General features: G+C 51.3%; 1 protein-coding gene and 1 non-coding gene across 3 annotated transcripts; one reads left to right on the top strand and one right to left on the bottom strand.

Annotated features, from left to right (window-relative positions):
• Positions 1 to 18,649: 18,649 nt before the first annotated feature.
• Positions 18,650 to 62,522, top strand: SIRPA (signal regulatory protein alpha). 2 transcript variants are annotated; one of them, XM_068987800.1, is made up of 9 exons: positions 18,650 to 18,663; positions 18,971 to 19,058; positions 38,826 to 39,182; positions 44,771 to 45,091; positions 45,657 to 45,986; positions 47,761 to 47,874; positions 50,849 to 50,873; positions 57,464 to 57,503; positions 60,021 to 62,522. In XM_068987800.1, exons 2-9 carry the CDS (start codon positions 18,980 to 18,982, stop codon positions 60,273 to 60,275), a joined length of 1,521 nt encoding a protein of 506 aa, XP_068843901.1. In that variant the 5' UTR covers positions 18,650 to 18,663; positions 18,971 to 18,979; the 3' UTR covers positions 60,276 to 62,522. The 2 variants fall into 2 exon arrangements, with proteins under 2 accessions (XP_068843901.1, XP_068843902.1); XM_068987801.1 differs by lacking the exons at positions 18,650 to 18,663; positions 47,761 to 47,874 and having other exon boundaries at positions 18,957 to 19,058.
• On the bottom strand, positions 53,545 to 53,616 carry TRNAW-CCA (transfer RNA tryptophan (anticodon CCA)). The gene has a single exon. It is a non-coding gene; the product is annotated as a tRNA-Trp (tRNA).
• Positions 62,523 to 70,586: the final 8,064 nt, after the last annotated feature.

The following is a 70,586-nucleotide window of genomic DNA, read 5'->3' as shown; positions in this document are numbered from 1 at the left end:
TCCCAGCAAACATTTATTACGCCCCAGGCAGGCTGCTCAGTGCTGGGGACCCAGCCACAAACAAGGCCAGTAGAGAGAGCGTGCAGCTCAGAGAAGCAGACAGATGCTAAACAAGTAATTACAAGTGTGATGGATGCCCAAAGGAAAAGCAGGCAGAGCTCTGAAAGGAGACCAGGAGAGGGCCACTGACGTCTCCCATTTGTAGAAGGTTTTACCCCAGGCGTGGTCCTCCAGCCCCTTGTATCCACACCTCTGGGAAGCCTGTTTCAGTCCCCCAGGCCTGCAGACCAGCATCCCTGGGGAGAGATGCTACCTCCTGAACACGCACCCAGGGAAGGCTGCTCTGAGGTGTGAGGACCACACCTGAAGGGGCCTGGATGGAGTGGGGAGGGTGCGGGGTACATGTTTTCTAATCACCCAGCACATCCTGAGCTCATCTGTCTCTTGCTAGGCCTCTGAGATAGAGAGAATAGCCTCAGTTTACAGAAAAGTCGAGACCCAGAGAAACCCAGTGACTAGTGAGTGCAGAGCAAGGATAACAACCCAGGCCTGTCAGACCCTAGATCTCCAGAAGGCTCCTCAGAGATGGGCCTGCTCCTGGACGGCCAGCACACAGCCCTGCTGAATGTGAAAGAGAAAACAACCAGCCCCCAATGAGGCCCAGACTGCTGATTACAAGGCGCTACCTGTACTTCACAATCAAGTATTTTTGTAACACGGTGATAAGAGGCTCTGGCATCAGGACAAGTGAGTATTTGATCAGCTGCCTCTGTTTACCAACTCTGTGGCCCCAGGCAAGTTGTCTAACCTCCCTGAGCTCAATTACCCCGTCGGTGAGATGGAGATGGTGATTGCAGGGATGCCTGCGGGATGGTTGTAAGCAGCCTCACCCCTCTGGCTCCATCACCCTCCCTCTCTCTCTCCATCCCTCCACTCCAGTTGCTCTGGCCTCCAGGCCTCAGACATGCCAGGTCCTCTCCTTGCTCAGAAGCTTTGCACATGGTATTCCCTCCACCTGAACACTCTTCCTCTAGATATCCAGATGTCTCGCTCACTCCACGGCACCCGCTGGGTCACTGCTTAAGTGTCACCTTTTCAGAGACACTTGCTCATACTTCCAGTAAAAATAGCCCCTGTACCATCACCTGTGTTCCCCCGTGCCACTTTATTTTTCTCCCTTAGGCTGTCTCCAGCTTTTACAACTCCCTGCACAAGAAAATAGGCTGCACAGGGGCGGAGACACTGTCTTGTTCACTGCTGTTTCCCCAACCAAGGCACTTGACCAGTGCCATCCAAGTTACACGGCCTCATGCATCCCCATGGCCTGCGCAAACCCTGAGAGCCCAGCTCTCCACCTTTAGCCTGGCAGACAGTAAGGCCCAGGCAGAGCATGTTCGCTGCTCTGCAAACCTGCTCAGGCCTCCTAGACCACAGCTAAGGCTCTGGGGACAGGAGCAATTCATCCCCCGGGACCCCCTCCCGGAGTGCCCTGGAACCAGCAGGCACTGGAAAATCAGGCCCAGGCTTGGCAGGGGATTGGCCAGGGCTCAGTGCCGAGGGGCAAGGACCTGCCAACCTCACTCCCCAAACAGCAACTGATTGTCCCAGCAGCTCCCAAGTCCCCTGAAGACCTCCCAGTGGCCACTCTCTCACAGGAACACTTGCTCTGAAAGGGGCCGGCCTCCTGGCTGCTTCCGGCCACAGACGGGGCAGGGTGGTCCCAGCCTCGCGGGAGATCCTAGGACTTCCGGGCCTGCTGGGAACTCACAGCCTGGTGCCTGGCAGAGAGCAGGCGAGGACAGATTCCGGGGCCCGCTGGCCTCTTGGCATTTGTATGCAGGTGCTGGTCCCATACATGAGCTGGAATCTATCACCAGAAAATAAAACACTCGGGGAGAGCAGGCCTCAGAAGACAAACGGTGGCCGGGCGAAGTTAGCACCCGCCCTGGCTTGCTAAGCTCTCACTGTGTCTCCCTCTCAGGGGGCCTCTGGATGGAGAGAAGCCTCCAACCCTCTCAACAGGGAGGCGGGATCCAGCATCTTCCAGAGAGGGGACTGGGGCATAGAGAGCAGAGGCCACTGGCCCAGAAGAAGGAAGCCAGGATCAGAACCCAGGCCTCCTGTCTCAGAGGAGGGCTTTGACTTCTCTGCCACTTCCAAAACTTCCCTGCTGGTACAGTGGAGTAGGGTGAAGAGATGTTGGTTACAGGAGTGTTTCCATGGCAAATCTCTCCTTTATGCCCCTGTGGAGCAGTGAGTGGGTTTGCGTTTGGCCTCAGACCACCTGTATCAGAACAGAATGCAGGGAACTTGCTAAGAAGCTTATTCCCAGGCCCACCCCAAACCTGCTGGGCTGACTAATCTGTCTTTCTTACACAATTAATTCTGATGCTCATCTGAGTTTGGGAACCAATGACTTAGAAATAATTCTGACCTAGACAGAACTAGCCTCTTATTTCTTAGATGAATAGACCTTTAAAAGTGTAGCTTATGTGGAATGTAGAGGTGATAATAAGAGTTACTATTTACTGAGCATTTACTATGTGCCAGGTAATTTTCTAAGTGGTTTACGTTGATTTCACTCTCAAAACAACCCCACTGAGGAGGTAATATAATTATTTTACCCATTTTACAGATGAAAAAGCTGAGGCCCAGGGAGTGTAAGTTCTGTTATACAATACTGCACCACTAGAAAGTGGCAGAGATAGAATCTGAACCCAGATCCACTCAGGTGGGGGCTCCAGAGCCTGTCCTCTTACTGCTAAGCTAAAGTCAGGCTTATATCTTCAACTGCCACCCCACCCCCAACTCCAGCCTTGTCCTGAAGTCCAGGTCTGGTGGAAAAGTAAGAAGCAGGCACAAGTTGCCAAAGTCAAGGGGATGCTCACTAATGGAGGGGGATGCATGACCTGGGGAAGCACAGGAATGGAACCCCAACCCGAGAGGGAAGCTTGTTGGAAAACCCTCCTTAGAGGAGCATCTGACCGATGAGCAGGAGTTTGCCAGGCAGAATGGTGCTCTTACACAAAGACAGGGAGGCATATTCAGAGAAGCACCATGACAGACACATGGTCCTGGGGGAGCACTTGATGACTTAGGCCTTCAAGTCCTGGTTATGGAGTTGGACTGCACCCCAAGGACACCTGAAGTGTTCCTGAATGGTGGAGGATGAGCACCTGGCCTATGGCATGGAGAGGCTGGACTGAAGTCCAAGAGTCTGCAGGCAGGAAGACCCTTGGCTCAGGGAGCAGATGGGGCTGAGCTGGCGCAGCCACAGTGAGAATGGGGCAGATAGACTGACTGGAGAAACACCTCTGAGACAGACCAGGTGGGACTGGGTGGCTATGGAGAGGAAAGGAACCAAGCAAAGGGTGTGTGAACGTTCTGGAAACCGGAAGTTCAAAGACACAGGAGAAAAGCAGGTAGGGCAGATGGTGAGGTCCTTTACAGGCACTTTGAGTCTGAGGGGCACCAGGAGGGGCATTCAGGAAGAAGCTGGGGATACCTGAGTGGGAGTCATCAAGGTGGGCAGAGCTTCAGGGCTGATGATGGGTGAGGTCACACACTGAGAGATGAAGTGAAGTGGGGGGAGACTTCACCCACATGGGGTGTCCTACCCAGACTAGACCTCTCCCTGCATAGTCTCACACCCTTTCTCTCCCTACATTCCTGACTGGAGAAGGGTAGGGGAGATGGATGGGAGGGGGAGACACCACTTGTCCTGCTGCCTGTCCTCTGAGACTCACACCGTCATTTGGAGGAGATCGGTCGTCTTCTCTCTGGTGAACTTCCAGGTGTCTTGTACATGCTTGAGACACTAAACGTGAAATAGAACAGGTGATTCTGGTGGTGTGGGGTCATGGGATGGAAATTTCCAGGGGAGCAAACTCTGGGCGCTCTCCTACCCCCACTGTACCCCCACACTCACATGTCTACCCTCCTGGGCTCCCCGGCAAGGGCAGAGTCTCACTTACCATCAGTGAGCAAGTTGCCTCCTCATCTTCATCTATACACAGATGAAGCACCAAATAGAGAAACAGGGTCTAAAGAGATCACACAGATAAAGCCCTTCCCAGGAACGAATGGGAGGTGGAGTCAAACTGTGGAGTGCGTGTCCAGAGAGACCTTAACTGGACACCTGGTTGAGGGCAACACAGACTTCTATCTCCCAAGTCTGCACAATGCAGACCTGCAATTCTGCAGGTCAGAATTCCACATAATCATCTGAAAGTTGAAAATGCAAAAGACTAGCACACAGTGGGCTCATTGTATGGTAGCTAGAAGAAGGGTTGGTGCCTGTCTTCCTAGACCCAAGCACTGCAGGGACTTCTGTTGGGGGGATTCCCCCAACCTGGTCTCAGCTGGAGACTGGAGCGGGAGGCCCATGGCCTACGTAGCAAAGAGAGATGAGCTGCGGGGAGCTGGCACTGGCAACAAAAGGTATTTGCATCAGATAATCGGTAAAGTGTCTTGTTATTCCATTAACTTGTGTAGCAACGACTGCGGCAGAGAGAAGGGAGTGCTGGAAACCCACAGGGTGGGCAGGAGCTGAGATCGCTGATCAGCAATCAGACTGGGGGCTTCCAGGGGGCTGAGCAGCCTCAACAGAAGCTGCAGCAGGTGGCCTTTGGACAGAGGGGTACGGGCAGAGCTGGGCTTCATCCTAGACCCTCAAGACTGCCTCACGGCTGGAGACCCAGCTGGAGGCAAAGTTGAGAAGCACATCCCTGGTACCACTGCACCAGCCGTCAGGGGCAGGTCTCAGGGAAAAGGAAGAGCAAGCACAGAGCCCCAGGCTGGACTGGACCAACATGTTAAAGGACAGGAACAAGGCCAGTGTGGCTGTAGCACAGTGGGCAGTGAGTGGTCCCACCTCATGATGGAGAGGATAGAGGAACAAGGCACATTGAGAAGGGTCAGTTGCAGGACTTGGGTTTGATTTTAAGCACCATGGCAGGCCCTGAAAGTTCAAAAGCAAGGAAGAGACATAATCCTATTTAGATTATTCAAAGGCCTCCTAGAGGCTAGTTGGAGATGGATTGCAGGGACCAAAGCTGCAGGAACAGAATTGCTGAGAGGAGGACGGTACAGTGTCTGGGTGTGAGCAGATGGTGGGCAGTAAGAGTCGTCCTAGGGGAGGTGGAAGAGGCAAATGGACCAGGACTGGGTTTTAAAGGTCAACAGGACTTGTAAATGGACAAGGGGGTGAGGCAAAGAGGGGACAGAGATGACAGGGATGAAATGAGATTATGGATGTGGGTAAAGGGTTTATTTAGCATGGCACCTTGTACACAGTAAGTGCTCAGTAAATACTGCCCATCATACGAGCCAAACGGTCTGCACCAAGCCTAGCCTGCCACCCAAACCCGCTCTGCCAACTCTGCAGGTGGAGTCTCTGCTTGGTTTCCTGGCTTGGGTCAGATAACCTCTAAGAAAAGGAAGACTCCCCTCTCTGGCAGGGGTCAGGCACTCATGCTAAGTAGTAAGGGCAGTGCCCGTGTGAACACCAGGCAGGGGCTTCCCCGGGTCACTGGGCTTGACAGAGGCAGAGAAAGCTCTGGAAACCAAGTCTCCTGACCCTGGAAATCCCCTCTGGAATCTGGAAAGTCAATGACGCCCAGGCATGAATTCCCAGCAGCACCTTCCCCCAGCATCCGCTGAGACACTGCCTCTGAAGTCCTGTTTCCTGACTCTTCTCTGGACCGCAGTGGTTCTAGCAGCCCAGCCTCAGAGACTTTGCACTTGCTGCTCCCTCCTCCGGAACCTTCCCATGACTACTCCTCTCTCTCACCCCAGCAACCTTGCAGAGGTCTGCCTGTGGAGGGAGCTGCCCTCACAGCCTGCAGGATTTCCCAGATCTAGGCAGCTACTTGGGCAAACCCAAAAGTCGGGTCATTACCATTGCTTCATCCTCTTCCACAGCCCACTTGGAAGGACTCCCCAGCCCTTTGCCAGGACAGGCCAGCACAGCTGCTAGCACCCACTCTGTGGTGCCACCAGCCCCCACGTGGACTGGCCCTGGACTGTGGGGGCGGAGCCACACAGGATAGACCCACCTTTCCTGCTGGGACGCAGCCCAGGCAGAATCCCCCTTTCTTCCTTCTTGCCCAGCTAGAATATGAGTCAGAGAAGGTCCCATTGACATTTTTCCTCTCTCCTCCTCCCCAGCCCACGAGGGCATGAGCAGGCACAGCCCTACATGGCAGGGAAGAGAGGTGGAGCTAGCTGGAGTCAGTGCTCAACCTGCTTTGCCTGGTAAGGTCATCCAGGAGCTTCAACCCAGTGGGCAGTCCTTTCTCCTGTCTCTGAGGCTACTGCCTTGTGCTGGCTCCAAACTCAGGATACAGGCTTTACACTTAACCCCAGAGCAGTCCCTGCCTCACTCAGGGCCAAGTTCAGACAAGAGGCAATCAGGGGCTTAAGTGGCTGCCAGAGAAGGCCAGCCGCCTAGTTATTAAATATTAAGTGGCAAGGGCCTAGGAACGTATAATTGCAAATAAGACTTTGAAGCAGATGTTGCCAACGGCTTGGACTGGCGCTCACAGTTTGGACCACCAGGGGATTGCAAGTCACCAAGCTTGGCTGCTGGCAACTGCCCTGTGTTTACTGGGCACCTGCTGGGTGTCAGGCTCTGAACTGGATGCTGCAGGTAAAGGTTAACCAGACATGGTCTCAGCTTCAAGGGGTTCCAGGTCTAGTAAGAAGACAATGTAAGCAAAGACGCACAGCCTCAGGTGGTAAGGGTTGGAGAACAGAGGAGAACCATTTCTCCAAATGGTGTAGGATGCTTTCAAGCATTTGTTGAATACCTATTGTGTCCCAAACATTGTTGTAGATTCTGGGAAATCAAGTATTAAATAAGTCAAACTTTTTCCTTCATGGCACTTGCAATTGAGTGGGAACTTGCATTCCACGGATAAATGAGCGTGCACCATGAAGAAGAGGCACTGGGGAACAAGCCCATGCAAAGATTTGGAGGCATGAAGATGTAAAATAGATTCAAGGCAAGTAGGGAGTTCAGCGCAGCTGGTTGCATGTGGGAAGGAGAGATGAGATGGATAGTAGTTGGGGCCTGAAAAGCCGCCATGCCAAAGAATTTGAGTCCTGGAGTTCAAAGTAAGTGAAGTGAGCTCCCTCGGGGACCATCCGTGGCTCCCAGGATCACTGGGATAGGACATAATCTGACCTTTGAAGCTGTCGTCTTGAGAAGAGTGGAGTGGAAGGAGACACCTCAGTGGACATCTTGGGGTGGGAAGTAGCTGCCTGGTTGGTGACCACTCCAGTTTCCACTGCCCGGCCTTCAGAGGAGCCCTGCCCCTTGACTCTCCTCACACCTGCAGCCTGTTACACCAGTTCCTGAAAGGCAGCAAACATAGCCTGAGAACATAGGCGCCTTTGTCTCAGTCCCTGCAGAAGGTGAAGGGGTAATATGAGCCCAGACCATTCAGGAGACAACTCCTTGCCAAAGGAAGATTCCAATTCAACATCCCCAAGAATGTCCCAGTTGACTGGGCCTCTCTCTCCACTGCCCTGCCCTGATCAGGGTGAAGTGGAGGTCTAGGTGGACGAGATGAACCTTCAAAGTCATTCCCTGGCCATGATTCTATACAAAGAAAGGCGAGAGAAGAATGACCTTTGAAGATGCTAATCCAAGAGTTCTTGGGTACACTTCTGAGAGTCTAGAGTTGCATAAGGCTGAGGTTCTAGAATTCTGCAGATTGAAAATTCTAGGATTCTAGGATCCTGTGATTCTAAGCTGCTAGCTTGATTAGGGAAAGGAAAAAATCAGCCATCATATCCTCTTAATAAAAATTATGCATCTGGAGAGAACCTCAAACTAACACTGAAGCCAAGGAGGCTTGTTTTCCCCTTTTCTGCCTTTAAATTGTCTTCTCACTCCTCCTCGGTGTCTGCTCATCTGCATACCCCCACCACAGTCCCTCCTCCAAGCCTGGCAGCCACACATTTGCCATCTGCATATAACCCAGTGATTAGCGCAGCCGAGCAGGAGAGGAGGGGTGTGAAACCCTTGCTGCCTGCCAGTCAGGCGGCCTGAAGTCGACCAGGCTGCAGGGAGTCACTCAGCTCCCTGAAAACGGCTGAGCCGGGGAGGAGAGACACACTTGCGCAGACACACACCAAAGAGCAAAACACACCAAGAAAGGCCCCAGATACATAGACACACAGAGACAGAGACATGCACACCACATGTGGACATCTGCAGACAGCACACACACGTGCAGCACACACATGCAAACAAACCAAAGGAAGACACACAACCTTACAAGTGACACATTCCTGAATACACAGACATGCAAAGCTTCAGAGAAAGACACGTACAGCACACAGGGACATTTGCAGTACAACACACACATGCACACACACATGCACACACACATACACATCCATACACATGTGGCCACAATAGCAAGACACACAGTGGCACTCACTCGAACACCTATGTACAGAGAAGTCCATGAAAACAAGTGCAAACAAATAGACGCATACTATATAGGTGGATACACGACCAGGAGGACACAGTACCGAGTTGTTAGTGAACTCTCCAAATGAGGAACGACAAGCAAGTCACCCTTCCCACCCCCTTCTCATCCCTCCCCTCTCCCTCTCATTCATGGGACATGACTGAAGGCATCCTATGAACACAGCCTGGCTTGGGCCCTTGGGAGACTGCATGAAGTGGGAAGGAGCAGTTCAGTCAGACTGTGGGAGCTCAGAGTGGCTGAAACACAAGTAGGCACTGAGTTTAAGAAACTGTTCCCAGAGCTGCAATGGGATTGCCCAGAAAGGTAGTGAGCTCCCCACTGCTAGAGGCAATCTAGTGTAACAGAGAGATTTGCACATCAAATGAGAGAGGGAATGATGGGGGAACTGAAGGCCTTTGAAATTCCTTCCAGATCTAATACTCTCTCCCAATTTCACCAGGCTTAAAAATCGGTCATGTTCTAAAATGTTTTAATCATATTCCCATCAGTAAAAACATTTAAAATATGCACCCTAATGTACATTTGTTTATTTTATAAATATGTTATATACTTTTAGACTAATATGTACTTCATAGAACAGGCACGAAAATAGAAAAACTGGAACTAATAATATGAAAATACTTCTGATTATGTACCTTAAAGGACAGGCAGAAATGGAGGGGGTGATGTAACATTTATTGAGTACCTCTTGTGTGCCAGACTTGTGATACATATTATTTCTTTAAATCTTCAAAATAGCCCTCTAAAAGGGGGCAGTATTTTTTTCCTTTTTACAGATGGGAAACTGAACACGAGGGGCAAAGTCCCTTTCCTGAAGGCACGTGACCTGCAGCTGGCAGGGCTTGAATGTGGACCCCAGCAGGCTGGCTCCGGAGTCCCCTCCTCCCACATCATGGAGGCAAGGGGTGGGGCTTGCACAGAAAGGAAAGACCCATTGGTTCTTATGGACAACGGGCCCACAGGTTCAAAGGGCACCGCAATGATTTAGGCTTAAAACTGAACAACAGGTAGGATTCTCAGGCCACGGGCATGGATGGGCACCTGCTACTCAAAGTGTGGTCTGTGGACAAACTAAAGCTTCACCCGAGAACTTGTTAGAAATATAAGATCTCAAGTCCCATTGGGACCTACTGAGTCAGAATCTACATTTAACTGGGTTAAAATCTGGGAAGCCTTGGTGACGTTAAATTCCTCTGGTCTGTGATTCTGTCCACTGGAATGAGGAGAAACAAGTTTACCCTTGGTCGCTCTAGGGGCTTCCTTCTCTCAAGAGTTTGCTTAGTTCCAGAGTATTAGAGAGGTGGCTTCCAAGAATCTGTCTACACTGCTTTCCCTCTGAAAGTGAAAGTGAAAGTGAAACTGAAGTCGCTCAGTCGTGTCAGACTCTTTGCAACCCCATGGACTGTAGCCCACCAAGCTCCTCCGTCCATGGGATTCTCCAGGCAAGAATACCGGAGTGGGTTGCCATTTCCTTCTCCAGGGGACCTTCCTGACCCAGGGATCGAACCCAGGTCTCCTGCATTGCAGGCAGATGCTTTAACCTCCAAGTTAAACCTGAGGGCTTTGCCTTGCCTGTGAGACTGTGAGCCCTAGTTCCTGTCCAAGCTTACTTCCCTACCGCTTCCTCTGCTATAGTGTCCTGGCTGCCCATGTCCTTGCCACCCCAGGGCCTTTGCACTGGCTACCCCTTTCACTGTGTGGCTCTCCCTCTCATATCCATCAGGAAACTCCGTTATCTGAGCGAGACCTTCACTGCCGCCCTGCACAGAGAGCAGCACCCCCTCCCACCATCAGTCTGTGTCCCTCACCCTGCTTCCTTTTTTTCGGGAGCTATCACTGTTCACGTGACATGCAGTGTATTTCAAAACTCACACATTCATTTTTCCACCTCTCGCACTAGAATATGAATGCCTCAGGCACCCAACACACCCCAGCCCATAGTAGGTCCTCCATAAATATCTATTGAATGAATGCAGGCCATGCGTTGTCCCACCCCAGTGGCCCCACTGGCTCAGCTGTGCTGGGGGGCTGCAGGATCTCTGAGGAGACTGGAGGTCTTGGTCAGCCTTCCTGGGGCCACCAGGAAGCCTGCCCTGAGGTCTTGCCCTGCCCCCGCCATCCTGCTGGGGGAAGAGCAGCATCCTCTCCTGTCTGGGACCTGCCAGCAGCCACGTACAATAAATCTGTCTCCCTCCAGCCTCTCCCACTCTTCTCTGGCAATTTCTTCAGTTTCAGACTTTACAAAAACCAAGGCCTTACTCTGGGTTCCCTTCTGCCGAATCCCTACAACTCCTGTTTACTAAACCCCAATATTTGCTTGAAACTGGGGAGCAGAAACACTAGGAGAACAACACAGACCAATGTCATCCAGTTTGGTTGGCCAGGCATCTAGGGGGAGACTTTGGGCCACCCCATTTCTCTCTTTGCCCCTCAGTCCTCTTATGTATTCCATGGGGACTGTTACTACTTTCCTCCTGGTCAGGGAAGAGAGTGGACTGGGGATAAAAATGAGGAGTAAAGGATTTGGTATCAGAAGATCGGGGTTCACCATCTTACATCCACTGGCCCAGCAGTCTCTGCCTCTCCTGAAGCCTCAGTTTGTTCATCTGTACAAATGGGTAGATGTAAGTGGAATAAATTCCAGCCAGGTGAGGCTGACATCTAAGCCCAGTCTTTGCACAGCATGACTGTGAGGCTCCCGTGTGGTAAGAGGCCGAGGAGCTCTGGAAATGAGCTCTGGGGTCCTCCAGCCCACCACCCTCCTTGCTCCAGTAGCATGGCACCAGCATGGCCACCTGCCACCTGAAGCCACAGTGCCAACTCCTCAGAAGCTGGGAGCAGACAGCAGCATGGGTTGCTTTGGCTTCCCCTGAGAGCCAGGCCAGTTACTGCTGGGGACAAATACTTCCTCTTGGGAACAGGAATGAGGCCAACTGGAGTCCTGGCCTCCCAGCCTGGGAAGGAAACCCAGGTTCAAAGAAGACATCTGTTTCTTGAGGACACCCAGGCCAAGCAGGGGCAGGGGCAGAGGAACCTGTGCCACCGGTGGAGCTGCCAGCACCTTGAGGACAGAGCTGCTCCCTGCCTGGCTCCCTTCACCCTGTGGGCAGCCACTCTGTGCAGGCACGGCTCCAGGTGCTAGAGAGCAAACATAGAGTCCGGGTGGAGCTCAAATCAGGTCAGCGAATCTCCAGCAACCGAAGAGGGTGTCATATTTACATGCTACCAGGAAAAATAAGAAATGGTAGGAGACTTTTAAAAAAAGTGGTCAGGACAGGCTTGTCTCAGGAGGGGACACCTGCTCAGAGGGAGAGTGAGGCTGGTGGCTGGCTGGGAAGAGCAGGTTCTAGGCATAGGGAGCAGCAAGCGCAAAAGCCCTGAAGTGGGCACCTGCTGGCGGATTCCTGGAATTCAGAGAAGATGAAGATGGCTGGACTAGAGTGAGCTGGGGGAGAGGTGATAGGTGAGATCATGAGGGGCCTTTGGGGTTGACTCCTCTTTCCCTCCCTCACTCCCTTTTACCCATTAATCCCGCCTGTTTCCAGAAGAGGAAATGGAGGCTGAGATCTACTCAAGATCACACAGCTAGTGAGGGGCAGAGCCTGAGTTGAAAGCATGCCTCTCAGCCACTGACCAGTATTGTCCCATCACAACTGGAAAGTCAGACTCATCTGCTGATTCTTTATTTCATTCACCGGATACTTTCATTCCTACGACACATCAGCAGGCCTGCACCAGGGCCTGGAAGCCAGAAAGCCCCTTGTTGTGATGGAGACCCTGAGAGGGCACTCTGGGGCCTCCAAGCTCACAGCAAAGTAGAAGGCAGAATGTGCAGAGGTGAGGAGCAGGGGCTGGGGGATGATAACTCCTGGATCCAAAGCCTAACTCTGCAATTCACAGGCTGTATGTTCTTGCACAAGCCCCTTAACCTCTCTGAGCCTCAGTTTTCCCATCTGTGAAATGGGGATAAGAATTGTGTCCACATAAGAAAATTGAGTGAGAAGCATGAGAGAATCCACTGAAATCCTTCAGGCCTGGGGCTTAGTAAGCAGTCCTAATTTAGCAGTGATTCATGTTATCACTGGGCTGAGTCAGCACTTGAAATCAGGTCCCCCAGTGCATGCTCAGTCAATCAACTCTGTCCTGATGCCATCCTTGCACCCCTCCACCCTGCAGGGGACCCTGCCGCCCAGAGGGTTGGGGGAGGTTAACTTCTGCACAGCTGAGCTGAGCTCCAAGTGAAGCCAGATCTCCAGAGCCTGAGAACAGTGTTTAGGGCCTGACAGTGCGGTCCCACCCCTGACGAGCTCAGGCGAGCTGCCTGCCTGCCTGCCAAGTCACTTAGTCGCTGACTTCCCCTGGAAAGCACTAATTACAGCACGGCTCTCTCAGGCCCTGGCTCTGTGATCTGTCACAGCCCCTCAGCTTTGGGGGCACTACCTGCAGCCTCTGAACCAGTACTGTGGCCCTCTCTGTTTTCCTCTAGGTGGGAAGGACAGAAAGCAGAAGGGCAGACAGACTGCAAACCAGCCAATAGGAAAGCTGAGACTGGGCTCATGAAACAGTCTGACTAGTCTATTCAGTGGTCCTACCAGTCTATCCATTGGACTGCAACATCAGTGTCACCTGGGACCTTGTCAGAAATGAAAATTCTCAGATCTTACCTGATACCTATTGAAGCAGAAACTGGGATCCGTGGTTTAAGAATCATTCCAGGTGAGGGTGATACCTGCTCTGTGGCGGGAAGGTGGGGGCTGTGGAGAGGTGATTATAAAGTAGACTGCATTGAAGTACAGGGTCAGAGAAAGACTTCTTCAAATCCAGACTCTGCCGGTGGATGTTTTAGATGTCTTATCATGGGATTGTGGGCAGGTCGCTTTTGTAATTGAATAGATATTTATTGATAACCTACTGTTCACTATTAAGGCCCTGGAGCCTCAGTGCTGGGAGAAAACTATGGCAATAGCCAATATCTTTCTGCAGATTAACTCATTTTCCTTAGTAGAGACTTTTTAGGTCTGATTCCATCAATTCCTGAATCTGGGTAAGTGAGGCACAGATGGACAGAGAACCCTGCCCCATGACTGGTCAGAGGCAGCGCTGGGGGTTTCACCATAGTATGTGCTCCCAAGGCTGGGCACTGAGCCCAGGGATAGGCTGACCCACAGCTCATTAAGGAGTTGGATAATGTGCAGGGCAGAGGCACAGTGCTGGCAGGTTGTGATGCCTGTGATAAACACGAAAGAAAGTGGAGAAGGAGGCAGAACACACTAGGGTAGGGGAAGGGACTTTTAAAAGGATGGTCTGGCAAAGTGACCTGTGAGCAGAGACCCCTCTAAGGCAGCTTAGAGGAATTCTTAGTACCTAGGTGTGGTTTGAATATGTCACAAAAAACACGCCAGTAAAGCACAGCAGGAGGCTTCCCAGGTGGCTCAATCGTTAAAGAATCTGCCTGTAATGCAGGAGACCCTGGGTTTGATCCCTGGGTCTGGAAGAGCCCCTGGAGAAGGAAATGGCAACCCACTCCAGTGTTCTTGCCTGGGAAATCCCAATGACAGAAGCCTGGCGGGCTATGATCCACAGGATCACAAAAATAGTCAGCCGTGACTTAGTGACTAAATAACAATGACAAAGCATAGTAGATGCTGAACAAATGGGAACTGCTATTATTTGGAGACGTGAGTTCAAATCCTAACTGGCTTGGTTGTTCACTAGCTGTCTGTCCCATGTCCGGAGTAAGTAACCCCATCCCTTTGAACTGCAGTTTCCACAGCTATAAAATAGCCACGTGACCTCTGGAGATGACCCCCCTGCAGGTCAGAGAACAGGGGGTGCAGTGAGGACGCTCCTTCCTTCAGCCCCCACCAGCTTCTCTCCAGCCCTTCAGCAGCTCCTCGCTGGGGCAGTTGGTTCCCTGGTCCAAGCTGCCCAGGAGTCCTTGCTGTTTTTATTTTTATTGTTCTGGCTCCACAGCTGAGGCCTCTAACTCCAAATGGCTCCTCTTGCCCAGAAAAATAGGTCGTTGGCAGCTCCGGCCTCCTGACAGGCCCCACACAAAGGCGGCTGGCGGGCCTGCCTGCTGACGCCAGCCCAGGGTGATGGGAAACGAGGAGCAGAGCCCACAGGGCTGGCACCCGGCAAAGCTGGGTCCCTGCAGGCTCCTGCGTGCCCTGGCAGAGTGACCCTGGTCCAGTCGCTTTCTGTCCCTGGCCTTGCTTCCTCACCTCTGGGGACATGGTGGAATTTCTGAGGCTTTGACAAGATGACCCCTGTAAACGGGCCTGGCACACACAGGGACACCATCACCCTACCAGCAGGGACAAATTCCACAAATGCTCCCACCACAGCAGCTTCACGTTTGTGCCACCACCAACCCCTTGACCCGGGTGGACCTTGTTACTCTTGTTTCACTGATGAACAGACTGAGGCTCAAAAAAAATTTTTTCCCCAAGTTGCACGAATCAAATAGGCAGAGCCTTGGCTTCAAGACCCTGACCCTCCCCTCCTCGTACTCTTTCACATCTTTCCACCAACGCTGGACAACAGGAGGCACATGGTCTGACCTCTGGCTGCTGAGTGGAGAACACACAGGGTGGGAGACGGTAGAGAACTGGACCTGAACGGTCGAAGGAAGGGGCTGAGGAGTGCTTTGGCTCTGGATGTGGAGGGATGGTCCGGCGGGGGATGTGCTACACCAGGGAGTTACAGAGTCAAGGACCAAAGGCTGATGGAGCTGCCTCTGGTTCCATCTAACATCTTTCAGGTCTTTGCCCAAATATCACCTGTTCTGAGGTCTCCCCTGACACCCTCCCCTTGCATCATCAGTGCTGCTTCATTTACCCCTGTAGCCTGTCCCCACCCGACAGACTTGCTATTTTACAGACTGACTTGCTTGTCCCCACAAGACTGTTAGCTCCTTGGGGTGAGGGTCTTGTCTGTTTTTCTCAGTTGCTGCATCCCTAGTGCCCAGCCTAGTGCCTAGCACATAGCAGACACTTAATAAACATGGACAAGTGTGTGAATGAATGGGAAAGGGGCAAAGCCATTTTGACTTTAATCTGGGGCAGCCCAGGATGCCTCCCATGGAGGGGGTTGATTCACCTCAATTATCTGCCATAATCTGCGTGACCTCAGGTAAATTGTCCCTCTACCTCAGTATATATCCAGATGCCCATTGGTCTCAGTGATCTCCCAGCCCTGGCAATCGGCCAAGGGTGATTTTTACGTAGATGCTGATTCAGGAGAGCAAGGCCCCAACCCCCTCCTGGTGAAGAAGGGAGGCTGTTGGGAAGCCCTGCTGGGTGCCCTGGCCGAAGGTGCTACATAAATAGCAGCTGGTTCCATTATTATCCTTCCCTAATCCGCAGGTTTCTAATCCCAGGCAGGTCTGTGTGTATGTGTGCAGTGAACAGCAGAGCCTTCTGGAAGCCCAGGCCAAGAGGCTGCCTCATCTCTGACCTTCAGCAGCAACCCCTGCCCCGACTCCCACCCAGATAGACTCAGGTGATGGATTTACCCAGGAGCCCCACTGGTCACCTTCATGGTATCAGTCAGATGTGGTCTTGAACAGTTGGAGACTCCCTACCCTCACCTCAGATACTAGGAGGACCCCAGAACATCTCTGTGATTCCACACTCTCCTCCCTCCAGCCCATTTTCCACTTGTAGCCACAGTGGCCTTTTAAACACATAAATCAGACCATGGCACTCCCCTGCTTAACAGTGCCGATTATTTCTTCCCTGCAGAATAAATGCATGTGCTTTACCAAGGCCTGCTAGGTCACCCATTTGGACCAGTCTCCCCCATCCTTTGCTCACTCCCCTCCAGCCAAGCTAGCCCCCGGGCCTTTATATGTCCTGGTCCCTCTTCCTGGAGCAGCAAATCCCCCAATCCTCGCCTTGCTGCCCATTTTTTGGTGATTCAGCTCCCAGTCTCAGGAGGACTTACCCTTATCCAAATCAGCGCACCCTTCTCACTGTGTAAGCTCGACCTTCTGCTGTTCATTAATTATTTCTGCTTGTCTACTTATCTGTCTCCCCACCAGAATGTAAATTCTTCACGGACAGGGATATGGCGTGGGTCCCTGCTGCATTTCCTGCACCCAAAGAAAATCCCCTTACACTTCACATACTACCCAGAACCCTGTAGGTTCCTGAGGACTGCTGTCAAATGCTTGACTTATTTATCAAATGCCATGTGGCAGTTTTTAAATGTTGTACAAATACCAACTCATCTCATCCTCACTCCAGCCTTTTTAGGTTGATACTCCTGTTGGCTCAGGAAATGGAGCCACAAAAATGAGGTATTTTCTCAAGTCTACACAACTCACAAGAGGTGGCTGGCAGGATTTGAACCGAGGCAGCACCCTGCCTGCCTCCTTGTCTTAGCAGCACATCAAGACCAGACGTTTAACAGGGAGGCTGGGGTAGGGTCAGAGAGGGATGAGGGTGTCACTGTACAAAGATCTTTAACCTGGGAATCAGAAATTCAAACTTTGTTTCTACCCCAGGTCTTGCTGTGTCACCCTGGGCAAGTCCATACCCTCTCTGGGCTTCAATTTCTCCTCAGTTTATAGGACTGGCCCTTCTCCCACCTTGCTTCATATCATCCTAAAGGCTTTGTGAAGCCAAACTGGTTATTGTTTATTTACAATTAGAGGGTCTTTGACTCCACTCCCTCCCCCAGTCTGGAGCCTTCTTTGGCCTGGTGATCAGAGCATTCTCATCCTCATCCCTGACCTGAGTGCTATTGGGAATACAGCTTTCCCTCAAAGAAGGGGACAGAAAGAGGAATTGAGAGAGGGAAAACGGCTGCTTTTTTCTCACCAGCAGGCTCTGTCCTGCCTCCAGGCCTCTGGTTCCAGCTCTTCTCCCATCCCCTCATCTTCCTCACCCCCTGCCATCTTCCTGAAGCACAGGCCTTCCAGTTGCCCTGGCCCCGCACCTCTTCCTGGCCCCTCCCCATCCCTGAAGCAGCCATCCTTGACAGAGAGGCACCTCCTTGACAGACAGGCACCTGGCGGGGAGAGCCCACCTCCCCAGAGAGGCCCGGACTCTTCCCCCTGGTTTCCTGGCCACAGCCCCCCTTCAGCTCCCTCTCCTCCCCGCGCCGCTTTTCCAGGCGGTACTGAAGTCCTTCCTACACACACGCTATTTTTGTACCATCACTCTCTCCTTCCTGCCCCCTTCCCCCTACCTTCACTTACTTCCTGCTTTTTCCTTCACCTCGGCCCAGATCTGAAAGGATAGGGGCCCTTCTGGCCCTCACCCACCCCGAGAGGGGCTTTGGCTCTGGGGCCCCGGGACAGGGCCGCAGAGGAGGGGCGAAAGGCAGACGCCCCCCTCCTCCACTCCCCGCGCCCCCGAGCCGCCTCCAGCCTCCCGGGGCGGGAAGCCGGGACTGGCCGCGGCCAGAGTCCGGAGGTGAGGGGAGGCCGGCCGCAACTTCCCCAGTCCACCTTAAGAGGACGATGTAGCCGGCCTGCGGCTCTGACCTTAGAAAAACAAGTTTGCGCAAAGTGGAGCGAGGGGCCCGGCCTCGGGGCAGCCCCGGCGACGCTTCCACCGTCTCGCAGCTCTCGTCCGCCGGGCGGCGCAGGTCCGAGCCCGGCTGGCCGAGGGAGGGGGCGAGGGGGAGGCGGTTCGGGGCCGGGGCCACCGCGCGGGCGTCTGAACTGGCACATTGTCGGAGCCCCGGCAATTCCAGTCCCGAGCCGAGCTGGGCGCCGGCGGCCGGGGCCACAGCCCGGGCCCGGGAGGGGATGAGGGGGTGCCCGGGCCTTGCGCACCGCCCTCTCTCGCTCCCTCCCTCCCCGGGGCGCGCAGCTGGCGGGCGCTCGGCGGAGGTGCCCGCGGGGCCCGAGCCCCGCAGCCTCCAGCGAGGCCGGCGGGAGGAGGGGAAGGGAAGGAGGGCGGGGGCCCCTGCCCAGACTGCGGGCCGGAGGAAGCGAGCCGCGGCGCCGCGAGGAGCCCGGGTGGGGCAGGTGGGCAGCGGCGGGGGCGGCCGGGCCCACTGCCCCTCGCCCTGCCCTGGCGGTCCTCCCTCTCCCGCGCTCTGTCTCGATCTGCGCGCCGCCTCGCTCACTCCGCGCGCGCTCTCTCTCTCTTTCTCCTCAGCTCTCGCCTCTCTGTGTCTCTGGCTCTCTGCCTGGCTCCCTTGGGTCTGTTTCCCTCTCCTGCCGGCTCTCTCGGGCTGTCCCTGGCTTCGTTTCTCGCGCGCTTGGGGTCTCTCCCCTTCTCCGTCTCTTGATCTCTCCGGGGTGGCGGGGCTCGGGGGAGGGGGGTTCCTCCGAAAACCGCGGCGCTGACGGCGCCTCCTAAGCCGCTCCAGGCGCCCGTTCCAGGGAGGGGGGAAGCCCGGCCGGGAGGAGAGGTGGGGGGAGAAGGGGGAGCCTTAGTCATTTCCCCGCTCCAGCCCGCGCCCGCCCGAGCGCGCACTCACGGCCGCTCTCCCTCCTCGCTCCGCAGCCGCGGCCCATGGAGCCAGCCCGCCCGGCCCCCGGCCGCCTCAGGCCGCTGCTCTGCCTGCTGCTCGCCGCGTCCAGCGCCTGGACAGGTAAGCACCCGCACCGCCCACCGCTGCCGTCCCCAAATTGCCGACCCAGGCCTCTCAGCCGGCCGCTCGGAGCCACTCGACTAATGAATGTCTAGCAGTAATAGGGGGAGAGGTGCCTGTAACCAGGGTTACAGATGAGGAAACTGAGGCCCAGAGAGGGACAGCGATTTGCCCAAGGTCACACAGCCAAGGATGGAACCCAGTCTCTCTGGACTCTGACTGTGCGCCACTACGCTGGGCATCAGAACAGACCCAGAAGAGCTGGTTCATTGGCCCCTGCCCAGTCTGATGGGGGAGGCGGGCTGTCAGTGGCTTTCAGAGCGAGGGACCCTGGCTCCTCTGGAATATCTCTCCCAGGTCTTATGTTTTCCACATGTTTGACTTCAGGGTCTGAGAGAAGGGGATAGGGGCAGAGGTCCTTCCTGTATTGGCCAGGATGGAACAGAAACAGGCTATGACAACTGGGGAAGAGTGAGCTCTCCCTCTGGTGCGCAGAGTAAAGCAGTGTTAGTATGGGGGAGAGAGAGGAAGAGAGGCCAGGGTAACTCTGGGGTGAGCGGCTGCGATCTGCGATCTGCAGATGCCGATGTGGAAACACAGCGGATTGTCCCTGTGGTTGCCAAAGCCTCTGGGTGGATGGTCGTCTCCCGGCTGCTCTGTGGCCCCCCTCCTTCCTCCCGCCTTCCCCAGGTTTCCAGGCAGCTCGCTGCAGCTCAGGTGCTCAGTGGGGCTGTTACCTGTGGCTCTGAGCATGTCTTTTTGTTGGCCTACATCAAACACCTGGCTGTCTCCAGCAGGCGGGCTCTGAAGGCTACCGTGTGTTCGCCAAAGGGTGAGGTCACCATTCAGGAGCCCTGCTTCTTAAAGGGGTTTTGCAGCACCCTGAGTCTCCTGGGAGGGTGTGGAGAGCAGAGAAACTGTGTTAAAGGAGTTGTTGGGGGGGTGGAGGATAGGATTTTGTTTCTGGCTGCTTGAAGCCGTGTTGTCAGCAGAGGGGTCTCTGCACCTCCCTCTCTTGAGGGAGGGAGGTAAAGATGAGCTCAGTACCCACCTCCCCCCTCCTTCTGCATTTGCCTAGAGACTGGTAACCATCTGATAGCGGTGAGAAAGGGAGAACTAGCAAAGAGTGGGTGGAGGGAGAGGTGGGGGTGGACAGCAGCTTCTTTCTGCCCCACTGTTTCCACTGAGCCCCCAGAACCCACGCAGGCACCCCCACATATCCCCACCCCCACCCCCACCCCCAGTATTTCAATTACAGCTGGGCCCTTGCTGGGCAAGAGGAAGCCCTAATAGATTTCATGTCTCTCTGATGAGCCAGTGGTGTCTCCGATCTACTCCTTCCTGCCTGAGCTGACCATTTACACCCAGGAAAAGTCTGAGGCCCTGCCCTGCCCTCCTTCCTGGCCTGGGATGCACGAGATTCTCTCACAAGAGCTTAATTTCCCTGAAGCAGGGAACTGGGCCCAAGTTAAGTTCTCAATGTCTGTTTGAGACCCTTCTCTAACCAGGACCCTGTGGTTCCGTCCCTGGGAAATTCAGGGTGATGCTGATTAACAAGTGGGCAGCTGCCTTTCCCAAGGCTGCCTTGGGAGCACCAGCACCCTTCTTGTGAGGAAATTCTCCCCCTTTTGCTATAAAAACAATCTATAAAATGGTAAAGATTAGGCTGTAAAACTTCCGTTCCAATCCATTCAGCATCAATAGCCTGAAAAAGTGGGAGCAGCAGAGGGGCCAAGATTAACTTTGAAATAAATAAATCTTAGGAGGGAAGAATACATTTCTTGGTTGAGGGTGGTGGGGAAGGGGTGTTACCCCCAGAGCTCCAGCTTCTCAGCATCCTTCACTTGGTTCTAAAGGGTCCTGGTCACCCTTGGCCCTGGCATGGAATTCACCTGGTTTGGCTGAAGAATGGGGCTTCAGACCCTTCCCTCAGGTCTCCAGGCATGCATTTTATGACAAAGCAGAAGAGAGGCAGGGCAGAAGAGCAGGAAGGTAGAAGAAGGCAGTTGTCCAATTTTCTAAGAAAATGGATTTGCTTGAGTGAGGAACTCAAATGTCAGGCTTGGGAAGGCATCTTTGGATTGAATGACTACTACTGTCTCCGGCAGAACTGTCGGCCTAGGAGGTGTCACATGACTGCTATGGTTTCACATGATCACTGTTTGGAGGGGGCTACTCACGTGAATTATCTTGGATAGGGGAGGCAGGGAAGAAGTTTAAGATTGCTTTCAGCACAAATGTTGCCAAAGAGAAGTTCTGAAAAGAGGCCAGTGAAGTCACCAACTTGTGTTCTTGGAGCCAGTGTTTGCTCAAACAACTTCACCAAGGGAGATTCTGAGGCAGCAAGAAGGGCAAGGGGCCTGGACTGGGGGCACCCGGGAAGCTGGATTCTGCAGTGGCAGCAGCGGTGCCTGACACCAAGGCTGTAGGCTCCTCACTTGGCCCCTCTGGGTTTGAGGACCTCTGGGACCCCTGCTGGACAGACTGTAGATAAACTCTCATTCGCTCCTTGCTCTGATTTGGAGAAGGCCAGGCCAAAGTGGGTGTCAGGCTTTGGGGAACAGCTGAGCACTCTGGTGAACCTCTCACCCTTCAGAAAAGGGTAGCATGCTGGTGATTCCTCTGTACTTTCCTAAGTGGTGAAATTCAACTCACTTCCTCTTTCACAAGAAAAAACGAGTGGGGTGCCTTGGCCCCAAAGAGTCTGTGGAAGGTCCTTTAAGGTCTTGGTGTTCTCTGGGTACTTTCTTGCCATTAATTACTCCTTTACCAACCCCGTGGAAACTCGTGGTGTGATTCATTCCTTTACTTGCCATCACTTAGCATGTATGAAAGTCCTAATGGGATCCACGTGTTGAGAGAAGGGAGGAGAACCAACATTCCTTGAATGTTGCCTGTATTCCTGGCTGAATCCTAAGTAGTGCCTTATCTGCCAAGTGATCTGCTATCTTATCAGTCAGCAAAACAAAGTGTGAGTTGGCTATTATCCCCATTTTGCAGATGAGAAAAATAGAGTCCAGACTAGGGAAGTAACTTGCCCAAGGGGTAAGTGGTAGGCAGCTTGGATTTTGAATCTTGGCCTTATGGCTGGGTAGCCTTAGAGGGGAGACGTTTGATGACTTAATCAAGGGTACTTTCCAATGGCATGAGAGGGTCCCCCTATCCAGCTCAGATAGAGATTTGTGAAAGGGTTCCTTCTGTGGCAGAAGTTTTTAACTGAGCCACAGTTGTTTCTCTGAGAGTGCCCTGAGGATGGGCCCTCCTAAATGACAGCTCATGGGAGCAGTGTGGCTCCTGTCAGAGCCCCCAGTCTGGGCTGCTGAGCTCTGGAGCCCCTAGAGCTGGAATCTTCCTCCCTGCATCTTCCTGGTGCCCTTTGCGACAGATGGAGAGGGGGTGTGTGAGAGGAAGGCAGTCTAAAACTGTTGTATGAATCCCACACGCATTCGCTCGCTGCTTCCAATGGCTCCGTGTGACAGATTATTTTCTTATTTGTAGTCCTGAACTGATGGAAGGTGCCCCCCCCACCCCCGCCTCTTTTTAATGCGTTCAGATTTCTGGTCTATCAACACAATTCTGATCATGTCACTCTCCTGCTCAAAACTGTTGAGTGGGTCCAAGTTTTCTTAAAAAAAAAAAAAAACCTACAACAGGGCCTGGGCTCCCTCCCTGACAGGCCCTATTTCTAAGCCACATGTTTTCCAAAGAGCTGACCTCTTGAGATGCTGCTAGATGGCCAGACTTCCGCCCTGCAGCCAGAGATTTCCTGGCAGCTCAAGTGTATCAGCACCTGAGAGACCCTGAGATGGCCTCTACTTGTAGAAGCCCCAGCTGGACCCTTTTCACTCCAGGGTTCCCCAGACATACGAATAAGAGGCATTGGGTTTGTTTAACGGCCATTAACACAGGGCCTAACCCGGTTTGGTAAATGTGTGTCTGTGTTAGTTGCTTAGTCGTGTTCGACTCTTTGTGACCCTGTGGATAATAGCTCACCAGGCTCCTCTCTGTCCATGGTATTCTCCAGGCAAGAACACTGGAGTGGGTTGCCATTCACTTCTCCAGGGGATCTTCCCAACCCACGGATCAAACCCAGGACTTCCGCATTGCAGGCATACTTTACCAAAGTTTGTTTAATGCCTTTGTACAAATCCACAACCTCAGCTGGACTTTCTCATCTCTGTGCCTTTGCTTACGCTGTTCCTGCCACCCGAGATGCCGTTTCCTGTATGTCCGTATCATTACATGTCCGAACCTACTCAGCCCTGCCTTCGTGCTGCCTCTTGTTCCATGGATCTCTCTCTCCTCTGAACCTTCACCCCAGGATTTATCTGAGGCTACTTATTACTTTTCCCTTGTTTTTTTTAATCACATATTAGTGCATGTTTAACTCTGGTGGGCATAGTGGTTCTGTGCTGTAGCCTCTCCACACACAGACACAGCCTAGCCTACTTGGACAATTTATTGAGCCCAGTGGTTCAGTTTCCTCATCTGTAAAATGGAAATGACATCAACAACTGTATTTCAGGGACTAAGTTAGCCCACGTTTCATGCTTGAAGCTGTGCCTGGCACGCAGTACGTACTTAGTACCAGCTTACCACACGTTACATTCAGTTGTCATCGTTTTGTTCTGTTGGGGTTTCCTCATCTACGGGAGTGGGACTGATGTTGGTAAAGCACCCTGCAAAAGTCCTTGCACACAGAGCAGAGGCGCTCACAAAACAAGAGCTGTCGCGAGTGAACGTGAGCATCACGTTTCTCCCTGTGGCTTTTGTGCAGTCAGGGAAGACAAGTTGAGCAGAGACTGGCTGGTGTGACTGAATAGTTCCTGGGACTCGGCACCCGCCGTGGGCGCAGCCTGCCTCTAGGTGTCTCTGTCTCGATCCACAGGGCTGGAATTGTGGATTCCCAGACCTGGAAAGCCGGAGGAGGCCTGAGAGAGCTTCCATCAGTCAGCACCTCTGTGTGCGGCCAAGAAAACTGCAGCCCTGAGAGAGGTCAGGGCTGGCTGGGCTCACACAGCAGATCCCTGGCAAGGCTTGGTGGTACACCACGCCCCCTGTCATTCAGGCCAAGCTCTTTAAAACCGAGCTGGGTTGGAAGTTTCCACCACTAAAGCTAGAAATCTGACAGGATGCCACATTCCATGGAAAATACCTAAGTGATAATAATGGGAACCATCGTTCCCGGCCCCGTACTGGGCTCCGCACTTGGCGCGGAAGAACCCAGTGGTGTGTAGAGTTACCCTGGGTGATGTGCATGGTTACCATCAAATCCATCTGACCAGTGAGGAAACTAGGCTCAGAGAGGCAGAGCAACTTGCTCAAGGCCACACAGTAAGAGTGAAGAGTTTAGGATGGCCACAGCACCTATGATGTTCACTCACTCGGGGTCCCTCCACCCTGCCCGGCAGAGAGATGAGGCTCAGGGGTGCTGCTCTCCTGCCCTCTTGGTGCTCCTTGCATATTTTTGTCAGTCAGTCCATCCTCCTGGGAGGCAGAGACAGCGGCTCTTCCCAAGATGTGTTTCCATCGCATACCGAAGAGGGAAGTGTCTATTTTCACAGCTGAAACTGCTTTCCTGTTAACATGGGTGTTCCTGGGACAGGTCTTTCGATAGCGCCCTCCACAAGGTGGATTTTCCCTGCCAGGCCCTCAGTCCAAGGAGGTGCAAAACAGCTGAGGTGGAAGTCGGTGGTGATACAGAATCGGTTCTTTGTGTCTGGAAGATTTCCTGGCACATCTGTTTGGGGGCACAGAGTGTGAGATGGCTGCAGATTAAGCCAGGAGCTGGGGGAGATCAGGTGTGCAGCCCAGGGGGAGATCGGGAGCCAGGAGTGAGAGATGAGCCTGCAGGCGGGAGGGCCGGAGTGTGTGCGTGACAATGCCAGCCTGCGGCGTCCTTCAGAAGTGGCAGCCCAGGCCGGAAGCAAGTCGTGTACGGTGTGCTTGGGCACTAGCTGAGCTGGGACTCTCTGCTGCCTCTTCCTTATCTTTTTATTTTAGAAAATTTCAAATATTTGTGAGATGAGGAATGGTGTGAGGAACCTCAGCTTCAACACTTATCTGCCATTCAAGTTTCACCTGCCCCTCATTTTTCTGGGAAAAGCGGGAGGAGGGAGGATGGGTAAAGACGGCTAGACATGAGGCATCATTTCAGCCATCGATACTTGAACATGTAGACATGAGGCATCATTTCAGCCATCGGTACTTGAACATGAGCCATTGTATAATCCTTATAATGAGCCAAAATGTATGAAGTCCTTCATCCTCCTTTTACAGATAAGGAAACTGAGGATCCCCAAAGCTAAGTTGGGCTCCTCCGAAGGTCACGTGGCCAGTGAGAGTTAAAAAGCTAAATCCACGCCTCGGTTTACTCTTAATCACTTCTCTGTCCTTATTATGGTCATTTTAATTGTAAATATCCATTCAACAAATATTTTTGAGCATCTATGTGCCAGGGGTGGCTCTAGGTACTAGGAATATAACAGCAGACAGACAAAAACACCTGCTCTGATGGAACTGACATCCTAGTGAGAAAGGAAAAACAGACCCAAGTAAACGTTCTGTCAGGTGGAGACAAGTGCCACGAAGAGAGCTAAAGCAGGTCAATAGAATAGACGGTTGAGTGGGGATGGGGTGGGGGTGCTCTCCAAAGAGCAGAGGCCTGGGTAAAACCGAGGGAGCAGCCAAGGGGATATCAGGCTCAGCAGGCCGCACAGAAGGAGTAGCAAGTGCAAAGGTCCTGAGGCTGGGATAGGTCAGCTGTGTTCCAAGAATAGCCAGTGAGGCTGGACTTAAGGGAGAGAGGCAGTGTGGGAGTCAGGAGAGGTCAGGGCCAGACCAAGTAGGATCTAGTTCACTGAGCACTTGACATTGAACATGTGAGGTCATGTGATAGGATGATTACTCTATAACTCATCTCATTTCATTCTCGCCACTGCTCTGTGAGATGGGAACTATTGTTATTTGGGCAGATGAAGAAACAGATATTCAGAGGTGAAGTGACTTGCCTGAGGTCACACAGCTGCTAAGTACGGAGCTAGGTCTGAACTCAGGCCCCTAAACGCCGCAGCACGCTCATCACTGCTGCCTTGTTTCCCCTCTTACCCCCTTCAGTCTCTACCCATAGCACCTGGAGTGAATCAAATCCTCTTGGTCTTTCTCTGAACTTTTCAGTGACTCCCTTCAAATAAAATCAAACTCCTTACTATGATCCCTGAGACATGGCATTTTCTGGAAAACATCCATCTCTCCAGCTCCAACTAGTACCACACTTATCTTCCTCCAAGGGCTCTGGCCGCAGCAGTCTTCTTTCTGGACCTCACGTGAGCTGGCTGCTTTCCTACCTCAGGGCCTTTGCACTTGCTCTTCTCTCCTACCAGAGCACCTTCCCTGGCCTTTGCTTCCTTCAGCCTTCAGCTGCCATCTCACCTCCTCAGAGATGCCTTTTCCAATTGCCCCATTCTAAAACTGGTTCTGCTTGTTATTCTCTTTCGTGGTGCTAAATGTATTTTCACTCCTAGCCATTTTTATATTTGTTTCATTATTTCACCCCTGTCTCTGCCACTAGAATATAAGCTATCTGAGAGTAAGGACTATGTCTTATTCACTGCTGGGTCTCTGGGACCTTATACGGGGCCTGCTAAAAGTAGGCAGATTAATATATATTGTTTGAATGAAGAAAGATCCTCATTTTTAAAAGGGAGCTCGGAACCTTGAGGTCACACAGGCAGTAATCCTGGTCAGAAAACAGACCTGTGCCCTAACGATTACACAGTTCTGCTTCTGTAAGGGGACCACGACTACAAATCCCTGCCCATCATGTGAAATAGCTCAGTTGGTAAGAATCCAGTTGCAATGCAGAAGACCCTGGTTCAATTCCTGGGTCAGGAATATCCCCTGGAGAAGGGAAAGGCTACCCACTCCAGTATTCTGGCCTAGAGAATTCCATGGACCGTATAGTCCATGGGGTCGCAAAGAGTTGGACATGACTGAGCGTCTTTCACTTCACTTCAAGATAATCAGGAAGCACAAAGTATCAGTGCCATCTAGGATGGAGGTAAGGGGCCAGAAACCCTAACTTCTCGCTGTACTGAACAGCTTGCCCCAGTGTAAGCTCCATGGTGAACAAGCAGGTAAACCACGAAACACGGTGCAGTTCATGCTATACTCTCTTGGCCGGGATTTGGCTGGAAGGGCCTGATTCAGTGCCAGCCCCCCCCCGAGGGTCTTCCATCACACCAACCCATCTGATGCAGTGGGTAAGGATGTGGGTGGCGTCAGACTGCTCTGCAGCCTTGTGACTTGACCAAGTGTCTGTACTTCCCTGAGCCTCAGTCTTCCCCTCTGTGAAGCGGGGGTAGGTCAGCCTGTGTTGCTGGGTCCCTGTGGAGGGTTGTGAGGCCTGTCATGCTCCTGGTAATATCCGTGCTCAATGCTTGTTAGCCATCGTTACTCTTATCATCGTGCAGCCATCATTTTCTGGTTGGGGCTCTAAAGAGCAGGTGGAGGCCCTGCTCTTTCACTCACCAACCAGGGCTTGGAACCCACCATGCTGTCCCTCTGAGCCTCAGTTTCCTCTTCTGTGAAGCAGAGGCTCAGCTGGGCTGCTCTCCTGCTGGTCCCTTCCAGCTCAGATGCTCTAGCTGGGATGCCTCTCTCACCCTCCATCGTGATGGTACCCCAGACCCTCTGTCTAGCAGGGGGGGCAATGGACAGGCATCCACTTTGACACACATTCCTGAGTGAATCCAGGTGAATGTGCTGCTTCTTGGCTGTGTGCTCTGGAGGAGGTGTCTTTCTCTGCTCCAAGCCTTGGTTTCCTCATCTGTAAAATGGAAATGCTACCAGTCTTTCCTCTTGCACAGAGACCTTTGAGGGTTAAGGGAATGAAGAGCTGTGGAAAGTGCTTTTGTGAACTGCAAAAAGCACTATAAAAGGCATCTGTGAATAGTGTCAACTTGGGGAAAAATCTTGTCCCTAGAATGTCTGCTGTCGGCCGCAGAATGTGCTGAAACCTTGGCAAATGTCATTTAATAAATGCGTGTCGCTTTAAGGGGGCCTTTATCTCAACTGGGAAAATGTGTGTGTCCTTGGCAGCCTGAGAATCCAGAAGCCTGAGCCGGAGGGAACCCGGTCACAGAGGGAAGAGATTGCATGTGTCTGACGTTTGTGTTTGAGTTCTGCTTCTGCCCCTTCCTGCCTCGTCGGGTCTCAGCTTCCTCACCTGGAAGAAGGGGCTGGTGACAACAGCAGTTGCATCCCTAGGCCATGACAGTTAAATAAATGAGGGCTTCCTGTTATGTGGCCTTATCTGCTATGTGTTATCAGTGTGTTGTACCCATGAGAGTGTGGCTGGGAAGCACCAGGGCTTGTCCTAGAGGAACAGCTGGGCCTGGAGGTTTGGGGTTAAAAGGACACACCGGGGTTCTCAGCCTCTCCAGGCTTCATCCTGGGCCTCAGTTTCTCCTTCTGCAAAATGGGGAAGTAGGGGAAAGGTTAGGCTGTCAAGAAAGTGCATGGTGGGTGTTACTGCCCCTGCCTGCTCTTGCAGCCTCGCCTGGCCCCACCAGGCCTGGAGAATGCAGAGGGTATGTATAGCACACATCGAGTGGTAGTTCTTTCCCTGCTGCTTTGAAAACAGGGCTGTACCGTGAGCATTTCTTCATTACATCCAGGTCCCATCTAAACCCAGCAAACACTCACCAGGGCCTCTGGCCCTCCCAGCCTCCTGCCAACAGTGCACACAGCTTGTGCACAGGTTCTGCTCCAAGGGGTCTTGTGTAGACATCGAGGCAGAGCTGGTTCTGCCTCTGAGAGAATCTGTAGCGTCTTAGGCTTACGGCTGCAATCGTCTGTCTTCCTCTTCATCCTTAAATATCCACTGCCGTGGTAACGCCCCGCACTGAGCACTTCCTCTGTGCCAGGCACAGCACTGAGCTCTTCACACACGTTAGCCTGTTTCATCCTAGAATAGCCCTGGTGTTAATGTCATTATTATCAGCAGCATCATCCTCATTCTATAGATGAGAAACCAGAGTTCCAAGGGGGTCAAGACACTTTCTGGGGTCTCATGCGTGGCAGAATTAGAATCCAAACTACAACATACATTCAGCAAATGCCAGTCACTGGTATAAACCTGGAGGATACTGCAGGGAACAAAACTGAGTCCCTCTCAAAGGATTTATAAGTCTAGGTGGGGATTTAGATGCTGATGAAATTGACAAATGCTTATAATATGTTGGGTGGTGGGTGATATGTATTGTAGAAAAATAAAGCAGAGCAAGGGACATTGAGGGGGGTAGTGCTTTATACACAGTGCCAAGGAAGCTTCTCAGGCCTGAAGAAGGTGAGGGATCCAGCATGCAGATATCTAGAGGATGAGAGTGCCAGGCAGAGAGAGTGGCAAGGGCAAAGGCCCTGAGGTGAGTTAAGAATCCAGCACGGTTGCGAGCAAGGCTGCAGGAAGGATCCTGGGTCTCACCGTGAGAACAATGAAGGCTGCAGAAGGGTTTTGCACAAAGGAATGATCATGTTACCTTAGGTTTTATGGGCTCCTCTCACTGCAGGGAGCGTCCATCACAGAGAGGTGAGGTGGAGCAGGGAGGCTGGTTTGGACGCTGAGATAAGGATCTGGTGAAGGATGGTGGCACAATAGAGGTGGTAAGAAGGGGTCAGAGTCTGGCCAAATCTTGGAAGGTGAGCCAGCTGCTCTGCTAATAGCTGGCTGTGGGTCAGGGGAAAGATGGGAGTTGGGGAAACGTACAGATCTCAGGCCAGCTCTTCCAACCACTGAATGTCTGGCCTTGAGGAGAGAGAGAGAGTGGTACCCCCTTGTTTACAGGTGAGAAAGTGGAAGCTTTGAGAAAAGTGACTCTGCTAAGTCACCCTGCTAGGGCTGATATATGCTTCTTCTGGCCCCAGCGCCCAAGCTTCAGACTGTCTTGGCACTTTAAGAGTTTACCTGCTACGTGGAGGGGGATACCAGGGTCTGCCCTTTACCTGCATATGGACAGTGTCCAGTTCTCTGTGTCGCCTGGAGTGGCAATGGAGGAGAGAGTACCCTGATCCCAGGGGACCCGCTCCCATGTTATTCACAAGGTCATGTGTATCCTCATTTGTACTGGTCCCAAGGCAGGTGCTAGTTTCCACCGCAGCACCTGGGGCATCTCCACCCAACAGGTACCAGTAGGCTGCTCCCAATGATGGCCTGCTCTTTAGATGGCAACTGAAGCCATCCTTTAGGGTCCTAGGTAGCTCAGTCCTGGGCTAACCCTTCCCCAGCATGCTCACAGTTACTGAGTATGTCCCAAGGACTCTGCCCTGGTCCCTTAATTGTGCCAAGCCCTTTTCTCTCCTCTACACCCATGCTCACATGGTTCTCCCTTCTTGAATGCCTTTCCTTCGCCCTAGCCTTTGTCAGCTTTCAAGACCCAGCTCAGGGACCACCACCTCCAGGAAGTCTTCTCAGATCTCTTCCAACACCCTGTCCCCAAGCCTCTTACTGATCACCCTGCACATGATTATTGCCTGTGTTCAAGACTCTGCCCTACAAGAGTGAGAACCCATCTGACTGCTCTGTGTCCTGTGGCATCCAGGACACAACCTGTCCGTAGAGTGAGGCTTGAAAGGGTGTAAGTGAATCAGCCTGACTCCAGAGGAAAGTCAGCACCTAGCTGCAGCTGGTACTCCTGGATCAGAGCCCCAGGCTCCCCATTGGGAACTGCAGAGTCTACACAGTCATCACCTGTGGAACCCCCTCCTGAATGCATCCTGGGAGCCTCCTGCCCCACCCAGGGTCATGAGCTCCAGCAGGGCAATTCCAGGCTGGCCTCTTCACCACTGTGCCCTGCGGCTACTGCCTAGTAAGTAGGTGCTAAGTTTGAGCCTCCTATCAAGGGTAGGACCCTGTCCCAGGGGTCAGACAGGGCCTTGCCCACCAGGAGCCAGACTTGAGGGGGCATCTGCTCTTTCACTACCCCGTGTGTGCCAGGCATGTTCACAGCTGGGCACTCACAGTGTACATGACAGTGGTCCCCACACACACTGCGGCCCCTTCTCCCCAGCACTTACGTCAGCACACACACCCTCACATTCACACTCATGTACACCATTCCCATTGCACACGTGCCCTCCCTGCACACATACACACACACTCGTGCACACACCCCACTTCTCTCCTCCCTGCGTGCACCCACATTTGTATGTACCCACATGCTCACACCCCTCCCAGACGTCTATTTGTTCACACCTTGGGCAGAGACACACACCAACAGGTTCACACCCACATTCAGAAACTCTCCTGTGCACAGTTCATGCCCCTGCCGGGCCCTGGTTCCCGGTCCCCTTCTGACACACTCCTGAGCTGCACCAGAGCATGTTCCTGCACATGTGAGCATCTTGTACACAAGCTTATGTGTGTATGCAGCCCTGCACCCACCCATGCACACATGTGTGAATACCTGTGCTTGGCACACCCATGCATGCATGTGCACATTTCTCCTTCTCTCCTGTGTGCATACTCCCATCCACCCTCCTCACTACACACTCATACACAGACATCAACTCGTAACCCAGAAGATGCCTAAGGCACTGCCTAAGGAGGTGCTGCTGTGTTGAGGGGGTGGTAAACCAGCACGCCCCACCAACAAGGATGGCCAGTAACAATCAAAGCCAGGAAGGGGGATACTAAGCCAGGTGGGGCCAGGGTAGATGTTTTCTTGGGATACTGAGCCCCAGGTGCTGCCAGAGCTCCCGCCATAGCCTCCCAGGCCCCAAGCTCCTTGGGTTTGTGGAAATCTGAGGGGTGGCCTCCAGTTCAATTCAGTTCAGTCACTCAGTCGTGTCCAACTCTTTGAGACCCCATGAATTGCAGCACTCCAGGCCTCCCTGTCAATCACCAACTCCTGGAGTTCACCCAAACCCACATCCATTGAGTCGGTGATGCCATCCAGCCATCTCATCCTCTGTCATCCCCTTCTCCTCCTGCCCCCAATCCCTCCCAGCATCAGAGTCTTTTCCAATGAGTCAGCTCTTCGCATAAGGTGGCCAAAGTACTGGAGTTTCAGCTTTAGCATCATTCCTTCCAAAGAAATCCCAGGGCTGACTTCTTCAGAATGGACTGGTTGGATCTCCTTGGAATCCATGGGACTCTCAAGAGTCTTCTCCAACACCACAGTTCAAATGCATCAATTCTTCAGTGCTCAGCTTTCTTCACAGTCCAACTCTCACATCCATACATGACCACTGGAAAAACCATAGCCTTGGCTAGATGGCCCTTTGTTGGCAAAGTAATGTCTCTGCTTTTCAATATGCTATCTAGATTGGTCATAACTTTCCTTCCAAGGAGTAAGTGTCTTAATTTCATGGCTGTAATCACCATCTGCAGTGATTTTGGAGCCCCAAAAAATAAAGTCTGACACTGTTTCCACTGTTTCCCCATCTATTTCCCATGATGGGGCTAGATGTCATGATCTTAGTTTTCTGAATGTTGAGCTTTAAGCCAACTTTTTCACTCTCCTCTTTCACTTTCATCAAGAGGCTTTTTAGTTCTTCTTCACTTTCTGCCCTAAGGGTGGTGTCACCTGCATATCTGAGGTTATTGATATTTCTCCCGGCAATCTTGATTCCAGCTTGTGCTTCTTCCAGTCCAGCGTTTCTCATGATGCACTCTGCATAGAAGTTAAATAAGCAGGGTGACAATATACAGCCTTGACGTACTCCTTTTCCTATTTGGAACCATCTGTTGTTCCATGTCCAGTTCTAACTGTTGCTTCCTGACCTGCATATAGGTTTCTCAAGAGGCAGGTCAGGTGGTCTGCTATTGCCATTTCTTTCAGAATTTTCCAGTTTATTGTGATCCACACAGTCAAAGGCTTTGGCATAGTCAATAAAGCAGAAATAGATGCTTTTCTGGAACTCTCTTGCTTTTTCCATGATCCAGTGGATGTTGGCAATTTGATCTCTGGTTCCTCTGCCTTTTCTAAAATGAGCTTGAGCATCAGGAAGTTCACAGTTCACGTATTGCTGAAGCTTGGCTTGGAGAATTTTGAGCATTACTTTACTAGCATGTGAGATGAGTGCAATTGTGCGGTAGTTTGAGCATTCTTTGGCATTGCCTTTCTTTGGTATTGGAATGAAAACTGACCTTTTCCAGTCCTGTGGCCACTGCTGAGTTTTCCAAATTTGCTGGCGTATGGAGTGCAGCACTTTCACAGCATCATCTTTCAGGATTTGAAATAGCTCAGCTGGAATTCCATCACCTCCACTAGCTTTGTTCATAGTGATGCTTCCTAAGGCCCACTTGACTTCACATTTCAGGATGTCTGGCTCTAGGTGAGTGATCACACCATCGTGCTTATCTTGGTCATGATGATCTTTTTTGTACAGTTCTTCCGTGTATTCTTGCCACCTCTTCATAATATCTTTTGGTTCTGTTAGGTCCATACCATTTCTGTCCTTTATCGAACCCATCTTTGCATGAAATGTTCCCTTGGTATCTCTAATTTTCTTGAAGAGATCGCTAGTCTTTCCCATTCTGTTGTTTTCCTCTATTTCTTTGCATTGATCGCTGAAGAAGGCTTTCTTATCTCTTCTTGCTATTCTTTGGAACTCTGCATTCAGATGCTTATGTCTTTTCTTTTCTCCTTTGCTTTTCACCTCTCTTCTTTTCACAGCTATTTGTAAGGCCTCCCCAGATAGCCATTTTGCTTTTTTGCATTTCTTTTCCATGGGGATGGTCTTGATCCCTGTCTCCTGTACAATGTCATGAACCTCATTCCATAGTTCATCAGGCACTCTATCTATCAGATCTAGACCCTTAAATCTATTTCTTACTTCCACTGTATAATCATAAGAGATTTGATTTAGGTCATACCTGAATGGTCTAGCGGTTTTCCCTACTTTCTTCAATTTAAGTCTGAATTTGGCAATAAGGAGTTCATGATCTGAGCCACAGTCCGCTCCCAGTCTTGTTTTTGCTGACTGTGTAGAGCTTTTCCATCTTTGGCTGCAAAGAACATAATCAATCTGATTTTGGTGTTGACCATCTGGTGATGTCCATGTGTAGAATCTTCTCTTGTGTTGTTGGAAGAGGGTGCTTGCTATGACCAGTGCATTTTCTTGGCAAAACTCTATTAGCCTTTGCCCTGTTCAATCCATATTCCAAGGCCAAATTTGCCTGTTACTCCAGGTGTTTCTTGACTTCCTACTTTTGCATTCCAGTCCCTTATAATGAAAAGGACATTTTTTGGGTATTAGTTCTAAAAGGTCTTATAGGTCTTCATAGAACTGTTCAACTGCAGCTTCAGCGTTACTGGTTGGGGCATAGAGTTGGATTACTGTTATATTGAATTGTTTGCCTTGGAAATGAACAGAGATCATTCTGTCATTTTTTAGATTGCATCCAAGTACTGCATTTCAGACTCTTTTGTTGACCATGATGGCTACTCCATTTCTTCTGAGGGATTCCTGCCCGCAGTAGTAGATATAATGGTCATCTGAGTTAAATTCACCCATTCCTGTCCATTTTAGTTTGCTGATTCCTAGAATGTTGATGTTCATTACATGTATAGGTTTTTTCTTATTACAGGTGGGATACTGTCAATATTCTGTTTTTAAAAAAATTTTTAATATAAATTAATTTATTTTAATTGGAATTGGAGGCTAATTACTTTACAATATTGTATTGGTTTTGCCATACACTGACATGTAAATATTCCTTAATAGCTATCCAGTTTAAAAAATCTGAAAATACCCAAAATAGAAGGAATAAAAAAGAAAAAGCCCATTAGATTCAGGATCCAAAGAGAGTTGCGTTTTATAGCCTTGTGTAGTACCTCATAGTTGTTTGTTTACATATAGTTTTAGTTTATTTTACAAAGTCATGATCATACTGAAAGCAGTTTTCCTGCTTCCCTATTGTACAAGTAACACAAACAGAAAACATAAAAGCAGAATCCCTTGGAAGTCTGCTACTCACGATTAGTCATGTTAGTCTTTAAATCAGATATACATCTTTTTCAAAATTAGAAGTTTAAGATTACATGGAAAACATCACTTAGTAACTGACTCTGATCTTGTCATCTATTTCTGTGTCCATAATTATAATCCTTATATGTAGGTGTGGTCATAAGTTCATCATCTTGGGATCAACAGTCTCCTTTACTTGGAAATTACAATATTTGCAATTTTTTATTTTTTATAAGAACACCTGAATGAATGGTGCAAAATATTTGCAAAGATCCTTAGTAATATGAGCATGATTTTACATTGTTTTTATTCACTCATTTTTTACCAATGTCAAAATGCAGTTATCTTTGATGGGATTCTATGAGATTATTACTTTGTTTTTATACTTTTGCTTTCTTTAAATGCTTTACAATGGACAGGTTTTATTTGCTAACCACAATATCATTTAAAATTATACCTTGCAAAAATGTCCAGATTACCAGTTTCACAGTTACTGTTTTGTGATGGCTGCTTGTAATTCCATCTAGAGAATAGGCCACAGTTCCCTTAACCATCCCTGTCACTGAGCACTTGAGTTTTTTCCCAACTTTCACAAGATTGTTCCATGGGGACCCCACTCCATATTTGGGGTCGCATCCTTGTGGAGCAGCCCAGCAAAGGCTGGGGAACAGCCGCCACGCCTGGGTGCCTCCCGCCACGCTGTTTTCCTGAAAGGATGGCCCACCCTCCAGTCCCACTAGCACCGTGAGAGGATGGCTGCCCAGCTGCCCTCTTCTCCCTGAGACAGTACAGGCTGCTGAACCATTGCCAGGAGGGCAGGAGAGAGTGGGAAATGGGTTTGTCAGTGATGCCAGCGTGATGACCCCAGGCCCAGAACCGCGGGAGTGGTTTTTAAGAAGCCCAGTTCCCAGAACAGGACCTGCAGAGAAAAAGAAAAGCAAGCAAATGAGGGAAAGACTCTGCTGAGAAAAAACACACAAAGATTAAAATAATATTTGGCACTTACATCGCACTTTTAAAATTCTTCAAACGCTTTATAAACACTGGCTAATTAATTAAACCTCCTAAATCTGGCTGCAGTTGGTGGAGAGAGCTTGAGAAGAGCTAAAAAAAAAAAGTAGGGGGGACAGCCCTCCACAATGCCAGATTTTATTGTCGCCTCCCTGGGTGTGACTGCAGGCCTCCGGGTGCAGCACAAGAATAACCCTGCCCCAGCCCTGCTTCTGGATTCGCACCCCATGTCCTGCTCATGGTCCCTTGCCAGCTGCTGACTCACAGCCCCGTGCAGTGGTATTGATGAGGATAATAATAACCACCACCGATTACGTGCATCTATGGTCCAGGCCCAGTCCCAGGCTCCAGGCTCGGTGTCTTCCAGACCTGCCTTTAGCAGCCCCTTTAACAGATGAGGCAAGAGGCTCAGAGAGAGGATTTGCCCAGGAGCAAGTGAAATCCCTCCTTCCTTCATTTTTGTGTTCTTTCAGTGTGTGTTTATCAAGGGCCCAGCGTGTGCCAGGCAGTGTCCTAGGCATGGGGTCAGAAACACTTCCTTGTGGATCCTGTTTCCTGCTTGAGGAGAAATGTCAATCCAGAGAAAGTCAAGTATAATGTACCTTTGGTAATGATGGGAACAGAGACTAAAGTTTAATCAGCACGTGTGCTGTAGGCACTTATATCCAACCATTTCCTCATGACTGTCCCGGCGGGGGCGGGGGGGTCAGGAGTGGGTGATGGAGTCCCACAAGGGCAGGTGCTGAGCTGGCTGGGTGGGGACTGCACTCTCACCCAAGCCTGCTGGCCCCAGCACCTGTGCATACTCCAAGCTGCGTTTCTAGTGTTTTCTCTGGTGTGGATGTGGACCCATTAGGAATGTTCCTAGATAGATGCTGTTGGTGGCTGCTAATGAGGCCTGGAATGTCTCAGGGTGCCTGCCTGTCTCCATGGGCCTCCTCCCTGTGTCTCCCATACACCTGGCCACCCGCTTCACCCCAAGCCCCTGCCCTCTGCGGATTCTGGTTTCTTCCCTGCACCATGAGGGTTGGGCTGCCCTCAGGCTGCCACTCTGCATCTCTGATCACCAGCCATGAGAACTGGGCAATCCCTGGCATGGAAGTCAGAGCTGGGACCATGGGCAGAGGGATGAGAAGCCTGTCCTGTAGTTCAGGCTTGCCCACAGTGAAGGCAAACAGGAGTCTGTGGCTGGACAGATTCACAAGGTCACTCTTCCTGCTCAGCCAGAGGTGAGGGCCTGCTTAGGGCATCAGCTACAACCCTGTCTGATGTACAAAGCAAGGTGGCCTAGGTCAGGACAGGACAGGGTCACATCGGGTCAGTGGAGCAACCAGGCAGAGGCCATTTGGCCCATCTGCACATCTGCCAGTTTGGCATCACTATGCGTCTCTGTCTTTTCTCTCTGTTTTCTCCCTGCGTATCTGTCTCTCACTCCGTCTCTGTCTGCTCCTCCCTCTGCCGATCTGTGTGTGTGTGTGTGTGTGTGTTTCTCCAGGGTCTTCATGATCTGTCCTTTCTCCCCACCCCCACCTTGTTTAGAATCAGGGCCCTGGCTGCACCTCCCTCTTAGCAGCCACAGCACCTCCTACAGCATCTTTACCTGGCCTGTCCATCTTCCTTCTGTGTCCCCCTTCCCCCAACCTCCTCTACTGGGAATCCCTGATCATGTTCCCCAGTCCTCTTTAATCTGGGGCTCGGCCCCCCTGCACCACTGACCTCCTGGACTGCTTCCACCTGTCCATCCCAGGAGCCTTTGAGGCCTGACCTGGATCCAGCCCCTGTGTGTCCCAGCATCCAGCCTGGGCCTGGCCTGCAGGGGCGTCACTGAGGGCCGATGGAAGTGAAGTTCACTTAGTCACTGTGCCCAGCTTGGTGCTCAGGGGCTTCTGTGTGTCATCTCACTCTCTTTCCAGAACACACAGAAGGCTGTGGGTGTTCTACCCTTCCTGTGGATAACGTAACTGAGACTGAAGCAATGGATAAGCTCGGGTCATGGGTGAATAAAAAGTGAGCCAGGTCTCAAACCAGTTCAGTTGGCTCCAGACACTAGACCCTTCTTTTTGACCCTGTTCTGGCCTAGGCATGTTGTTTTTTCCTTCTAGAGATCCATGGAGACAGGGCCGTAGTAACTGACAGACGAGGCCAAGGCCCAGAGGGCAGTAACTCACACCACACAGTGCCTGGCAGCATCCAGCACACTCGCAGGCCTCCCTGTAGGATCTTCATGGTTGCCTGAGTGATGGCCAGGGTCACTCAGCAGGACTGAGCCAGGACTCACACCCAAGTCCTTGTACCCAAGTACTTCACTGGTCCATGGCCTACATGGGACCCAACTGCCTAGTATAGTCTCTCTGCCCAGGGCCTGCTTGCTGAGCCAGACCTGAAACAGAATAGAGCCCCTCACACACACCGTGCTGCCACCCACTTCTGAACCTTTGCCCAGGCAGGTCCTTCTCTCAGGAACACTTGTGCCCCTTTCTTTACTCCTGGTAAATTCAGACTTGAACTCAGAGCCCAGTTCAGACATGACTTCCATCGATGGCTCAGGTACTCAGACTTACTGTCTGCCACATTTTCAGCCTCTCTGTGCTTCAGTTTCCTCCTTTGTAATAGGGTCTCAAGTTACAGGTTCGTTGTGAGGGTCACATGTGATACATGTGCAGTGGACTGAGTTCAAGGCCAGCTCATGGTATGCACAGTCACTGTAAGCTGTCGTTGATAAACACTTGAGAAAACCTACAGGATCACATGAGGATGAATACATAACTGCTCTGTGTCTTCCTCCAGGAGCGGCAGGTGAGGGGGAGCTGCAGGTGATTCAGCCTGAGAGGTCAGTGTCGGTTGCAGCAGGAGAGACGGCCACTCTGCACTGCACCGTGACCTCCCTGAGCCCCGTGGGGCCCATCAAGTGGTTCAGGGGAACTGGGCCAGGTCGGGAGTTAATCTACAGTCAAAAAGGAGGTGTCTCCCCCCGAGTAACAAGTGTTGCAGATACCACAAAGAGATACAATATGGACTTTTCCATCCGCATCAGTAACATCACCCCAGCAGACACTGGTGTCTACCACTGTGTGAAGTTCCAGAAAGGAGAACAGGGCGACGTGGAGTTTAAGTCTGGTTCAGGCACTCATCTCACTGTGAGCGGTGAGTATGGCTTGGGTCTCCTTTGTCTGCTGGTATGTGATAACGTGTCAACAGGAATGCCCTTCACTCTGTGAGCAAAAAAAAAGAAAGAAAAAAAAGGCAGTCAGATGCAGCACTGTGTGCTTTCCCATGGTCTGGACATGTTCTGATTTCACGCCCTTCTACAGGTCAGGGAAGTTGAGGTCTGTGGGGGTCATGCTAATTACTCCTCGTCCAGCTCATCCCATCCAGCTCTTTGGTTCCAGGGATGAGGGAACTGAAAGTCTGAGTGACTTTCCCTGTCGCAGGTCAGATCCTACCACCTGCCTCCACAGAGTACTCCCTTCAATGTGGCTGAGTGTTCCATCTGCTCAGCACTTACTGAGCACCTCCTGTGTGCCAGGCCCTGCCCTGGATGCTGGGGAGGCAGCAGTGAGCAAAGCAGGCAAGGGCTCCTCTTATGTGAAGCTTATGTCCGCTTCCTCCCAAAGAGGAGAAAGCCTTCCAGGGCGGGGAGGGGAGATGTGTTTATACCTTCTTCAGAAACTACACACTGAGGAGAAATTTTTAGGGCAGACATCCAGTGTTTACTCTGATGGCCCTGCTTGAAGGAGATGCCCAGAGGTTGGGTGTTTCCTGGGGATCTGTTGAGAAAACCCTTCACTGAAAGCTCCCAGCAGAGCTGGGTCATCTCAGAAAAATGTCCTCATGTGGCTGACTTAGGGGCAGCCCCATTGAGGTAGCAAAGGTACTCATTTAGGGTTTTCTGCCAGAGGTCCAGGATCCTCTTTCTAATTCCTGAATCCTGGACTGTCAGCACAGGAAGGACCTTTAGACACCATCCTCCGACCCCCCATGTACACATAGGGGCCTGAGGCCAAGAGGTGACAGGGACCCAGACCACAGTCACATGGTCAGTGAGGGGATCCTTCCAGAACCCAGTCTGATTCCAGGCCAGTCCCCTTCCTGCAGCAACATTGAAACTGGTTTCATGGAAGAGCCTGGTATAAGGAGGGAGCAAAATAAAAGCCCCTTAATTTGAACCATTGAACAGGGACCCTTTTCATAGGTTTCCCAAAGGTTCATAATGCCCCTTACATGCAGGCCCTGAGACCCAAGGCGATTGGGAACCTCTTCCTACTTTTGTTTTAACCGTAAATCCCTCATTCCACATCATCACCTGGAGCTGCCCAGTATTTCAACAGCTGCAAAGCACTTGGCATATGGAGACAGCATCTACCAGTCTTTGTTAACAAATAAACAAGTTGTTCCCAAACTTAGGCCATTAAAACAGAACTACAGTGGATAACCTTACCTATACATCACTCTACTCTGGTGGGAGACGCCCACTGTAAGTGGCATTGCTAGTTCAGGCAGTATATGGATTTAAATTTGGGTAGAAATTGCCCCAGATTTCTCTCTTAGATGTGGTAATAATTGAATCTCCCTACAACCCCTGGACATAGAAAAGGAAGGTGGCTTTTTCCTGATTTTGCAGATACTACTTAATTTCCCAGATGATGGGTTCCTTGCCCGCAAATCACAGCCAGTAAGTGGCCCACCACCACCACTCAGATCTGCTGCCTCCCAGGAGGCTGCTCTGCCTCTTCCCCAGGCCGCCTGCCCAGATGATTCCCTGGGTGAGAACAGAGGGAGGGGCGGGGAGCAGCCTGTCAGATGTGGAATCTTCCTCATGGCTTATACTCCTTATAACCAGTGTCTGAGGGAGGGGTTCATCTGTTGTCCTTTTATAGATGAGGACACCGAGGCTCAAGGAGGGGACATGGCTGGTGAGCAAGTAGGAGAGCCAAGATTGAACCCAAAGCAGTCTGACTCACAGCCCTGTTCTCTGCATACCTCACCGTGCTTGTCAAAGTGGGGAGAAAATTCCAGCCTTGTCCTCTTAAAATGCTGTATTGTTCTATTCTTCAGTATGAAGTATAAAAAGAGAGTCCTGTGTGAGAGGCAGGACTACCTTTATAACCAATTCAGACAGATACTACAATATGTCATGATTTTCCTGAAAAACACTTAAAAGCATCAGGAGTCATTTCTGCCCGTTGATGTGATGTCGACCCTTCACCAGGCCCCTGTGGAACAGATCTGGGAAGGGTGGTGTGGTCAGAGTCCAGAGGGGCCACTGAGACCCAGCAGCACTGGACACGCCCATTCCTGGTTCTGTGGACTGAGGATGAGGAGGGGGAGATGTTCTCTAGAGGATGGTGGGGCCCTGTGTAAGCAAGAGTTCCTGTTCTAGACTCAGGTGTCAGGAGCCCATGTCTTCCCTTGTTGTTCCAGGGTCCCCAGGGCTGGGCCCTGAGAGGCTCCTCCTCCCTGTAGTCACTTGAATTCAAGAATCTGAGGGAAAAGGTGGGGTGGTGGTCAGGGTGGGGGCTCCTGAAGGTGGGCACTTGCTCTGCTGATGGGCCTGAAAGCTTGGACTTGACAGGATATTCCAGGACACAGTCAGGGGTGAGAGGAGACAGACCCTTCATTTCTCTCCACCTCAGTTTCCTCATCTGCACGATGGTGGTCGTCATGTCTTTCAGGAGAGTTGGAAGGATTCGAGGAGCTCTGTCCAAATCACCAGCACAGAATAGGGACTCCTAACTAAACGTGTTACTTCCAGGCTGAGACCCAATTCCCTGTGCTGGGCTCCCGTTTCCTCACCTATGGAAAGAAGATCATCTCACAGCCTTTGCAGGGTGTTCCAGGAGTATAATGGCCTGGCGACAGGACAGCCCCTCGGGAATGAATGGTGCTGGCCTCTCAGGCTCTGTGGTCTTGGGCACATCTCAGTTCCCCCTGCTCCTCAGTTTACGCATCTGTGAAATGGTGGGATCAAGGATCTGTGATGACTGGAGAGGGTCTAGGAAGCCCTGGATAGGGTGGGTTAGGGTGTTCCTGAGCTCAGTGCACAGTGGTCGAGCCCCCTGCCTGGGCCCCCCACCCCAGTTCTGCCCTGTTCTGGCTCTGCGACCTCTGATGAGTCCCTCCCCACCTTGGGGCTCAGTGTCCTTGTCCCCTGGTGACAGCCCCAGCCTCACAGAGTAGCTGCAGGGACTGAATGAGGGCACACGTCAAGAGCTTAGAGCAAAGCCAAGCATGTGGGACAGGTTCCACCAACGTGAGCTCTGATGTCCCAGAGCCAAAGGACCTTGAAAGAGTTTTTCCCTCCAGGACTAAATGTAATGGGTTGGAGTGGAACTAGGAGACTTTCAACCTCAACTGCTCATTGGAATCACCTGGGAGGTGGTGACAAGCTCCAAGGACTCTGGGTCCACCCTAGAAATTCTAGTGTAAGTGCACAGATGTGGCCTGGGCAGCTGAGTGTCTTAGCTCCTGCAGAGGATGCTGGTGCCTAGCCAGGGCAGAGGAGTCCTGAGCTACGTGTTCTCTGAGATCACAGAGGGAGAGCTGTAGTTTTTTGCTGAAGAAGGTAGGTTCCACTTGGTGCCTGGGTTGTAAGAACAGATCTTTTGGGTGTTCAGAGTAGCCTGTGATGGTGACAGCTCTTAGGAGGCCCAAGAAAGTCAGCCTAAGTGGGTTGGCAGGGACACCCCTCAGTTCCAACGGAACTCACCTAGGCTGAGAGGGGCTTCCTGCCCACTCAGACCACCTGTTCAGACCTGAGCTTCATCGCTGGGGAAACCTTCCCATCTTTAAACATGTGTGTGTCTAAACAGGTGCTGGAATCCCCAACAACACTCCATGCTCAGCCCAGAGCCCTCCTGCCTCAATAACCACAGTGACACTGACGAAATCTGCCCTCTGTCCTTTCAAAATGCTTCCAGCTCTGAAAAAAGCTGATCTGTAGGAAAACACCTGTGATCCCTTGTGTGTTTTGAAAGCCAGTTTCCCCAGCTTTTTTCCTGAGGGGGTAGTTTTGAAAAGAGGGAGAGGGTCCTAGCTTGGTGGTTTTCTACTCCTTTATTCATGTGAGTCTTTCATGGCAGCTGCAGGGAACAAGGTCTGAGACTTGTTTTTTCCACAACACTTTTGTTTTGCCTTCTTACTGCCTAGAGAATAAATACCTAGGAATGACCTAGGTATGACCTGATCAGGCCTAGGAATGACCAGATATGATAACAATCTTGGGTATTATTGTTTAAGCACCTACTATATGCCAGGCTCTCTGTTTCATATACACCCCTCACTCATCTTACCAGGTGGTGCTTTATCCGCTTTGTCTAGAGTCACTGAGGCTTAAGAGTAAAGATCAGAGACGCTAAAATCAATCAGTCCCACGTGCAGTGAGATGAAGTCTGATACTTACTCTCTGGGTGTTCTTGGCCTCATACCATAATGCATCTTCCTGGGCCTCATCCTGTAAATGGGGCCACACTCAGCCCTCCCTCTCAGAGTTGGTGGAGGGATTAAAGAGCTGAGGTTCCTAGAGGGATCAGCCCAGTGTCAGGCTCCCAAGAAACTCTTGATAAGTGGTAACTAATCACAGCATTGCTCCCTTTACATTCAGGATGCTGATGATTTTATGACTTGACTTACTCAAGTAACACCTCTTTACCATGTTCTCAAAATGTTTGATGAGTTTCAGGAAGCAAGTTAAATACTTACAAATGTAGATATTTATATAGTTGCTATCTGCCAACTTTTACAGAAGGTGTTAGGTAGTAATGGACAATTTGGAGACGCCCCACAGGACCTTTCTAAAGAGAGAAACTGCCCTCACTTTTGACTTGCTGATTTGTGTATATTTTCAGGACACAAAAAGTGCTTCTGCTGCTTCATAAGCCTGTTTCTGTGTGTCTTCTGATTTAATAACAATTAAGAAATTAACCACCGTTGGTTTCTCAGCACTCAGCAATCTTTGTTTCAACCCAAACCTGATCTAGGAGAAGAACCCAGATTCAGAAAAGTATCTGTTTGCTCCCTTTCTTTCAGATTTAAGGATTGGTACACATTAGTCTTACTGGAATAGTTGTGGAAAGAGTGAAAACTATGGAGTAAATTCATAGGTACCTGAAGGGGCAGCTCTGGATATACGTACAGTCTGGGTTAAAGAGAAATCTGTGTTTATTTGGTTTGGTGAAGCATATTGTGTTTTACTCATGGCAAAAATGCTTCCACTGACTGTTGAACTCTCACTGGAGCCCCAGGAGGAATAATGCCTGCTGTCCCACTTCGTAGATGAGGAGCTAGGAAGTGCCACGGTCACACCTCTTGTTGGATGGCCAGCCTGGTTAAGCTTCCGTGTGATCCCGCTGTGCCCTTGCTTCCCTTGCATTCACTTCTATAAATGCTTTCTCTGAACTTAAGTTTTCCAGGAGAGCCCAGCTAGGAATAGCAAATAGGAAGAATGTCTGAGACCAATCAGCGCTTTTTGTTCCTGTGCCCAGACTGGTGGGAAATCACCTTGCAGAGGAAAGCAGGTGGACTTTGCACTCAGACCTGGAATGCCATACCCCTGACTCAGTCACCCCGGGGAACCCGTGTGTCTCCTTTAAGATGAGGATGATGGCAGTGCCCTCCCAGAGCTGTTTGAAGAATTAAAATAATAATATATGTGATAGTTCCTAACTATGTTATATATTTTCATTAGTGATGATAATCACAATGGTTTTCAGTGTTTATAAATGTTCCTTTCGTAGCCAAGCCCTCTCCGCCCATGGTATCCGGCCCTACAGTGAGGGCTACACCTGAGCAGACAGTGAGCTTCACCTGCACATCCCACGGCTTCTCCCCCAGAAACATCTCCCTGAAATGGTTCAAAAATGGCAATGAGCTCTCAGCCTCCCAGATCAGCGTGGACCCAGAGGACGACAACGTTTCCTACAGCATCACCAGCACAGCTAAAGTGCTGCTGGCCGCGGGAGATGTTCACTCCCAGGTCATCTGCGAGGTGGCCCACGTCACCCTGCGGGGGGGCCCTCCTCTCCGTGGGACTGCCAACTTGTCTGAGACCATCCGAGGTAGATGCCCCTCATGCCATCCCAAGCCCATACCTGCCCCCAAGGCCCCAACCTGCTCCTCCCCCCTGATTTTTGTTTCAGGCCTTGAATTGCCTGGAATCTACTTCCTGACAATCCTGCCCAGTCACCAGGCTCCTAGATGAGCTGGTCACTTATTACTGTTTTCATGGCAGCTGCCAGGTGGATGCCTGTCATGTGCCAAGCACTGTGCTAATAGTTTACCAATAGCTTCTTCAACTACTGAGCACCTACTGTAAGTCAGGTCCCTATGTGTTCAGTGATTTCATTTATTTTGTGGCAGTTATTATATTTCACCTGCATACTAGGGCTGTACTTATAGATTGCACACATGGTTCACCTAATAGGAGCCCAGCATTTGAGCACCTGCTCTGTGCCCTGCACTGTGCTTAGTGATTTCATTCATATGCAGAGACAGCCTCAGTGCTTGAGCACCTACTGCATGCCTGGCTCTGGGTGACTCCCGGGCTGTGCTGAGTGGTTATCCATCTCCTCCCCTATGACATGTCTGTTCCATAAGGTCAGAACTTCTTCCTGTGCATTTCAGTTCCACCCACCCTGGAGATTACTGGACACCCCTCAGCTGGGAACCAGGTGAACGTCACCTGCCAGGTGAACAAGTTCTACCCCCAGCCTCTACAGCTGACCTGGCTGGAGAACGGAAACATGTCCCGAACAGAAGCGGCCTCAATCCTCGTAGAGAACAAGGACGGGACCTTTAACCAGACGAGCTGGCTCCTGGTGAACTCCTCTGCCCACAGGGAGGCTGTGGTGCTCACCTGCCAGGTGGAGCATGACGGGCAGCCGGCGGTCTCCAAAAACCATACCCTGGAGGTCTCTGCTCCCCAGAAGGACCAGGACACAGGTCAAACCCCTGGTGAGGTCACCACTGCAACTGACCCAGCTGTTAATCTTTTTTTTTTTTTTCATATTAAAGGTAGTCATTCATACTTTTTATAGAACAATGTAGAAGTCAATAGATATAAAACAGAACTTTAAAGTGAATTCCCACCTCCAAGAGTGACCACTGGTAACAGTGTGGCATATTCTTTTTAGATCTTTTGACATAAATACCCTTGAAAGAAAGAAAGCAGGGAAGGAGAGGGATTGTCCTGCTCATGGTGTACTCTCTTGCTTTCTTCTAACAGTTTCTGTGTTCACCATTCCCTGCCCGCCTACCTCCTCCACCTTGCTCTTTGTGAACTGAGCCTGCTCTCCCTGGCTGCCCCACTGGAATTGGGTTGGGGGCTTCAGGCTGTCTGCGGCTTATCTCAAGTGTGATCAGTGCTGCACTAACTGCCCTTGTACACATTCTGTTACATGCCCAGCTATTTCTATGGGACGATTCCCAGGGAATGTTGCTAGGCCCAAGTGCCTAGATGATGGCGATGCTGCCACCATCCTGGGAGAATGAAAGGTGTCAGGGTGTCATTGTCTCAGCCCCTGTCCAACTGGTTGTCGGCGTATCTCCCTTTCTTCAGAATGACAGTGCCTGGTTGGCATTTTGGTGCCACTGTGGAATGTTCCATCACCTGTACCCTTGTACACAGCAAACCCTTTGAATGGATTAGAATAGAGGCCGTTTCCCTCCTTCGTGCATCCTGAAAGGGACAGCTCTAAAGAAGCCTTGGGGTCTGTCAAGTTGCCCTTTGATGCCGCCATGAGCCCTGCCCTGGGAGACAGGATGTGTGGATCCACTCTGGCTGTCCGTCTCACTGGGGAGCTTGAACAAGTCGGTGCCTGTCTCTAGGCTGCTCCACCTGCCCCTGGCAGTGTTGAATGAGGTGACCCTGGTGACCTCTCAGCTTTGAGTCTCAGCTGCTGGGACCATGGCTGTCTCAGCATTGTGGCTTCAGGACTGGGTAGGTAGTTGACACCCAAGAAATACTTTTAGAAAGGATGAAAGAGTGAGTGGTTGGTTGATTAGTGAGGTGTTCCTCAGAGCTATTCAATGAAGTAGAGATGACTATTGGCCTCAATAATGTAAGAGGAAGTCAGTGCATGAGGGGATTTAAATGACCTGCTCAAGGTCGCTCAGTGAGGGCACTGATTTGAACCTGCATTTCTGTGGCTCAGAGCCCTGCTCCTGACTGCACACTGTCCTCCTGTGGGATCCCCTCCCTGTGCCTGGTGCCAGCCCCTGCACTGTCTCCATGTCAAGTGTCCTGAGCTCAGCCCTCCTGGGCCTAGGCCCAGGCATGGACCAGCGCACTGCCTCGGGGCTCTGCATGTCCAGTGGCAGATCACCCTCCTCACAACCCTTCCCTCTGTGGTGTGTGATGCCCCAGCTGCCATTAAGAGATCCAGGCAGACCTGTGTCCCCAGGTGGCCGCTCCATGGCTCACTCAGGTGAGGAGGAACGTATGTCTATTCCTCAGGAGGGCAATTCCACCCACACCCTGCAGCCGGGGTTCCTCCAAGGCTGACAGCAATGTTTCCCTCCTGGCACCTCGGCACAGATTTTGCGCTGCCTGTGGGTAACCCACAAGGGGAAGTGTGTGCAGATCCATGGACATGCCCACAGGGCCGAAACATCTGAGCCAGATGTTCTCAGTTAATGATGCCTGCCTCGTGATGAAAAGGGGAAGTGGCTTTTCCTTTTCTTTGTTTTAAATTTTCCTACATGAAGCCTCTATTGTGTGTGGTCCTAGGCCAGAATGGCAACAACTGGAACGGCATCTTCATCGTGGTGGGCGTGGTGTGTGCCTTGCTGGTGGCCCTGCTGATCGCAGCCCTCTACCTCCTCCGAATCAGACAGAAGAAAGGTGGGTGGGTCCCCTGGTTCCTCCCTGAGAGTTTACCCCTGGGCTGTCCATCCCAGACAGGGAGGGGTCTCTGCTTTGGGCTACAGGTAGTTTAAATCATAAGGACGTCCAGTTACTCCCAGCAACAAGAAGTCCAGGGGTACCATTGCCTTGGCTGTGCAGCCCCTCCATAGGCTGAAATCTGGGTGGGCCCCCTACCCTGCAGCATCACTGCTCCAGGCCTCGCAGTCTCACAGAACCACTGCTGATGTGGGAATCGGGGAGATGCCAGGGTGGCAAAAGGGTCTCAAGGAGGAAACGGTACTTCCCAGGAGCCCCTGGCAGACTTCTGCTTTCCCCTTACCTGTCCAGATTACATGCCCAGCCCGCTGGCAGGAGGCTGGAAGGGAGTGGGGAGAACACCACCACCTACCTCCCAGGCTGTTGGGAGAATTAAATGAGTAACTGTGGGTACAGCAGTAGCAAGATGCCCGGCACAATAGCAAGTTCTTGATGTTGGCTCCTGTAATGAGTATTGTACATGAGACCGGAAGCATGAACCACCTCCCTGGAAAGCTCCCCTCATAGTGGCAAGGTGTGTGGCCTTTGACTGCAGCAGGAGGGTATAAGTTTAAATCCAGGACATTGTGACCTGTTTGCACTCATGCGTGCATGTGTGTGTATGTGTGTGTCTGTGTAGTTGTTTCTGTCGCTGGGCCTCTTGACTTTGGAGTCAGATGAACCAGAGTTCCAGATCCTTGTTTTATGCTCTAAACAATCAGTTTGGCCTCCATAAGCCTCAGTTTCCTCACCTGTAAAATGGACGTGGCAGTGCCTGCCTCGGAAGATAGTTATGAAACAAATAAGCTCATGTGCAACAACAGCGCTGACACACTGTCAGACCTAAAAAAATGCATGTCCTCTTTCCCACTCTTGAAGACTATTTTAAGCCAGTGTTTCTGAAACCTTTTTGGCTACAAGTGATAGAAATACATTTCATGTTCTCAACCCAATGCACACACACCCCATCTATAAAATTGGAAATCTGATATTTTCCTTTTTGTCATATTTTGTACTATATTCTCTTAAAAATGCTGTTTGTGACCCAGCACCACGTGCCGCAGCCGGCAGAGTGCCAAATGCCGTCCCGAGCTGCATTTCTGCACCCGGACCTCCAGGCAGAGCTTGACGGGCTTTTTGTGCCTCAGCCATACACCCCTCTTGCACCCCCTCTTCTCTGGCCCCCAAGTTTCCCTCCCCGCTGGACTGCCTGGAGCACTCAGCCCTGAGACACTGCCTGAACCTCAAACTCCCATCTGAGAGGGCTGGCATCTCTAGAATCTACAAAGGGTTCTTCCAGGTGATCTGCAGGGTGGTTTCCCTAACATTCCTCGAGCCACCACACAGGCAGGACTCCTCCTTGGATGGGGAAACAGGGTCTCTTGCCCATGTTGGGAGACAAGCCAGCCCTTGGATGGAGCATTCATAGCGCCTGTTCATAAAGCCCCAGCCTCCTTTGGAGCTTTATCCCTGGGCACCATGTTAGGCTCTAGCACATAGGAGCTCATTTCCGTGGGCTTGGGCATCAGCCATCCAGGGTTCTGGAGAAGAAATGGGGGTTGGAGAGCTGCAGACACTGGTGAAGGCCACCCAGCCCTGAATGGTGGGTCTGCTTATGTGCAGAGTCCAGGTGTCACATGTGGACTTTAGTGACAGTGACAGCTGGCCCTCAGTCAGGTCTTTTGACGTGCCAGGCACTGAAGTCACCACAGACCTAACTCCACTTTATAGATGAGAAACTGAGGCACGGGAAAGTTACAGAACTTGATCAGGTCTCACAGTTGGTGAGTGCTGGTGCCAGGATTCACGTGACGGTGGGTCTCCAGGGACCATGTTTGAGATCACACTGCACATTGCCTCTGCCCTAATGAGACACCCCCTCTCCCTTGTCAATCCCCGGAGTTGTCTACCATCCTCTACCTCATACTCACAGTGAAATATCCTAATTTCAGCTCTATCACTTACCTGTTGTGTGACCGTAGGGAGTCATCCAGTGTCCTTAGTGTGGAATGGAGATGATCAGTGTCCCATCATTGGACTCCCTGAGACGACTCGTGTCCCAGCACTTGGCAGCCCATCAGCCTCCATTCAAATGTTAGATGCTGAGCTGTGCATCTAATGGATACCACTCACCTAAAAATCCAATACCTGCCCAGGCACCAAGCGTTCATCTGGCAGTGAGAATTCTTGCAGTGTGGCAGCCTCCAGCCTGCTAATATGTGATACAGAGCACACTTGCCTGTGCATGTTGCTTTTTAATTACAATTTTACAGCAAAATCAGAGTCAAATGGTGGCGAACCCCAGTGGCTTCTCTGTGGGATGCCCCACATCACAGGCTCAAAACCTCTGAGCCAGACAGACCCTTTCTTTCCTCCCATGATCCTTTTTGCAGAGGTGGTAAGATGAAAATGAATGTCCAGCCCACCATATGACTTAGAGCACTGAGATCTAACCTCGGAGAGGGAAAATGACCCACCCAGGGTCACGCAGCATGTGAGTGGGTGGCAGAAGTGGAATGTGAACTTGCTCCCCCAATTAGCAGTTCTGCCAGAACCTGTTCTCCAGCAGTGAAGGGCCCTGATGGGCACCCAGTCTTGCTGTAGGGTTTCAGGTAATGTGAGTGATGGATGGAAGTGAGGCTCAGCCAGAGGTAGGACAGCTGGCCCTCTCAGGCTGAAGGTTGCTTTGGGATCTGACCTTTGGCAATTCCCAGAAGTGGGAAAGCTGGCAGGCCCAGCTCTTCCTGCTGAAAGACAATGGACCACCCACCCCACTGGGGTGGGCATGGGGTTTCCTGTGGTTTGGAGGATATGATTTCAACAATTCCTCCCAACATCCCTGGGGGCAAGCCTCTGCACCCTCTGAAAAGTAATTATAAAAGAAAAGTGTGTTTCTAAGTTGAATAACTGGCTTTTTTTTTCTTTTCTCTTTCAGCCAAGGGCTCCACTTCTTCTACAAGGTAAGTACGCCACTGGGCTGGAGTGCTTTTGCAGTTATTTGGTTGTTTGCCCCCCAAAACTGCCGAGCAGAATCCACACCCACTGACCCTCACTCCTGTGCCAGTCAGCCTTCCTGTTTCTTTCCTTTGTAAGCTCCTCTCACCAGATCTGTCTTTAATTACTGCCTCGAATGAGGGGATTCTAGTACACAGAGGCACTGGTTTCCTGCCCGCTGCCCACAAACAGTGAGACCCTTATCAAATCCTGTTTGGACTGTGGCAGAAACTCCTGCACAAGCCATCCTCAAGTCTAATTGTATACTGTACTCTTTCCTTTGTTCATTAAGTATTTATGGAGGGCTTTGATACAGGTAGCCTGGGCAGTGCCAGGGTAGGTGGGTATGACAGATGTGCCCGTGCCTCCTGAAAACTGTGCCTTGGTCAGAGGCTAAACCAATGACATTACATCATGAAAGGTACGTTAGTGGGTTGATTTAACATTTGCAGTGATTTTTGCTGAGTCCCTACTGTGTGCCAGTTCTGTTCTGAATGAACAAGAGTCAGTCTGGACCTTCATGAAACTCAGATGCCAGTGAGAGAAGCAGGCAGTAAGTGTGGAGGTGAAACAGTCTGTAATGTCATGTCAGGTGGTGACAAATTAAACACAGCAAGGGGATGGAGATGGGGGCAAGGGCAGGGCCTCTTCTGAAGAGGGAATATGAGCAAGGACCTGAAGCTGGGGAGCCATGAGGGGGCACAGGCTGGGCAAGAGAGCAGGCAAGGTGAAGGCTCAAGTTGGGCTGGGAGGACGGGGGAGGCCAGCAGTTGGGGCAGAAGGAGCGAGGGGATAGGAAGGGATGAGGTCAGGAGATGCAGCCCACATGTCTTAGCTGCAGCCCAGGCAGCAGGTAGGTGACTAATCCAGACTCTGCAGCTTTGGGGAAGCACACCCCCCACCAGCATTCACCCTAGCAGAGTAGAGGCCACACCCCATCACCTACCACGTGAATGTGTCTGAGTGGAAACATGAACATCGACTCTAAGTACGATAAATACAAACTATAAACCGCTTCATGTTCGTTCAGGACTGGTTTTGCCATCAAATGGGTTTTGCAGATCTTTTGATTCTTTTAGCACCTTGTGGATTTCAGAATTGCGAAACAGAACTGAGGATGCAGAGTGGAAGCCAGTGTCTAGGGGCTGTGGCTGTTAGGACTCCGGATTTTACTCCCAGATGGATGAGGGGGCATAAGAGGGAGCTGATCTGGCTTTGTTCTCAAGGTACTACTCTGACCACACGTGAGGACCAAGCTGTAGGAGGGAGGGTGGGTGGAGGCAGAGAGGCCAGTGAGGAGGCAGCTGCAGTGGTCCAGGCGGATGGCTGTGGCCTGGATGGGTTTAGAAATGGTCAGATTCTGGAGATATTTTGGAATTGGAGCCAAGAGGACTTGCTGACAGATTGTAGGGTCGGGGACAACCCCACAGTTGGAGGAAGGGAGTGCTGTATCTTGTGTTTGGGGGTCACTGGTGACAGGTATGGTGGAGGGCAATTCCAGGCCTGTGGCTGCACACAGCAGGAGCACCTAACCCATCTGAGGGGTCCTGGGAAGCATCGGGCCTTCCTGCCGTACCAGGAGTCTGTGTTATCCCTTGGGAGAAAGCCTTGCTTTCTGCTCTGACCTCTACAGGTGGCTTCCTGCTCTGAGCCCTGGCCAGCCTCCCGGTCCCCGAACAGAGCCACCATTCCAGCAAAACCAGGCTCCTCACGCCTGCAGAGAAATGTGTTTCCTGTTGCCGTGCCTTCACCCGCCACACTTCCCACAAGTACACTCTTTCCCAAGAGCAAGGCTTGGCTTTCATCCCTTGCCTGGAACCCCTCAGTGATTCCCTATGGCCCTCTGGACAGTCCAGATGCTCTCCTGAGGCCCCCAAGCCCCTTGCAGTGCAGCCCTGCTGAGCTGGACAGTTTCACTTCCTACCACTCTGAGGGCTCGAATTCCGTGGCTCAGCCTCGGCCCCCACCTCCTCCCTCATGCTGCATTCTCTTTCTCCTCACCCTTGTGCTCCCCACCCCTGCTGCTGAATCACCAAGGGTCTGCACAACTCCGGGGCCCAGCAGTCACAGCAGGTTCTGAACAGCGCCCCTTGGAGTGGCATGACATGGAAGCTAGCGTGGGTGACCCTCCTTTTACTTGGTTGCCTCCTGCTCTTCCTTCTGGGCTCAGCGAGGGCATTACCTCCTCCAGGGACAGAGGCTCCTCCTGGGAGCTCTCCTGGTGCCCCTGGGTTGACAGCCCAGTGTATTCAGGCTGTCTCTGCACTTGTCCCTGTAGTGTGACCCACCCCTCTTCAAGGAAGGGTGGGTTACCTCCCTCATGTTCATTGCTGGCTGCTGCTGAACTTGGCACTGTGCCTGGAATGGAATAGGTGCTCAGTAAAGCTTTGTTGAATGAATAAACGCTATCTCAAACCACTCCAGTAATCCCTGATCTCTAACCTCATGAATCCCTAAAACTGTCCTTGTCAGTGGCTTCACAGCCTCAAATATGGAAGGTGAAGGTGAAGGTGAAGTCGCTTAGTCGTGTCAGACTCTTTGCGACCCCATGGACTGTAGCCCACCAGGCTCCTCCGTCCAGGGGAGTCTCCAGGCAAGAATATTGGAGTGGGTTGCCATTTCCTTCTCCAGGGGATCTTCCCAACCCAGGGATCGAACCCAGGTCTCCTGCATTGGAGGCAGACGCTTTAACCTCTGAGCCACCAGGGAAGGAGCTCTCTTTTTTGTTTTGTTCTTACTGCTATCACTATTTTTACGTCTTATCTCCCCAGTTATACAAAACATTTCTGGAAGAAAAGGGCTGTGTCAGTAATAATAATGACAACAGCAGCAGCTAACATTTATTGAGCATTCACTGTGTTCTAGGCACAGATCTATGATTTCACCTATATTAGGCCTTTGGTGATTTGATTATCACAAAAATCCTGTGATTTACTATTATCCCAATTTAATTCAACAGAGGTTCTCAAACTTGAGTGTGTAGCAGAATCCCTGGGAGGGCTTATTAACACGCAGATTACTGGCCCCTTCCCTTGAGTTTCGGATGCAGAATTTATATTTCTAACAAGTTCTCAGGTGGTGCTGACACTGCTGTTTCTAAGCCAGACTTTGAGAACCCCTGCTTTAGATGCTTACTGTTGTCCCTATATGTGGTTAAGGAAACTGAGGCTCAGAGAAGTGTTGTGACCTTCCCAAGGACCCACAGCTAGCAAGTACGGAACCATGAGTCAACCCAGGTTTCTCTGACGCTGAAGCTGAGGCTCTGCATCACTGACCCAGTGCTTCTTGCTGCCTGTTTCTTCTTCCCCAGAGAAGCCAACCATTTTCTTTTTTTTTTTTTTTTAATTTTTTGAGCATGATCCTACCCAGGGAGCTGTGAGATCACTTGCTCCCTTTGATCTCTCTAAACCAAAGCGTTAGCTAGTGAGCGGTACTGGTGCTTTTCCGTGCAGCTGCCAGCTTCAGCTCGGCTGGCTGGGATCAGACACTTTCCAGAGAATGTTGGCGTGGGTAATAACCCAGCTTCCTGGGAGGGGGAGGGGCAGTGGCAAGAGTTGGGGGTGCCTCTGCTTTGAACTCAAAGGGCCCATCAGGTTGCAGGGCCAGTGGGAGGACTGGCTATTTCTAACTCCCTGGGTTAGGAACGTACAGGAGAACATTGTAATCTTCCCCAGCTCAGATGAGAGGAAGATGTGGCTCTGCTCCCTTAATTGGGCACTGGGGTTCATTCGGTTGGCCATTTGTTCACTCGTCAGACATTCACTGCGTTTATTCTTAGAATAGTTAAGGCTTCCCTGATTCTTTCACTTATTCATCAGGATTGAGCGCCAGGCCTTAAGCTGGGGGGATTGCAAAAAGGAATAAAAAAGACACTAGCCCTGGTCTGTGGCACTTTTGATCTGATGGGAGAGATGCTTGTTCATTCATTCAACAAACATCTCTAGTGTGCTGATGATGCACCGGCCCATTACTAGGTGTCGAGGCTCCGGTGGTAAACACCATTGACCTAGTCCCTGCTCGCATGGAGCTCGTGGTCCATAGGGAGGCAAGTTACCATACTAGCTGGGAAGTTAATACGTGGTGTGCTACAGGCGCTGACTAATGCACAGGCTCAAAGCAGAGGCGGGAGGTGGGGTGGTCAGGGAAGGCCATCTAAGGAGGGGACATTTAGATGACAGCTGAGGGGCGAGAAGGCTCTAGTCTTGGGAACATCAGGGGCAAGAATGGACCAGGCAGAGGGAACAGCCAGTGCCAAAACCCCAAGGCAGGAGCAGCTGGACGTGTTCACGGACCAAGGAGGAGGCAGAACGGGGCGGGGGGGGAGGGCGAGCAGTGTGGAGTGAGCGAGGGCAGAGACAGAGGACTAGAGCATATCACGGGGGCCGGGCAGTCAGGACACAGAGATGGATTTCACGGTGTGGTGGGAAGGAATTGAGGGTTTTGAGCAGAAAAGTGACATGACATCACGTATGCATTTTACATGTGGTGAGTGGAGTGTGGGGGGATGGGGGGGCAGAAACAGAGCAGAGACACCAGGAGGAAGCTCCTCAGAAATTTGAAACCTGGATGGTGGTGGTGATGGTGTTTGGAATGTATTTTGGAGGCAAAGTCGACAAGCCTTGTGGTGGATTAGACGCGGGTTGTAAAGGAGGAGGAAGGAGAATCGGGGGGCGGTTCCCATTTCTTTAGCTGAGCGCAAGGATGAGTAATAGCAATGGCATTCACTGAGACGGGAGAGACCCAAGGATAGATAGACATGACAAAATGGATAACTGCTTCCGATCTATAATTATCGCTCTGAGAGAGGAGCCCAGTGTTCTGAGAATGGATTTGGGGATAGTGAAGGTTTCCCTGAGAAATGACCATTTGAAACAACTCTGGGGGAAGAGAAGGAGTGGATCAGAGGAAGAGGCAAGGTGGACTGAGTGTGCAAAGGCATTGGGGCAGACTGATGGGCGTTCATTCCAAGTCACTTTTGAGCACCTATACCCATGTGGTGAGAAAGCATGGCAGACAGACAGACATACAAACCGGATGGGAAAATATGCAAGGAGTTTGAATCTGTCACGGACAGACAGCCCAGCCAGCTTAGCACTGTCAGAAGCCATCCCAAAGACGTGACAACGTAGTTGTACTGAAAGATGAACAAAGGTTAACCAAGAGGAAAAGTTGTTCAGGAGGTCCTTCAAGGCTGTTGACACATAAAGTGCATCACATTGAGCAGCGCTTGAGAAATATTGGGTGGGTGGATAAGTGGGTGAATGAGGATGATGGAGTGAATGAGCCTGGGTTGGTGTGAGGCAGGCGGGGTGGTCAGTCAGGACCAGACTCCATGGGACTTGCAAGCAGGACTTACAAGCAGGTTGAGGTGTTGGACTTGAACCAAAGTCGGTGGGAACCCAGACAGGTTGGAAGCAGGAGGGTCATGGATGGAGCCGAGTGAGCGATCTTCTCCAGACAGCGTCCCTGCTCCCAGAGGGCTGTTGCTGTGGCCACGTGGGGCCCGTCATGCCCCAGAACTGCTTTCTGAGCCAAGCATTCATGCCAAATCCATTAATAACCCCGCTGCCAAGCCCCATTGCTCATTTCTGACATGAGCCAGGCTAACGTCCCCAGAGTGGCTGGCTTGAGAATTTACACAACTGCTGGATCAGAGGCTCCGGTCTACTCACCACCTTGACTGTGACCCTGCAGTGAGCCAAGCCACAGCCTCCAATTACAGAATCAAGTGCATGAACGGCTTCTTTGATTGATCAGAACACATGGCCCTCCTCTTTTCTTTTCTTAATGGTAAGACTTAGGTGTGTAGAATATAGAACATTAGGAAAACATGGGAAACTAAAAAGAAGAAAAAATACCACCCCAAGACCACTGCTGTTAGCGTTTTACTATATTTCCTTCCAGTGTTATCCACACATTTTTCATAATTGAGATCATTCCACAGAGAATTTTATGCTTATCATTTTAATGTAATCATTTGTAATAAAAAAAAAAAAAGAAAGCTTCCCCATAAACCTCTTAAGTCTTTATCTACAAAATCTATCCTGATTTCCTTTACCAGTCCCAATTGGTGGAGCTATGAGATGTAAACCTCCCTCTCCCAACTCGTTCTGTGGTAAATGCCTTAGAGCATAAAGCTTTTTCTATATTTTGAATACCAATACCCCCAAATGTGCAATTATGAGTCAAAAGATGAGGACACCTTCCAAGCTCTTGACTTTGACAAGCTGTTTCCAGAGAGCATTATGCCAGTCAGCCCCTCTACCAGCAGTTCATGAACCTGCCAGTCTCACCGCACCTTCCCCAGCACCAAGTATTACAGTTTTTAAAGATCCTTGATGATAAAGTAGGTTAAACAAACAAACAAAAAAAGTAGTGCATTGTTGGAAAGTCCTTTGGTCCAAACATGTGATCAGCAGTTGTGTTTCTGTTGGGAACGGCTCATCCATGTCCTCCACCCGTATAGGAAGTAGAACCTAAATGTTATTCTTATCCATGTGCATGAGCACTAGAGATAGTGAGGGTATTTTTATCTGTGCGTCTCTTTCCTTTTTAGGCTGCACGAGCCCGAGAAGAACACCAGAGAAACAACTCAGGTACAGTCCTTGGTGAGATGCCCTTCCTGGGAGATCGGTGGTGTGATTTCCTTGCATCAACAGGAGTTGCAGATCCTGTTCTAAATTAAGACTTCTTCACCAGGGTGGGTGGGTCCCGGGGGTGGATGATCCTTACATTCATTCCTGAGTCCTCCACTCCTCTCCTCCCTCCCCCTTCCCCCATCCTTCCACCCACTTAACACACACCACCACCACCACACACCCCCCCCCAACCCTCCGCCCTGGCTCCAGCCTGGAGAGTCTGCCCCAGCCTCTCTCAGTGCCAATCACCGTACAACTTGGAAGGACACCATCCGCCATGTGTTCTGTGTAAATGGTGCTGCTGGAGTTGGGCTTAGTGCTCTTCACGCCATCCGGCCTCCATGCCTGTGCCTGGCCAGCCCCTCTACCAGGAGCGCCCTTGCAGCCCTGTGTCTCTCACTTGTGGGAACACAGCACTGCACTGCCTTTGCTGATGGGAAGACCCCATGTCATTTATCACCTCGTGCAACGGCACATGCCTCTGGAGCTGGCAATTCCACCCCAGCATTATTGAGGAGGCTTTGCAGTCACCATGGTTGGTGGCCTGTTTCTGAGAACTCTGGCCCTGTCTGCACTGGCTGATGCTATCAGACCTTGGGAGGCAGAGGGCTCCTCAGCGTCTTATAAGGAGACAGGCCCAGCCCTGAACCTGGAATGAGAAAAGCCAGCTGTCCTTGACATTTCCCTGGCAGTTGTCATCGCTGTAGCTGTAATTTGTTGAAGAGAGCCAGGCTGGCAAAATGCACAATGTTTGTAGGCCAGAACTCTGCCGACTCGGTGCCAACTTCCCCTCCCCCACCAGCGACCATAGGCACAAGCTCAGGCAATGATTAGAAATACAAGATAATTTCCAATCATGGGTCAGGAAGGCTTTTCCCCAGTCATTTTACTTTCTGGAACTTTAAAAGTCAAAGCTCTTTCTGCAGTTTTCCAGGGAAAGAATGATGGTGAAAAGAGCTGGTCACTGAATCTTGTACAGAATTTACAGTCAGTCGGGACTTACTGAGCACCTACTATGTGCCAGGCCCTGGGCAGTGAGCAGGGCTCTTGTGAGCTCGCAGCCCTGTAACTAGGACTCCCAGCCCAGGGTCAGCCCTTACTGCTGGCTTGGGTTTCCCAGAGAGAAGTGAGCAAGCATGCAGGGTTGAGGACAGGCGCCATGCGGTCAGGCCACAGCTTTAGAGGCCAGCAGACCTTGACTCTTTTCTAGCTGTATGACTTTGACCCAGTTATTTCACCTCCCTTGCTATAAGGTTCTTCACCGTGAAGTGGGATAAATATGTTGTGAAAGCACCTAAATCAGGTGATCCACGTGAGAGCAGGGTACCCATCAGCCGTCAGGGTCTGAGGTTATTGCTGTGCGCCAGGTGGGATCATGGGTATTGGTCACTCCCCTCTACTTCCACGGTTAAGCTGCTAGGCACAAAGAAGCAAAGTGTGTCTTTTGTGATGGGTAATTTCAAGATGGCAGTTGTGAGTGATAAGACAGGCACATAGGAGCAGCTCAGGTTTGCCAGGTGGTAGGTGATTGCTGACATGTGCTGCACATCCACGCACCTGGCATGAGCCAGGCTCTGTCCTGAGAGCTTTACCTGGACCACCTCGTCGGATCCTCCCATGACCATGGCAACAGATACTATTACTAGACCTACTTTAAAGATGGGGAAACCAAGGCCCAGAGAGGCTAAGTGAACTGTCCAGTCCCTCCTCCAGAGAGAACAGAACCAGGATTCACACTCCGACTTCTGCCTACAAAACCTTTGCCTCCTGTTAACTGCTGGCCTCATTCTCACAAACTCCCATCTTCTCTCCCCCCAGTCCCCAGCCTCACCTAGAGTGGGGCTGGAAGAGTTGCCATCCATTTATTCATCTGCCACTCATTCATTCATTCATTTAACATTGATTGGTTTTTTTCTGTGCCAGCCTTGATTTTTGCATCATAACAAATGCCTAGTGAATACTTGTTGAATAAATGAGTAAATAAATGAATGTCCCCACCCACTGGGGATCAGCATCTACTCACACCCCTGGACAGGCACAGACGGTCCTAGCTAAGGGGTGGGTGCTGTGATGGAAAAGCACGGAGGGAAGTGCAGAGTCACGGTCCTGGACCCAGCTGAGAGGAAGGTCTTAGGATGAAATTGACAGGGTGCGTTGGGTTTCATTACAAGGAGAAAGGGGGCTGGACTTTCTCAGAAGAGGAAAGAGCATCAGGAAAGGCAGGCAAGAACTTCCGGAGGGGTGACATAGAGGCAGAGCTATGAAGGGGCCACACTGACATTTAGCAAGAGCCTTCAGGCTACATGAAGAGGCTGATTGGAAGGGCAAGGCTGGAGACAGGTGACCTCGGCTGGAGAAGAGGGGACATGAATTAAGGCTGAGCTAGTGGAGGCCAAGAGGAGACAGAGCGTCCGGACTTGATTCCAGTGGTGACTGGCAGGGGCTCCAGAATGACCTTCTCTCTGTCTCATTTAGATCCAAGACAACAATGACATCACATATGCAGACCTGAACCTGCCCAAGGGGAAGAAATCAACCCCCAAGGCCAATGAGCCGAACAACCACACGGAGTATGCCAGCATTCAGGCCCGCCCGCCACCCGTATCTGAGGACACCCTCACCTACGCTGACCTGGACATGGTCCACCTCAACCGGACCCCCAAGCAACCGGCCCCCAAGCCTGAGCCATCCTACTCAGAGTATGCCAGCGTCCAGGTCCAGAGGAAGTGAACAGGGCCGTGGTCATCTCTAGGGTCTGTCCCCATGAGCCTTCCTGTCCCACACGGAGCAGCCGTGGTGAGGACAGCCAGCCCAGTTCCTGGGGGGCTAGGGTGGCAGAGGCCCTGGGACCCAGAAGTGAGGGTAGCTCTTGTCTCCTCAACCCAGTTGGCTCACCAGCATTTCCAGGGTAGCCATGACCCCTCCAATGTGGCCACACATGGAGGCTGGTGTTGCCAAACCAGGCGGGGAGCTGGCCTGGGAACTGGCCAGAGCCACTGTGGGTGCGAGAACTCTCACACCTCTCTCCATCAACTGTGGGTCTTGGTCATGGTCCTGGAGACCCCTGATTGCCTCCTTGACGCTCCGCGGCTTGATCTTCCAGAGTGAGGAGGGAGAAAACATACCTCCTCCTCCCCCCGGCACTGCCAGCTGGGGCTTTGGAGAAAGCTGTCCCCTTTAGATTGAACTGCCTGTCCATGGGGAAGCTGGACCCGCCTCCTGAGACCTGGTGCAGTGGCTGCCAGCAGTCCTGGCCTCCCCCGACCTGGAGTGACCAGCCACAAGCCCTGGGGAGGAGAGGACCCTCTGAGGAACTCCTCCACCACCAAGGACTGTGGGACAGAAACACCCTTCCTCCTCGCAGCCCTCGAGACCTAGAGGACCCGTCATCTTGACTATGACGCTCCATGTGGCCCCACGTCTCCTTTCCAGACCTGAGCTCGCTTGCTCCAGCAAGCACTAACTCACAACATCTCGCTGTGGACGCCTGTAAATTATTGAGAAACGTGAAATGTGCAATCTTGAAACTGAGGTGTTAGAAAATTTGATCTGTGGTGTTTCGTTCTGTTTTTTTTTTTTTCTTAAAACAACAGCAGCGTTATCCTGGCTCTTTGTCATGTGTTGATGTGCGTGGTTGGTCTTGCACAGTCTGAGGCTGAATGGTCGGTTGTCCTGGAGAGAATCACTCATGGCAGAAACTGAGTTCCTCCCGGTCCCAGAGGCCTGAGGGTGGGGCAGACGGTTCCAGGTTGTCTGCTCCATGGAGACACTTAGCCTTCCCTCCACGTGGCTGGTTCTTCTGCTTCCCGAGCCCCCAGTGTGGTAAGTCTGAACCTGCCCTTACTTCTCCAGGCTGCCTCCTTCTCCACAAGGTCTGGTCGAGACCTCATGCCTCAGTCTGCTTACCTGTAAAGAGGGGGGAGGAAAGACGCTGTCCCTCCCCTCCAACTCTCACAAGCACTTTAGGGCCATGCAGGGTAGGAAGCTGTGCCTGGCTGTCCCCCAACCCCCGTCCCCCACCATTCCAGCTCTCTGAAGACAGAATCTTCCATTTCTGTTCCCAAACCCTATTAGGATCAAACTGGAATAAATCAAAGACAGCCAGGAGGCCTGGACATCTGTGAAGCCAGGAATGACCCACTGTCTGTCTCTCTGTCTCAAGAGGTTGGGCAGAGGCTCTGACCCCATTACCCTCAGAACCCTGGCCCTTCCAATTCAGTGTGGCAGCCCAGCTGGGCCCAGGGCAAGCAGGTGTCACAAGCCCTGTTTATTCAGTTTTCCTGTGTAACTGATCCACTCTCAGAGCTGAGATGCTAGTCTTCACTGCCCCCTGGGTCAGGCCATTGGAGGCCCAAGGGAGTCCTGGCACAGGCTGTCAGAGCCAGAAGCTGAGCCATCCTGCCCATCAGCAGGTCCTCCAGGTGGAACCCTGGGAGGCCAGCACAGACCTGCCTCTTGGGAACACAGAGTTGTATTACACAATGGCATCCAGGAACTGGCTGAGCCAGCAGGCCATGTGAGCAGCTTTGGCCCCACGAGCCGGAGTTTCTCTGTGGCATCTGGGAGCTCAGTGTCCCAGCCACCTGGCTCGAGCTACTTCCAAATTCCATAAGGTTGGCTTGTAAACCCTGGTCTCCCTCTCTTTTACCCAGAGAGAGCACACGTGTGTGGGCACACACAAGCACACACAGAATTTTAAAAGAATGTTTTCTTGGTGCCACTTTAATTTTATTTTGAATTTTGGAAGAGGAGTAAGGAATGAGGCCAAGGAAGTCATGTAGTTTAGACTTAGCCTGGCAGCCTGGAGATTCCCATACCTTGTGTATCGAACCCCAGGAAAAGGAAACGGTCCAAACAACAGTACGGAAGGAGAATGGTTTCGGGAGTTTATTTTCAGACTGTGGGGAAGGAAACAGGCCCCATTTTGTATATAGTTGCAACTTAAACTTTTTGGCTTGCAAAATATTTTTGTAATAAAGATTTCTGGGTAACAACAGCCCCTTTGGATGTTGAGTATCCTTGTCTCTGTGAGTTTGTCCTGTCCACATGAGCTTGGGAGAAGATCGCCTGGGCCCCAGGGCTTGGAAGCAGCCTCAGCATTTGGGCCTCTCTCTGGGGCTTTCCAGGTGGCTCAGCGGTAAAGAATCTGCCTGCCAGTGCAGGAGACACAGGTTCTATCCCTGGGTCAGGAAGATCCCCTGGAGAAGGAAATGGCAACCCACTCCAGTATTCTTGCCTGCAGAATTCCATGGACAGAGGAGCCTGGCAGGCTACAGTCCATGGGGTCACAAAGAGTCAGGTATGACTGAGCAAGCACACATGTACACTTGGGTTTTATAGACACAAAGACTTCGTTTCCCCTGGTTCATAGGGAGTCAGTGTAAGGAAGCCCAAAACACCCGCTTGAGCAAAATTCCAACAGAAAACCAAGTTTGAATCCCAGATCTGCCACTTTGTAGCTTTGAGAACAAACCACTCACCTCGCTGAGACTCAGGGCAGTCATCAGCACAATGGGGACAGTAATACCCTTCCAGGGTTAGTGTGGGCATTAAAGGGTTGGCACATGGCAGGCCTTCGCTGAGCATTGGCCCTTTCCTTTCTGCCCTAAACACTGCACAGAGGGGACTGGTTGCCCCTCACTACCTGTAGGATTTTGGACAAACGGGTCACCCTCCTGGGGCCCCACTTTCCTCCTCTACCAAATGAGGAGCCAATGCTTGTCCTAGACTGTCCCTGCCGGATAATTCATGTCTGGTGCTAGTAGATGCTCAATAAATGTTGACGTACCCTCCATAAGAATATTAACAATATGAATGACAGCTATATAATGATGTCAACATAGCATGGATAGTCAGTGCTTACTGTGCATTGGCCCTGTACGTTGATTAACCCTTTCATGCCTCACAAGTCCAGGTAAACAATACTGACCTCATTTTATAGAAAAGGCACAGAGAGGTGATGTAACTGATATAGGGTCACACAGCTAATAAGTGACATTGCTGAGACTCAAACTCCAGCTGCCAGCTTCAGAGACCAACTTCTAGCCACTGAGTTAATAGCATCACATTACATATTAGCACTGACTATGCAAAATTATTAGCAATTATAAAAGCCAATACCTGCTATGGTAAGTAGTATGCCAGTGCTTTGTAATTATTAACTCATTTAATCCCCCAACCATCATGTGAGGTAGGACCTCTTTTTATCCCTCTGTTACAGATGAGTAAACCAAGGCAAAGAAAAGTGAAGTCCTTTTCCTAATGCCCCACAGCAGAGCACTAGGAGTCTGGCTCTTCCCCATCACATTTAATTCTCCTAATTGTCCAATAGCAGTGGCAGCTGTGTGCCCATTTTGCAGAGAGAGAAAGTTGAGGCTCAGAAGTACCCATGACCTGGCCAATCTCACACAATGAATCTTTAGTGGAGTTCGGACTTGTACTTGGATCCACAACCCCACCGAGGATCAGTCCTGAGAACTTGGCCTGGTCCATGTGGTCACACAGGAGGCAATGAAATTCCTGCAGGGCTCGGAGAGGTTGCTTGCCTCACAGGCCAGGACCTTGGCAGGTGACAGAGAATTCAGCTCCCCTTCCTCAGCACCAACCTGTGAAATATGTGTGCCATTCCTGGGATGAGGTGTTCCAGGCAGGAATCCAGGCCCAGTGGGTGGGGAAATGCCTTTGTTCTCCAGGAAGGTGGGGGTGGAGGACTGCACGTCCAGGCAAGGAGAGGTGGGGATAGAATTCATACAACACCTGGGCCTTGCTTCTCCACAGCCCAGATCTCTGGGGCTTAGGTTGGTGGGCAACCTCTAGTTGATGGGAGCCAAGTGACCCTCTCCCTCCTGCCAGCATTTGGCATTTGTCAGGCATCTCCTCTGCATTCCTTGAGCAAAGGAGAGTGATAACCCCCCACCCTGCCCCACCCATGAGGACCCACTAGCCTTGCCTTCTGCAGCCCCTGCCCACTTTACATTATAATCAGGAAAATCTCTGCTCCTTCTCAAGATCCTGGGCTTCCCTGGTGACTCAGCTGGTAAAGAATCTGCCTGCAATGCAGGTGACCTGGGTTCAACCCTTGGGTTGGGAAGATCCCCTGGAGAAGGACTGGCTACCCACTCCAGTATTCTGGCCTGAAGAATTCCATGGACTGTATAGTCCACGGGGTCGCAAAGAGTCCGACATGACTGAACGACTTTCACTTCACTCTCAAGATTCTAATGCTCAACAGTAAAAAACCCTGCGTCTTCCAGCATGTTCCCACCAGCCAAGATTCGATCCAGATTTCTTTATTTAGTTTTAACATAAGCCCTTACTGCATATTAGAAAGTCTCCTAAACTCTGTCCAAATATTAACTTATTTAATATCAGTTCATCTGTCCTCTTAACAAAGCTTTAAGGTAGGTCCTATGATTTATCCCCCATTTAGCAGATTAGGAGTCTTGTTCAAGGGTCAACATCTGCCTGGGCAGTGGTGCTGCTATGGGTATGGGTGGGCACCAGACAGGCATGTTGGGGGTTGGGGGGTGCTGGTGAGACAGTGGGGGCCACAGACAATGATGGGGTTCACTGGGCTCTACTGGGAGCCAGGAAACACCATGTGGTCTCACCCCCAAAGTACCAGGGTGGTCTCGCTCTCCTGCCTGGTCGACAGCCAGCCCAGGCAACTTTGGGCCTCCCCAGGGTTCAGCCTGTCACCACTGGGGTCCCTCTGTGGCCCCCTTAACCATTACACTGTGTTTGATTAGGGGCTGGATTTGTTTTCTGAATACAGGATTATGAAATTTAAAGTGTTTCCCAAAAAGATATGGGCCCCAGATGTTCAGAAACAGGCAAAAGCTTGGTAACAGAGGTCAGTGGGGGGCCACCCTTGGAGGAAACAGTGGAGGGGAGGAGCCTGAAGCTCCTCTGGGGTGACAGGAAGCTGTTTCCCCACCCAAATGGTGGTTACATGGGGGCTTGCAAATGTGAAAATCCATCAAGTACACACTCAAGGTCTGCATTTCTCTACATACAAGTCACACTTCGGAGTCTGAAAGAGACTAGTGCCCTGGGAATTCAACCCCACCCCCAAGTTGATGCCTGCCCCAACCTGACACTTTCTTAAGATGGTATCAGTTCTTTCTCTTTGGTCCAGGAGCCCAGCCCTGGGCCTTGCCCAGGTGAGAGCTTAGAGAGCCTTGCTAGATTTCTTTGAAAAATAACATCCAGGAGACCTAAAGAGCAGGGCTTCCCAGGTGGCTCAGTGGTGAAGAATCTGCCTACCAATGCAGGAGACACAGGAAACGCAGGTTTGATCCCTGGGTCGGAAGATCCTCTGGAGAAGGAAATAGTAACCCACTCCAGTATTCTTGGCTGGGAAATCTCATGATGAGAGGAGCCTGGCAGGCTCCAGGCCGTGGAGTCACAGAGTCGGACACCACTGATCATCTGAGCAGACACAACCAAAATAGCGCATGAAACAGTGATAAACCATTTATCATCCCTTGGTCTAGTGAGACTCCCTTAATTACCCCCCTATCACCCTGTGCCCACACCCCTCCTCTCTCCACCCAGGGGTGTCGAGACAGTTGCTCAGAGCCCTCACCCTGACCCTAGACAAAGGGCTTCACCTCTGAGCCTCCATTTGGTCACCTGTGAAATGGAGCAGGGGGTGGTAGTCTTCACTTCAGGGGGTTCTGTGATGTGCTCTGCTCAGTCGCTTCAGTCATGTCTGACTCTTTGCAACCTATGGATTGTAGCCCTCCAGACTCCTCTGTCCAAGGGATTCTCCAGGCAAGAATACTGGAGTGGGTTGCCATGCCCTCTTCCAGGGGATCTTCCTGACCCAGGAATTGAACCCATATCTCTGATGTCTCCTGCATTGCAGGCAGGTTCTTTACCCACTGAGCCACCTGGAAAGCCCAGGGGGCTCTTGTGAAGGTTAAATAGAGAATAGATCAGCCCTTTGCAACCCTGTGGCACAGACAGCAGTCTACACACACACACACACACACACACACACATTCACACTCTCTCACAGCAAGGTATTTACATATACCTTCACACAGATTCATACCCACACTCACAGTCACACCTCTACTCTCACACACCACATATACAGATTCATACACACAATCTCACACACACTAACACACACACACATGCACACACCAAGGTCAGATTCTCAGAGGAACTCAATGATGGTGGCTCTCCTCTCCTGGCTGAAATGATTTTATCAAGTCCCTCCCTCCCTCAGCCTAGGATGTCCCCCTCTCACCAACTTTGGGGAATCCAACACACCAGCCTGGTTTCCAGCATCTCTTCCTTATACCCCACCTCGTCTATTTAAGGACACTTTCTGCTCTTCCCCAGCCCAGACTTGACTCTCCAGCCAAGCTGGTGTCCCTATCCCACCAAATACCAGGTGGAGCTGCCTTTGGCTGCCCTGGCCCCACAGAGAGTCACCCTTCCTTCCTCCGGTGACTAAGTGTCCCCCCAACCATGAGCTCCCCACACCAGATCTTCATTCCCTATCTCTGGAATCCAGCCCTGGGACAAGGGGCATTGAAGCCCACAGGCTCACAGGGAACTGAAGTCTGTATTTCACTGAACTTTTACTTCTTCTGAAGATGGATGCTATGGTGTCCATTTAACAGATAAGAAAATTGAGGCTCAGAGACGTGAAGAGATAAATAAGGTCAAGATCGCTCATTCAGCCAGTCATTATTTCTCAGGCTCCTGCTGTGAAGCTGGCCCTGTGCAAAATTCTGAGGATCAAATGTTGACAGAAGATAGCCACACCCTTGTGAGCTCCTGGGGGGCCAGAGCACGGGCAGCAATCCCTACACTGCTAGAGAACCAGTAGAACAAGAGGTGTCAACTTGCAACTTCAGGAAATGATAAAACATGATGCAAATACAGAATGACAAAGTTAAACTCGGGGGTGTTCCCACAGAATTAACTAATCCTTCAGTGGGCCTTTTAAACAACGGCAATGAAAGGAAACGCCACCTTCTTCGCCGTTTTTCTAAGTTTTGGACACTTTTTCCTATAGCAGAAAGTCATAGGCCTCTCACAGGGCTGAGGGGCTTCCTGGAGGGGAAATTCCTAAGCTGAGCCCTCAAGGATGAGTAAGAACGAGCCAGAGGAAGAGGGTGCGGAGGCGCTGGGTAAGGCTCTGCCTTCCCTGTGTGGGCTGGCCCAGTGTTACTCTCCCCATCTCGCCCGGCTCTGGCAACACCAGTCACCTGCCAGTTCCTGGCAGGAACCATGGGGCCTTTGCACATGCTGTTCCCCTGCCAGGAACACTTGCAGGATCTTTCCTGCTACTGCTCCAAATCAAAGATGGCTTGGGTTCCTTTGTTGACACCACAGTAACTATCCTGTCCACAGCTTCTCCTTTGCAGCCCTGGTCACAGTTTGTAGTATACACTGACCTCGTGATGGCTTAACACCCTTCTCCTCCACTGCCCTGGGGGCCTCCTCAGGGCAAGGCACTGTCACCTTTGCTTACTAATGTAACTCCTGCACTCAGTCCACAGGGTGCATCCAAGACATATTTATTAGATGAGTGAGTAGAAGGATGCGGGGATGGAGGCCTGGACAGGAAGGAAAGGAGGAAGGAAGGAAGAGACAGAGTGGGGAAGAAGGTTAGGGAAGGAAGAGAGTACACAAAGACCCAGAAGCTGAAGACATCACAGCATCATAAGAGAAATGAAGCCTGCACCAGCTGGTAAGTTTGGAACTAGGACTCAAACCCCAGTCCGTCTGACTTTCCCTACTGAGTCTCTCTGCCTTTCATCATGATCCTGGGTTCAAAGTAATCACTTTTTAAAAAATTGATGCACGCTTCCCAACAGACAAGGAGCCAGTGACCCTTCTCTGAGCCTTTGATGCCTCATCTGGGGAAACTGGGACCACACTTAGAAAACAGAATGAGAGATTGCAGATATTTCTCTCCCCCAAAATCGCACGACCCAGGCACAGCTGGCAAATGGCCCAGCTTGGAGAGCTGGCAGGGCTCAGCCACTCAGCAGACGTGTCCTCCTGGCCGCACTTCAAGGACAACAGGGCAAACCCTCGTGGTAGAAGGGGCCGTTCCCAGGCGCCCGGGCCCCCTGCCCCCGCAGGCCCGCTCGGGGCAGGGTCAGCTGGTGCACCAGCCGGCTGCGTGGATCTGGGACACAGACCTGTCTCCAGAGTGAGGCCGGGTGAGAGTTTAATGGTGAGAAGGCGGTGGCCTGACTGAGGCCGGCGGCTCCGTTCTGCCCCAGCTCTTCGGTGCCAGTAAATGGACCCTGTGCACATGCAGATGAAGGCATTACCGCTAACATTATGTGCGCAATGCGAAAGCGCTCAGGCGGCCAGGCCGGGAGCTGCCATTACGGCAAGACCTTTCACTGGAAAATTTTTCTTGGGGCAATTAAATCTTCAGCTGTCTCCTCGCAGGGAGTGCCAGCTTGCATTTTAATTATCCTTAGAAAAGAGAAGTAGGGGAAAGGACACAAGGCAAAGAATTAAAAAATAACAATCTGCTTTATAAACATGGCCATCACCCCGCAGCTGTGCATCTATTCAGAAGGGCCTCCCCCGTCAACCCTTCGGGCTCCAGGCTTCCTGTGACGTGGGAAGGGCCCCTTTCTGGGGACCTGGGGGCGGCGATGGGAGAGCTTGGTTGGGCCCAGGATGCAGGGTCCTCCGTCTGGGGATCGGCGATGTGGCTGCACCACTCAGGGTCTCGTTTCTCCTTCACCACATTCTATGAGGTGGAAATTATTAACCTCATTTCCCAGAAGAGGAAGCCGAGACTGAGGAAATCACTGGCAATAGCATGAGTTACAACAGTAAGAGGAACGAACTACCGATACACACAACAACAGGGACAGAAATACATTGAGAAAAAGGAACCGGGGACTACCGCATGTGGTATAAGGTTCCATTTACATAAAGTTCCAGAACCATCAAACTGAGCTGTGGAGACAGAGAGCAGACCAGTGGGCCGGGGGAGAGGAGGGGCTTGACAGCAGGGCAGAGAGAACATCTGTGGAGGTGGGACTGTCCTTTGATTTAGGCGGTGCTTCCATGGGTGTATATATCTATCAATCAGAACTCATCTCACCATATTCTTAAGATGAGTGCATTTTATTGTTTGTAAGTTACCCCTTAATAAAGTTGATTTAATAATAATAATAAAAGAATACGAGTTAATATTTATCTAGACCTTACTCTGTGCCTGGCCACCTTGTAAGCACTTGCCATGTGCTGACCCATTTATCCTTCATGCCAATCTGTGACGAAGGCACTGCAAGGGCCCTATTTTCCAGAGGAGGAAACTGAGGCATGGTGTAGTTCAGAAACTTTGCTAAGTTGACATGCTAGTAAGAAGCAGAGCCTGGGTTCAACCCCAGGCAGACGACTCCAGAGACTTTCAGCCTTGAAAGCAAAGTTCAAAGTTACCCAACTAGTCCCAGAAGCAGGATTAAATTCCAAGGCCTTCTAACATGATGAAACTGGCAGAAGGGGCAATCCATTCATTTGAGGAGTATTTACTCAGCATTTATTGTGGACACACAGAGAGCAACCGACAAGATCCCAGACCTTTGGGGGAAGGGGAGGAGACAACGGGGTATCAGCAAATATCCCAAAAATAGATGTGAATTTGAGGCTTTAGGGGGGAGGTGCAGGAACCCAAATGCGCAATCCACACTGGGAGCCGCCCAGAACACTCCCTCACCCACTTGAGCGGAGGCCGTGCTGCCCGACAGGCACCAAAGGCTTGGGCTGCCTGCTCCTGATCTGACTTCCTTTCCAAGCTGTGTGTTCTGCTGAAGCAGGACAAGTTTTAGAGTCTCATCTTTCAAGAAGGATGCAGCAAAGGCCCTTTGAAATCGCCTGCCCTGCTCTTAGCACCTTGTGCCCAGAGCTCAGCTATGTCAAGAATGATCGCTGTGCGTGGTCCCCCGGCTGGGCCGCCCAGGGAGTCGCATTCCAGCACAGAGGCAACAGATGGAAGCCCTGGGACCCCACAGGACAATGACCTTGAACCAAACACCCAAGCCC

This window comes from Capricornis sumatraensis, chromosome 15, assembly GCF_032405125.1.
Source record: "Capricornis sumatraensis isolate serow.1 chromosome 15, serow.2, whole genome shotgun sequence".
Classification (NCBI taxonomy): Eukaryota; Metazoa; Chordata; class Mammalia; order Artiodactyla; family Bovidae; genus Capricornis; species Capricornis sumatraensis.
Note: the sequence above shows the minus strand (reverse complement) of the source record. Positions and strands in the feature narration are given on the sequence as shown.

Excerpts from the sequence above, each read along its gene's own strand:
- SIRPA (XM_068987800.1), top strand. The coding sequence starts at position 18,980 with ATGGAGCCAGCCCGCCCGGCCCCCGGCCGCCTCAGGCCGCTGCTCTGC. Across the intron at positions 45,987-47,760 it reads GGACACAGGTCAAACCCCTG|GCCAGAATGGCAACAACTGG; the intron begins GTGAGGTCACCA and ends GTGTGGTCCTAG. Across the intron at positions 50,874-57,463 it reads GGCTCCACTTCTTCTACAAG|GCTGCACGAGCCCGAGAAGA; the intron begins GTAAGTACGCCA and ends TTTCCTTTTTAG.